This window comes from Peromyscus leucopus, chromosome 9 (assembly GCF_004664715.2).
Source record: "Peromyscus leucopus breed LL Stock chromosome 9, UCI_PerLeu_2.1, whole genome shotgun sequence".
Taxonomy (NCBI): Eukaryota; Metazoa; Chordata; class Mammalia; order Rodentia; family Cricetidae; genus Peromyscus; species Peromyscus leucopus.
In genome coordinates this window covers 76,896,759-76,967,790 of record NC_051070.1, presented here as the reverse complement: position 1 = coordinate 76,967,790, position 71,032 = coordinate 76,896,759, and the positions used below count along the sequence as shown (strand labels likewise).

Genomic DNA, 71,032 nt, shown 5'->3' with positions numbered 1-71,032 from the left:
ACAGTAGCTCACCAGTGGTCACATCCCACGCTGATTAGTTCCTTATGTTACAAGGCCCACTCATGTTATTGCCAGGCAGGCTGTGAGGGAACTCACGTGTTCTTCATGGAGGAAGAGAAAACGTGTGAAGTAAATGGCCATGCCAGAACAGTAACGAACCGGGTTTCTGGTCCGAGGAGTTGAAGAGAGAAGGGAACGGATAAATGCAGACAAGGGGTGAGTCTAGGGCTGCCAGGTGGGGAAGAATGGACAGAAGGGAAGGACTTTCAGTGTTTACATCCACTTACTTCTGTCGTGGGGGGAAGTGGGTGTCTGCGTGTCACAGTGCACACACGGAGCTGAGAGGAACGCTCCCAAAAGCCAGTTCTCTCCTCCTCAGCCTGAGTGGGTCCCAGGGACTGGACTCCAAGTCACCAGGCTTGGCGGCAGTTTTCTTCACTGGTCATCTTACCACCCAGGAGTGACTTCTTCATGTCACGGGGGTTCCTTTAAAGGGGTTGCTGGCGGTTTGCAATCCTGCCAATATGCTAATCAAGTTAGACATTTCCAAATGGTGAGTTTCATGATATGTGAAATTATACCATAATTTAATTTTTTAATTAAAAATGTCTGGCTGTGGAGAAACGTATTCAGATGGGATAGACAAAGAGGAAAAAGAATAAGGAAGGCGTTTCTGAGAGGTTTCTGTGAAACTGAAGACTAAGGAGCTGGAGGGAGCCATCCAGCTGGGAGGGTGTGCAGGGGAGCTGAGTGCTAGGAATGAGGAGCTAGCACTGGGAAGGGTGGATTCCATGTTCCTCAGTTGTCCCCAACAGAAAGGGAGAGGGAGGGACGGAGGTTATAGTGGAGGGAGAACCTAGGTCCCCCAGACCCCTGGTAGGTGCAGAAGTGGGAAATACATCCTAAATGGAAGCTCTGATAGGAAAGAATGCCTGTTTCCACTTTTGAATGACCCCTTGCAGTTCCCAGCATGCAACTCATGGCTCCCACGGGCAAGGCAGGTACTACAGAGATCACTCTAGCAGCCCAGCCTTCCCACTTTGAACAGAACTGTAACCAGAAGTTACAAATGATAAGATAACTTTATTATAAGGAACAAGTAATATGCAACAATGAGTTTATTGTCTGTCCAAATAAAGGGGGGGGCACCTTATCTTCTCCCCTTCTAACTTGCGCAGTAGTAAAAAGGTACTCCGACTTCTTGTCTAGTGGCAGTGGCGATGCTATTATTAAAACAGGAGTGCCCTCTACAGGTGACAATCTAGATTGCAGCTTAATAATAAACGAAGCCAGAAACAGAATTTATTAATAGTATAACTGACAAATGACCATTAAGCTCATTCCACCGTGGCAAGCCAGTTCCTCTGTGTTCCCGAAAGCTGGAGAGAAATATATAAAGGAAGTAAAGTTTAAAGCTTTCTTGTACAATTATAATATAAACAGATTCATCATCTCCCCCTCTGTAGACTGAAAGGAGAAGGGAGAGAGGAAGCAAATGAGGGAAGAGATTACTGACCAATATTCGACCTCACAATGTAACTGTAAGGAAACAAAATGTTGCTGAATGTTGTCTCATGTTTGGTATAATACAAAGTACTTTAGAAATGCAAGAATTTGTTATCTAAACTAACAAATATACAGGCGTCTTGGCCCCGGTGACAGTGGCGTGAGACCAGGTGAGGATCAGGACCCCACTCATCCAGCCACAGTGTGAGTGTGTTTAAAGATTTCATAATATTTGGGGGATGATCTTGGGCAGAGAGAGAGAAAGAGAGAGAGAGAAGAGATGGGTGGAAGCATGAAAATATGCCGTAAGGATAAAAAATCTCCCCCGGGGACAGATTTTTCGAAACAAAAAGTAGCCAGGAGCAAGTATCTAAGCAACACACACACACACACACACACACACACACACACACACACACACACACCCTGCAGCTCCCTTGTCCCCAACATCCTAGGGAGGGGAGGTCTATTTGAGAAAGAGAAAGAGAGGGAAGATATGCTGAGCCTCTAAAAATGGCACAGGAGTTTGTAATGGATCTCATTCCTCTAAAATATTCAGTCCACCTTAAGTACCAAAATAGGAAACTGTCCCTGAGAACCACGGGTGTGGGGGGGGGAGGGGTGTTAAACTCCATCCTGCCATTCTGTATCCGCTGATTGATAGCCAATACAAACCCAGGTCTACCTACTAGACAGACTATGGTCCAGCATTCCTGCTAGATCCATCCTTAAGTAGCTTTCAATGCCCGCCTGTCTTCTCCGTGTTTGTTTTGGTTCCCCCCATCCACGTGGGAGTCCACGGGCTTTCTCGCTCACTCATCATCTTGCCTCCTGCTGCTTCAGCCAGGAATGAAGTAATAATTCACCAGCTGCTGGGGTTCCCATCAACCCGACTGCACCGTGCTGGCTTCCCAGCTCAGGCGTTCCAGGGTTGAACTCCATGGCAGAGCAAACCCTGGAAGGGACCTGCCTCACGCTGGCTTTTTTGACCAGCGATAGGCTGGAAATAGAAGCGAGAGAATCCCCAGAATGGCGGCACCGGGTCTTCTTTCTCTGTGTCCATGTTCTTACGCCGCTCGACTGTTTCTAGGCTGCATTTCAGCCTCAGGCTTGTGGGGGCTCTCACACAGCTTAGAAGAAAAGTTGACTATTATGTAGAAGCTTGTTAATACATTCCTTAAAAATAAATCAGCAGGATGGGAGTGTGGCTCAGTGAGGCTCTGGGTTCCATTCACAACACTGAAAGTAGGGGCTGGAGAGATGGCTCAGAGGTTAAGAGCTCTGGCTACTCTTCCAGAGGTCCTGAGTTCAATTCCCAGCACCCACATGGTGGACCCATCTATAATGAGATCTGGTGCCCTCTTCTGGCCTGCAGGTAGAACACTAGACAGAATAAATAAAGAACCCTGAAAAGAAAGAAACCGAAAGACAAGGCTGTGTGTGGTGTCACACACATGGAGGATTGAAAGTTCAGGTTCTTGGTATGTGGCTAGCCTGGGCAACATAGGAAAAGCTGAGAAAAGGGAAGTGGAGAGGAAGGGAGGGGAGAGAGAACAAACGGTATCTCAGTAGTAAAGCCCTTGCCTAGCACCTGGTTCATGCCCTGAGCTGAGTCCCCAAACTATGACTTCTCTCTTCCTAAAAGCAGCCTGCTGTGGTTGCCTTGGAAGCTCTGCTTCTGTGTGAAGTTGACGACGTTTGTCTGGGCTGAAGGGACCTGCAGCGCCCCCTGTTGGTTGTTTAGTGCCAGCTCCTCTTCCACGGAGGACACAGGTTCGGACAGCGGAGCATGTGCTTGTGCCCACAAGTCCCCAGAACGGAAAGGCTTCCAACTACTTCACTGCAAATGATATAGTCACAAACAGATTTTCACATCAGGAAAACCTGCTCATTTTCGAAGAAGAGGCAATCCTTTCTATTATAATAGAAAGTTTAACATCTGAGATCTAGACATTATCACCCCAAACCAATGAGACGTCATTTCCACGGAACATTCGGGACAAGCCTGTGCACACTGTGGGGGCTGGGTGTCTCCCCAAGAAGACACGATGATGATGCCAGAGAACACTTTTCTGTTCTTTGATATGACGTGTGTTTTTGTTGAATGGACGACGTGGGTCTTGCTTTATTCAGTCTTTGTGCCGAAGAATCGGGCATTTAGTCCCCTTCTCAGAACTATGAACTGCTGCATAATGAGTACAAAATGGTATCTGAAAACAGGAAGAGACACAAGACAAGAATGGTCAGGAGAAAATCTACAGCCTGTGACTGGAAAGGTGACCAGCTCCCCGAAAGACGTCTGTCTTAGGGTTTTTATTGCTGTGAAAAGACACCATGACCACAGCAACTCTTGTAAGGAACACATTTCATTGGGGTGGCTCACTTACAGTTTCAGAGGTTCAGTCCATGATCGTCATGACGGGGCAGGCAGTTGTGGTGCTGGAGAAATAGCTGAGAGTCCACATCTTGCAAGCAACAGGAAGTTGACTGACACCCTGGGCAGTATCCTGAGCATAGGAAACCCCAAAGCCCGCCCCCACAGTGACACACTTCCTCCAACAAGGCCACACCCACACCAACAAAGACACCTCCTAATAGTGCCACTCCCTGTGAGATCGTGGGGGCCAATTACATTCAAACTACCACAACATCCCAAGAAATAATTAGCAGACCAAAGCCAAGGGTGCCTAAGTATTTAAACACTGACAGATACTAACCACAAGTAGTACAAAACTGTGAGAATTGAGGGAAAATCACTGCGTTAGCAATCCTGAAAATGTCCTAATGTGCAAAGTGAGTCTGAGGAAGAGAGCTATGGGCAAAGCCATACCACATACCACACCGGGCTCCTAGCAATGGCCATTTGCATTGACATGCTACTATCACATTAACTAATACGTCTTTTAAAGTGCTACCTGGTACCTGCTGATGCCCTCTGTCTGATGACCTCCAGGTGAAGGCTGACTGAGGGGTGAACCCACATCTGCCTTCCGGTCACAAAGTGCACACACACTCACCACAACCGGTCCCTGACCACGAAGGCCCTTCATGCCCCTCTGCTCTCACACTTCCTTTTGGCTGCCTAGCAAGCCCTTCCTCAGCGACAGGGCTGCTGTCTGCTCCACTGTGACATACGGGATCAGGTGGCCTGCTGGGGACTTGCTGTATTGACAGGCTCCACCGCACTTCTTCAAGGACGCCCCACGGTAAAGGAAGGAAGCCCAGGGCAAGCTTTCCCGTAGTCACGAGCTCCCTCGGCGCTCTGTCCCCATAAGCATCCTCCACACTACCCCCTTCTCTCATACAGGCTCCTGGGAGGAAGCGGGAGGCCACAGAGGCTGCTTGCTCTCCAGTGTCTGACATCACCTCTGACCACCTCACTTCTCCTACCGTGCCTTTCCTCATCTATGACTCATTAGGGTCAGGGGAGGAGCATAGGAATTCTCACATTCCTTCACATATCTTGCTTAGACCCGTCAAATGGCTTTTGAACGTCAAGTCAAGAATACAACGCTTGGCATTTACTCGGTGTAACGGTCACTATTGCTGGGTGTCACCCTTGAGGGGAGACTTCCATGTAAAAATGAGGAGATCTAGAAAAGCATAAAGGAGTAGGGGACAGACAAGTTATTAGTCTAAGACACAGCACCACAGACACACGGGAAGAAAAGACTTAGCAAGTGATGGGGTGCCGAAGGCATCCACATGTTCTTTCTTTTTTTAATTTAAATAAATTTATTTATGAGAGAAAAACATCTGAACATCAGGTATAGTGTGATCGATCCACAATGATCCAAGGATGTCATGACTCACCTGGAAGCACTCTCATGCAGTCTGTAGGAGATTCATGTGGAGGATCAGCTGACCCTGGACCATTTATCAAAATTCATAAAGCCATCTAAGCCAAATATGATAAAATATGCAATGACCATGATACAGTAATAAAAATACAATATCAAATACTCACTACTAGTGAGTTATAAACTACAATATAAACAAGTTAGGCTCCTTTTAAAAATGAAAAAAAAATATTTCTATTACAGCCTCATTTGAAGCACTCACTTTCAATTAAATGCAGCTTTGTATAGTTTACTCTCAATAGCCAGCAAAGGAACACTTTCTTGAGTAACTATTCACCATCGCTGCTCTGAAGTACACTTTCACATACATGAGTTCAGATAGAAAATGATGATCAAAGCTTGGAACATCTTCATATCTGGTTAAACTTTTTATACTTAGGAAAAAAGTAGTGAGGATGTAAAGAAGCAATGTGGTTCTTCTGGAGTGAAGAGGTGGTCTCAGTCCAGAGAATTGACTCTCCATTTAGATTTCAAAATGTGTGTTCCCGAAGCTGAATTCCTTCCAGGCCAAGGAGCTACCCACTATTGTGGGGCCACTTAAGGATGAAGGAGTGGAACAGGAGGAAAGTTTGAGTTGACTACAGAAATGATCACTGATAAAAACATGTTCCTACACAGCCTGGGCTCAGTCCTGGGGAAGAACAGCCAAAACTATTAATACAGTGTGTGCTCACTGAACTGCACACATGAAACTCTGAGGTGGGTTAACAGTTCTTGACGTGGGCTCCTGGTTGTAGTTTACAACATCTGCCTTCACCACCCTCTGTGACTGTTCTGTTTCTGCTTTGTTTAATTTGATTCCCAGGATTTCTGCAGCAACTTTCTGAAAACACAGGAAGACTGAGTCTCCTGTCTTGGCTGAAACAAAGTGGCTACTAAAACTGTTTTCCTGGCAAAATCGTAAGTGTTTATCAGGTTTTACTGTTTGCATATGCTCCAAGTCAATTTTATTGCCCACCAAAGCAACCAGGGGCTGAGTTGCTGACTCTTCACTCACCATCTTCACCACAGAATACCAATCTTCTAAATTCTCAAAGCTTTGATAATTTGTAATGTCATATACCAAGAGGATTCCCTGTGCTCCATAGATGTATTTATCCAACATCTTGCCACCTATTGTCTGCCCTCCTATATCCCAAACTTGAAGGGTAACATTCAAATTTCCTGGTAAGGTAATCCTTCTCAAAAAGAAATCCAGTCCTATAGTCTGCTTGTACTGTTTCCCAAAAGTCTCTTGAACAAAACACGTAGCTAAGGAGGTTTATTTATTTATTTATTTATTTTTGGGTTTTTTTCGAGACAGGGTTTCTCTGTATAGCGTTGTACCTTTCCTAGAACTCACTTTGTAGCCCAGGCTGGCCTCGAACTCACAGAGATCTGCCTGCCTCTGCCTCCCGAGTGCCGGGATTAAAGGTGTGTGCCACCACCGCCCCGTCTTGGGTTTATTTATTTCAGCTTCCAACTCTATCCCTGAGGGAAGTCAGGACAGGAACTCAAGGCAGGAACCTTGAAGCAGGAACTGAAGCAGGAGCTATGGAGGGATGGGATTCCTGGCTTGCTCAGCCTGCTTTCTTATAGAACCCAGGACCACAACCCCAGGGGTGACACTGCTTGTTGAACAGGGTCCCCCCACGTCAATAATCAGTCAAGAAAATGCATCACAGGTTTGCCCACAGGACATTCTGGTGGGGACATTTTCCTCAGTTGAAGCTCTCTCCCAAACGACTCTAGTTTCTGTCAAGTTGACATAAAATTAGCCAGCGCAGTTATTAACTAAAATGTGCCATGGACTGTTTCACTGGAGAATGGCCATTTCATAGGAAGGACCTTTTTTAAAAAAGGAAAAGAAAAGAAAAAAAAACTATTCTGAAATTTTACTCTAATGCAATAAAAAAAAAATCACAGGGACTACAGTTGAAAGGAGCTTACGATGCCATTTTTCACTATCGCGTATCCACCATTCACCATGTGAGGATTTGATGTGTGTGAGCTTGTTAGAGAATTCAATTGAAGATTTTTAAAGACAAATATGTAAAAACATCACCAGGATATAACTACGGGAAAGTGCAGCTTGCAGAGCAGCACCGGTGTTTGTGAAATGAGGCAGCATCAATTCCCAAGGCCCGCCGTACGAGAGATGAAAGTATTCTTGGCAATAACTTCAAGCATCATATTTTCTTCACTTCAAAGGTGTTCTGGCTGTCCAATGATGCTTGACAAATGCTATGAAACGTCTTGGCTCAAAATATTATTTTGTCATTCTTCCCAATAGTCCTGTGGGTTGAATGGGCTCAGCTGGACAGTTCCCACAGCAGGGATGTCACGGGGTGGGCTGGCTGTTCAGTCTCACACCTCACTCCTGCCATGGCAGTTAATGTTCGCTGTTGGCTGAGAGCCAGCCCTGCAGGGGTCTGTATGTGGCCTACACCTGGCCTCTTCCTAAGACCCGTGGAGCACAGCACATTGCTGAATTCCCAGAGGAAGTGTCCCAAGAGCAAGCATTCCAAGACACTCCAGCAGACACTCTGTGACCTCTGAGCAGCCCTGCTTGGAAATCATCCGTTGACATTTCCACCTCATGCTGTTGGGGAAAAAGCAAATGGCGCGGAAGAGCTGGCTGAGCAGTTAAGAGTGCTTGATGCTCTTCCAGAGGACCAGGGTTCAGTTCCCAACACCCACATCTGGCGGTTCACAGCTGCCTGTCACTCCAGCTGGCCTCTGGGAACATTGGCACACATGACATGTGCTAACATGGAAATATGCACACATATAAAAATAAAACAAATATTTCAATTTTCTTTCAAAAAAAAAAAAAAAAACCACACAACTCATTGGGCCAGCCCAGATTACAGAGAGGGAACTATATGGGATCAAGAATACTTGGAGCATATATTATTACAGACCAGCTTTGGATAATTTCCAAAAGAGGCATTAATATTCATGACACTCTTGAAATAATACTGCTTTTTTTGTTTGTTCGGGTTTTTTTTTGTTTTGTTTTGTCTTGTTTTTTGAAACAGGGTTTCTCTGTGTAACCCTGACAGCCCTGGAACTTGCTTTTGTAGCCCAGGCTGGCCTCAAACTGAGAGATCCACCTGCCTCTGCCTCCTGAGTACTGGAATTAAAGATGTGCACCACCTCACCTGGCTTAATATTATATTTTCAACTCTAAAACATCAGCCATCCTGGCAACATTTATAAAAAAAAAATTAAAGTTGTAATTTTAGAGTGTCTAGTTTATTTATGTGACAGATAATGCGTTCCTACTGTTCCCGTTGTCACACTATGGATACAAAAAAAATACATGAAATCTGTCTTCTTAAAGCTTAGAGTCTAGAGACCTCAGCATGGAAAGAAATAATATTCAGAAAGTTCCATAGATTGTTTTGGAGTGTGAGGGAAATATTCACATTAAAATGGCATGAAGGGATGTCAAGAGATGCCAAGAGACTCATGGGAGAGGGTCTTCGTGAGTATTACAAAGTGCACGGCATATGTTTAGGAGATGGTTAGTTAAAGTGGACTAAAAGGGCTATGTGGAGGAGCAGAGGCTTTCCAAACAGAACAAAGGTTGCCATGGAGATGGAGAGAAGGGGGAAGCTAGGCATGTGAAAGGAAGGAGTTAAAAGAGACAACACACAGTCGGATGCCAAACTACATATGCCAGCGAAGGCAGGGATGACCCAGGGGCAGAGCTACAGTGACCTGGAAGGAAAGTCAGTCTGAGGATGAGACAGAGTTCCTGTCTTGAACATGCTGATTCTTACCACCCAACAACGGCAACGATGGGAAACAGTTAGAAACATAGTCTGGGAACTCAGAAGACAGGGAGAGCCAGAGGCAGAGAGGGGAATCACCAACTGACGAGCCACTGAAACCACAAGAACACTAAAACAGAACAAATGAGGCAAAGCCAGATGGCTCTTAGCTTTTCTTTCTCTCTCTGTTTTTAAATTTTATTTAGGATGGAACCCAGGACCTTGCTCTTGCTTGGCAAACTCTACCACTGATCTATATCCCCAAAATACGTATGTGTGTGTATGTGTGTGTGTGTGTGTGTGTGTGTGTGTGTGTTGTATGTATGTATATGTGTGTTGTATGTATATGTGTGTGGTATATATGTATAGTATGTGTGTATATGACTGTGTGTTATATGTGTATATATAACATATGTGTGTATGTGTACATGTGTATGTGTACATACATGGGCTGGGGATGTAGCTAAATATATGTGTCTCATATATTTATATATGTATATACACATATATATTTAGGAAAGGGCCTAAATCAACAGAGCTGGTTTTGAACTCTAGCCCAGGCAGGGTTTGAACTTTGGATCCTCCCACCTCAGCCTCCCCAACATCTGGAATTACAGGTTTGGGGCCACACCATGCTTGACCGTATTGCTTCTCGAGAACTGAGGGAAGAAAAAAATGTAAATTTAAGACAATGTTGCTCGTCAGAATAACACATCACAGAGAGGTCACATGACATGCAGTGAATGAAGGTACTATCAGGGTGACCTTCCCTGAGGGTGTTAGAGGAACGCCGGAGTAGAAGCTGACATTCTCAGTGTGACTGCGGAAGGCAACAGCCGAACACCACATTCTCTGTTTAAGCTTTTGGGATTATGGGGATCAGTAACTGCCAGAGGAGGAGAATATTTAAATCATTCTCTTCCTGTGGGGAGAGCAGAGAGAAAGAGGGACAGAGATAGAGACAGACACACACACACACACACACAGAGAGAGAGAGAGAGAGAGAGAGAGAGAGAGAGAGAGAGAGAGAGAGAGAGAGAGAGAGAAACAGAGAGAGCACACCAGAGGACAACCCAGCCTCCGGCATCATTCCCCTTGCTTTGTTTGTTTGGTTTGGTTTGGTTTTTGAGACAGGGTCTCTCACTGGCCTGGAAGTAGACTGGTGACTCCAGTGAGCTCCAGGGATCCGCCTGTCCAGCTGTCCCCTCCCCAGCACTGAGATCACAAGTGCCTGTCACCATGGGGATCAAACTCAAGTCCGTGTGCTTGCACAGTGTGTTTGCGTGTTCATTGCTGTGATAAAGCACCGTGGCAAAAAGCAACTCGGGAGGGAAAGGGTTTATTTCAGCTCGTAGTTTATAGTCCATCCCAGAGAGAAATCAGAGCAGGAACTCAGGGCAGGAACCTGGGGGCAGGAAGACCATGAAGGAAGGCTGCTCACTGGTTTGCTCAGCCTACCCTACCATAGAACCCAGGGTCACCTGCTCAGAGCTGGTGGGATGGGCCCTCCCATGTCAATCATCAATCAAGAAAATGTCCCCACAGACTTGCCCGTGGGCTACCTAACGAGTGCTCTCCCAATTGAGTTTCCTCTTCCTATATGACTCTAGCTTGTATCAAGTGACAAACACCACCGAAGACAGAGCAAGATCTTTATTGACGGGGCTGTCTCCCTGTTGTGCCCAGATCGCGACCCCCCAGAGAGACCACCAAAGACGAGCATGCCAGAATGCAAAAGCAAGGTTTAATTTGGGATATCCAAGCCTAGGCAGGAACTTCACCCAACAGGTCCAACGCAGTGGAAGCTGGAGGAAGTGCCCACCTCTCTGCAAGCTCAGTTTTTAAAGGCAAAAACCACAAGGTTACGTCATTTAGGGGTGCTAGTACGGGTACAATTCTGATTGACTCACTTCTAGGGGCTTTCTAGAAATCATGGCTTAATCTTACTTCTAAGGAAGTGGTTACCCGCCACCATTTCTCATTGGCTGCTTTCAGGTGGGGACATTTCTGTGGTCAGTTATCCTGGAAACCAGGGAGAGGACATTCCATAGTCTGGCAGTCATTACCTCGTGACTACCTTGTGACTCTGTACTTTTACACTTCCTGGTTTCTCTAGAATCTGAACTGACTGGTTTTAGTAACTCATGGCCTGTATCTAAAAGGAGAAATCTCAGGCCTTAGTTTTAGGGTGAAAGCATTTTGGTCTTATTTCTAAGATGGCTCATTTTGGTCTCACACTCACCAGCCCCTAGCGAGCAGGAGTTTCCATGCACTTTTTCTCCTTATGTCAATAATGCACCTTAAGAAAAAAGCTCAGCGGCTGTGAGGTGGTGGCGCACACCTTTAATCCCAACTCAGGCCTGCCCTGCCAAACAGAGCCCCTGCCTGTAAAGCCAAGCCTTGACTTGGCTCAAGAGGGAACAAGTGGCTGGATTTAAGCTTTAGCTGGCTACGCTTTCGCTTTCTCTCTCTCTCTCTCTCTCTCTCTCTCTCTCTCTCTCTCTCTCTCTCAATTCACACCTAGGACACTAGGTGGCTGTTTTGAAATTCGCTCGGATTTCTACTGTTCTACGCAGATTTGGTAAGTCACAACATATCAGATATTTTAAAGGAAACTATTTAAAAGACAATTTTTTTCCACATTAAAAAAAATGGGTTTCATGTGTACATTGGAAGAAAATTGGGTTTTGCTTGAAATTTTAGGCAGTCTGACAATGGAATACTAATACAATTAGTATTATTGGAATTATGCAGTTTATCACCATGATTACCCTCATTTTACAATTTAAAAAGATAGTCTATTTAAGTGCCAGGATGACAGCTTTAGAAAAACTTGTTAAACCTGTAAAAATTCAGATAGAAGAAATTAACAGTGAAGTTGTTTCAAGTTTGGATCATAAGGTTACAGAAAGAAAGCCTGTTTTCACACAGTCACCCTTAATTTATCCTGTAACCGTACAGCAGTTGCCTGATCAAATGATTACACAAAATAATTGGGCTCCAATTGAAATGTTGGATTTAAAAAGGTTTAAGGAGGCAATAGTATCTTATGGCATGCATTCCCCATATGTAAAGCAAATGTTAAACTCTTGGTCAACATACAATAGGATTATACCACAGGACTGGCAGGAGCTGGCACAAGCTGTTCTTGAACCCAGCCAGAGGCTGCAATTTTTAACTTGGTTTAAGGATGAAGCTAAAAACATAGAAAAACAATGGAGGGATAAAAGAATACAAGTTTGCCAGGATCAGCTTATTGGAGAAGGCCAATATGCTTCAGTACAAGCACAATGTTTATATGATGTCCAAACCCTAATTTTATGTCAAATGGCAGCCTTGAATGCATGGGACAGAGTTGAGAAACCAGGAAAAAAACCTGAGTCATTTACAAAGGCTATGCAAGGCCCAAAAGAATTTTTCACAGATTTTTTACAAAGACTGGCTTCAGCAGTAAAGAGAATGGTCTCAGATTCAGAAGCTAGTAAGGCAATAATTGAATCTTTGGCCTTTGAGAATGCGAATGCAGCATGCAAAAGTAGTTAGTTATAGTTGAAAGTTAGTTAGTTATAGTTGAAGATTAATTAGGATAGAAAGTGAATTAGATACATTTTAGACTTACTAAAATAGGATAGATAAGGGAATTATTTTCTCTGATTTGTCAAATACAAATGGACTAGACATAGTTTAGGTATTTGTTACTTGTATATATTGTATATAGTTATTGTACTTTTGAATATAGTTATTCTTTTGTTAGTTATAACCTTTTGCCTTTTTTCTTTTTATTAAAATAAAAAAGGAGAAATATGGTGGTATTTTATTTGTACTGAAATGTGATTTTCATTGTATGTTAATAAATAAAGTTGCCCAGGGGTCAGAGCTATTAGAGCCATAGCACTTGGTAGAAGAGCTAGGTAGATCTCTGTGTGTTCAGGGATACAGCCAGCATTGGAGACATATGCCTTTAAGACCTGGAGGGCGGTACTTACAGGCAGTGAGGAGGCAGTCATGTGTTTGGGTTTACAACCAATGAGAAGGCAGAACAGAAAGACTATTTAAAGACAGACACACAGGAAGTAGCTCTCTTTCGGGGAAGCTAGGAGCACTGCAGGAGGTAAGATTTTAGCTCTGAGCTCTGACCTCTCGGCTTTCTCTTTTACATTGGTTCTGTGTTTCTTATTTTAATAAGATGGTTGGTTACATCTACACACCTCCCCCCCCAATGGGCTCCCACATTTGAACACTTCATCCCTAGTTGGTGGTGCTATTTGAGGGTGTTACAGAACATTTAGGAGCTAGAGCCTTGCTGATGGAAGTACATCACAATGGGTGGGTCTGAAAGTTTATACTCCCTCCCTACTTCCTGTTCCTTCCTTTTGCTTCCTGTGTGTGGTTGAAATGTGATGTCTCTGCTTCCTGATTGCCAGACCAGCCTCAGGCCCCTGATGCCCTGCCTTCCCACCATGATGGCCTGTATGCCACTGGACATGGGAACCACAATGCACCCTTCTTCCTTACATTGTTTTTGCGTTCTTATCTTAAGAAAATCTAGCTGTAAGAAAGAAAAAAGATCGGGTTCTTATCTCATAAACGGACATATTTCTTATCCTCTGCTTTTGTCTTTTCTTCTAGAAGAACTTATTTTTCTTGTTGAATTTCACAAAGAAGAAAGCAAGCAGAGTGTAGCTTTTTCTATTGAAAAACTTGGCTATGGGGATAACAATGATAGGTCATGGTGCTGGGGATGAGGAGGCTGGTGTTTGGTCTTTGTTAATCTGTCCATCTGACTATCTGACTATTGTGACACTTCATTTCTTCCATGGACTCTTAAAAAAAAAGCTTAATGGAGAAAAAGAAAGAATTGCTGATGTTGGAAGATTTCACAGAAGAAAAAAACATTGGTCCTGTAGAAGAAACACCACCTATGAACTAAAGAAAAAGAGGTGAACATTGCAAGGGCTATACCCTAACACAGAATCAGTCAGAAAGCCAAGCTACCCGCCCCCCAAAAGCAGAGGAAGGAGGGAGACAATGGTGGGGAAACTAATAGGAGGGGCAAAAGAAAAGACTAACCAATGTGTGTACAGCCTTGGCTCAAGTAGATACTGGTACTTTCCTCTTGCTCTATTGAGAGAAATGTGTTTGACTCTTGTCTTAGTTAGGTTGTATTGCTGTGAAGAGGCACCATGACCATGGCACTTCTTATAAAAGAAAACATATAACTGAGGTGGCTTAACAGTCTCGGAGGTTTAGTCCATTATCATCATGGTCAGAGGCATGGCAGCATGCAGGCAGACATGGTGCTGGAGAAGGAGCTGAGAGTTCTGTATCTTCATCCGCAGGCAGCAGGGGGAGACTGTGTGTCACACTGGGCATAGCTTCACTATACAAGACCTCAAAGCCTGCCTGCACAGTGACACACTTCCTCCAGCAAGGCCACACCCACTCCAACAAAGGCCACACCTCCTAATGGTGCCACTCCCTATGGGCCAAGCATTCAAACGCATGAGTCTATGGGAGGCATTCCTAGTCAAAGCACCACAACTATGCATCTAAATGTTTGGAGTTTTTGCTTGCTGTTTGTTTGGCAGCGAAAAAGATCAAACCCAGGGTTTCACTCATGCTAGGTAAGTGCTCTGTCTAAATCAAATAAAAAGAAGGAAAGGGAAAAAGGGGGGAAAGTGGACAAAATGCTAGTCACTGTGTGGTACACCTGTGCTTACACACATTCACTTACATAATGGCTTCTGGTGTCCAAAAAAAAAAAAAAATCAATCAACCCCTGCCTTGAAGAGCACATGCCCCCATCATCTTCATGTATACCAAGGCAGTCCTTGCAAACATTCCTTAAAGTTATTTTTTTTAACCAGCGCCCTCATGCTAAATGACAGACTCCCCCGCTTCTCCCGCCCCAACTCAGTAAAGACCGGTGAACAAGCAAGTGTGAAACAGCTACCCTTGAGACAAGAGCATTCACGCGAACCTTCCAGTCAAAGAATGTCATTATTCAGTCTAGGATCTGAACAGGGATGTAGACTTGATGGTCTCTGAGGAATTAGTGTTTTCGAATAACCCATCCAATGGGTTATGTTTGAATGTGATTTTCTGATTAAGGAACTATGCATGAACTGACTTCTTAAAAAAAAAAAAAAAAAAAAAAAAAAAGGTAGCAGACAGGTTGTGAAATCAGTGCACAGTCTCCCAGATGTTTTCTGCAGAAGCTGAACAGGGCAAAGGGATGTGGCTGTATCCCTTCTGGTCCAGTTTCAGGACAAACAGATATAAATAAACTGTAGGCAGGATTTGGCCACCTTGGGAAGGAGTGTCGTGTGGGACAGCGTCCTCCTCCCCAGATTGAAAGCCGCAGACGTGGAGCATCGTTCCAGCATTTGGCAGGCTGGATTACACTAGCAGCCAAGTGCATAATTGCCAGGAACCGACCAGATCCACAGAGACCCCAGTCACTTCTGAATGCTGAAAAATGTTAGTAATATACCGTAATTAATGTAAACCTGACTCGCTTAATCAGATTTGAGTCCCAGGCTGGGGATTTCTACACGGAAGGGAGATGTTTACTGAAATCTTAAATTTCTGCACCGTCTCCCATCCAAGGAAGAACAGAACTATTATCTATGTGGCCTTGCCAGTATGCTTTATATTTCAGGTCATTAATATGGATGCTTATAACACACATGTTCCCAATTCCTTCTGATTTCATCTCAGTGTGAAGTGCTGAAATAATGCTTTTCCCGGTGTCTTGAATACAAAGTGAGGAAAGGATTGCTGGGAGAGAGATTCTTCCCCTGCTCCTGGCACACACCCCTGGATCTTTCTTACGAGCTGATGAGATGGAGAACGCTGTCAGCTACACTCCTCCATGAGAACAGTCTAGGCTTGGAGTGCTGAAAAGGGTGGACAGAAGGAACTAGCCCGTCGTCCCCCTAAAATGAAGGTGGGCAATCAGCTTGATTGGTCCTGGCTGACTTTCCCAGCTTCTTTTACATATAGCCCCATGTTCTAGTTTCACATTTGATGGTGTGACAAAATGTACTGACAAAAACAAACAAACCAACCATGATTGGGACAGCTCTGGCAACTAATCATGTCACATCCACAGTCAAGAGCAGAGAGAGAATAAACACGTCCTGGCTTGTTTGGTCTCCGCTAGCTTTCTCCTGTTCTGTTCAGGACCCCATGCCTAGGGAATGGTGCTTCCCACAGTTGTCTGGGCTTTCTTATCAATTCACATTTAAGAAAGCCACCCCTGTCCCCCATGGACTGGAGAGATGGCTCAGAGGTTAAGACCACTCTGGCTGCTCTTCCAGAGGTCCTGAGTTCAATTCCCAGCAACTACTTGGTGGCTCACAACCATCTATAATGAGATCTGGCATGCAGGCATACATGCAGACAGAACACTGTGTATGTAATAAATAAGTAAATCTTCAAATAAAAGAAAAAGCCCCCACCCCCACCCCAGACATGCCTACAGGCTGAACTGATCTAGATAATTGCTCATTAAGACTCTCTTTCCAGGTGATTCTAGGCCATGTCAAGTTGACAGTTAATATTAACTAATTCAGAAGTCTGATTTTCCAAAAAGACTGACCTAGCCTCAGGTAACTGACTCAGCCTGAGCACACTAGGAAATCCTCCAGTGCATAAGTTAATCCATCTGTTCCAAGTAATAATTCCATCCCACACATGCTGGGTGTTAAAGTGATGTGTTCAATATCACACAGCTAACTTCCAAGGTAGAATTTGAATTTGGACCTTTTGGCTTCAAAGCCCTTGACCTTTCTGGTAGAGCACCCTCTTTCCTGGTGGAACCATGACGTCTAAGCACAGCATGCCTTGCAGAGCACAAAGCAAGCACACTGGGAAGACAGCGTGTTGGGCGGGCCTCGAGGGGAAGGTCACAGCTGGTGACAGAGGCCAAATGACCGAGACTCAGGGCACAGAGAAGGCCAGGTTTTGGAGAAATGATTAGAAACCATCAGGGCTTCAGTCAGGGTCGTAACTGTCCCGGCAGCAAAGGTCAGGCAAGGAAAACTAAGCAGAAGTGCGTGCTGGGTAATTCCACAATTACTACTGACCTGGTTTCCGAGCCCCCCTTCCCTTCACTTTCCAGCTAGGCTATGGAAAAGATGGCGAGAGAGAGAATGGCATCCACATTTTGCTATCCCAACAAGGATTCTTCTGAGAGTGAACAGAAGGGTTAACGATTACTACCGCACAGCAGCCATAAGCCAGGACTGACCTGGACCTGCACAGATGTACTGGACGCCTGTGCTTGAGACCAAGGCTGAGAACTCTGGCACAGCTGGGGTGTGATCTAATTTAGGACTGTTTACACGACAGGACAGAGAGACTCCTGGGAAGTACCCCACCCTGAGGGAAAGGAAAGCCCGAGCAGGTAAACTGAGTTCAGTGACAGCAAGACATGCTATAGGGACCGGATTAGTACCATCCAGGGTTGGCCACACCCAACATCCTCTGTCCCATGATCTACAGATTTTAGAAGTCAGTGAAATTTAAGAGAGCTGTCATCGTTTTCAAAGCTCTTGAAGAGGTGGGGTTGGGTAAATCCTGTGCTAGCCATTTCCCCAGAGACAGAGGAGAACGGTTGGCACCGAATACCGAGTAGTAACCTATGAAGGAAGGGGTGGTCTAGAATGCAGGTGACAGTCAGCTGTAGGACTGGGCAGCCATCCTAGACAATACCCAAGCAAGGGAGAGCAGGAGGTCCAGAAGAAGGGCGGGGCTTGCTTTTGTGCCTCACCACGCACGGGAGCCTAACCATGAGTATTCATTGGACTGCTTTGAGGAGTAGAGAGCTGCAGTACCACATAGTTCAGACACATCCAAGCGACAGCCTACGGGCCACAGGCATCTCAGGACAGTACGAGTGTGGCCCCACAAATGTGACAATATGTCACGATGTCAGAAGATGGGACACCTGTGACACCGAGGAGAGAGAGAGAGAGAGAGAGAGAGAGAGAGAGAGAGAGAGAGAGAGAGAGAGAGGATTCACCAAAGATGATTTATTCTGCTTGATTTCACCCCAAGCTGGTAATAGTCAGGAACTTGAGTCATTTTTGTCCAGTGGTGGGGGTGGGGGGTCTAAACAAAGAGCCTTCTTGAGTAGAGGGGTACTTCCCCAGCCACTCACTTCATACCAGTAGTTTTCTAGTCTATAAAGTAGGCAGAGATATACAGTGCAATGATATTTGCATTTATAAGATCATGCAAGAAAATATCTACACATGTTGTCTTAGAGTTTCTATGGCTGTGAAGGGACACCATGACCACAGCAACTCTTATAGAGGAAAACATGTCATTGGTGTGACTTGTTTACAGTTCAGAGGTCCAGTCCATTATCATCATGGTGCGACATGGCCGAGTGCCGGCAGACATGGGGCGGGAGCTGTAGAGGGTCCTACATCTTGCAGGCAACAAGAAGTGGCCAGTGACACTGAGTGAAGCTTAAGCAAAAGGGAGCTCAAAGCCCGCCCCCACAGTGACACACTTCCTTCAACAAGGCCACACCTCCCAATAGTGCCACCTCCCATGAGCTTATGGGGGCCAATTGTAAGCAATTCTGATGGAAAAGTATCCTGGCAGTCGGGAGCCAAGGAATGCCAGGAAGTCACTGTAAGTGTAACAGCTTACAGCCCTGCTCCAGGGAAAGGTTTCCCCAGTGTAACAACTCTGCCCTGGCAGGGAAGGGTTTCCCTAGTGAAAGTGTTACCACTCTGCTCCCTCTGCTCCACGCTGGTGAAAGAAGGTCTCACCCAAACCTTGTTCAAGAGATTTATTGGCAGGGAAGAATCCAGGAGGGTGGCTGCCTCTGCCAGGATAGAAAAAGGCAGCTCCCAACTGAACAGGTACAGAGCTTATATAGGGCTTCTTAGAGGTGGAGTTTTTCCAGGGTGAGGTTTTCAGGGTGGGGACTGGTCAGATTTCAATCCCTGAGCTTAGACAAGCTCAGAGATTGGCTGGATTTTGTGCTCAGGAATTGGTTGGTTTTCCTGATCAGGGATTAGTTGGTTTTTGTGCTGAGTTGTTGAGGGGCAGAGTGTGGTTTTTTGGCTCTGGTTTCAAGGCCAAAATATGTTTCTTTGGTTCTGGTTTCAAGGTCAGGATGTGTTTCTTTGGCTGGCCCTTTTACCCAACATTCCCCCTTTTGTTTATTAATAAACAAATGGGGCTGAGAAAGGAGGCAGCATTATCATTAGACTACTTCCTGCTGAATTGGGGCATCGAGGTTCTTGAGTCAATCTTGATCTTTATCATAAGGATATAACTGAGTGCTACAGGTCTCTGGCTCCATAGCTACGGGCTGGTAATCCTGTAATAGTTAACTGTTTAAAAGTCTGGTTAGAAATCTTTTGACTCTGTTATTGAAGGAATCTAGACAAGTTTACAAGGCATCACACAACTAGTAGGATTAAGAAAAGGAAAAGAGCTGGGCAGTGGTGGCACATGCCTTTAATCCCAGCATTTGGGAGGCAGAGCCAGGCAGATTTCTATGAGTTTGAGGCCAGCCTGGTCTACAGAGCAAGATCGAGGACAGGCACCAAAACAACACAGAGAAACTCTGTCTTAAAAAAAAAAAAAAAGAAAGAAAGAAAAGAAAAAGAAAGAAAAGGAGAAGAGGGGTTAAGAAGGGGAGCATCTGGTTCCATATTGGACTATCAGTGATCCACTGGCCAGAGGCACCAAGTTGTTTCTTACATTTTTGAAGATCCATCTGAAGTTGTTGGATCTTATCTTTTCTACACCTGATTGATTAACATTAGAAGCAACATTCCTTCCCAGGGAAGAGACAAAGACCACCTCTCTCTGCTGTTAGTAAATCTGATCCTCATCAATTTTGTAGCACTATGGCGGCCAGAGAGTCTATTGGCCCTGGAGGATTAGGATGGTCTGAGCCACCCATTGGAGATCCTGGATGGAGATCCAGGAAAGCCGATGGTAACTAGCTAGTGAGGTAGTCAGTCCTGCTGCTCTGGTGCTGGCACTGGCGATTATGCCCAGGGCTGCTAGAAGGGGTATAGCCTGAACTACTCGTTTCTCATGCCGTGCCTCTATAAACTCAGTGACGGGAACTGGCAAGGGTTCTTCACCAGGTACCACCCCTAGCTTTGGAAAAAGGAACACCAGAACACAAGTCCCAGACCCCTAGTGGGTAAGCAGTGATAAACTTGTATTACCACAGAGAATTGAAGCATTGTGAATGTTTGGACATAGGGCTGGGTGGTGGTACTAAGGGTTGTGGTGTTATTGCAGTCTGCAGAATCCAGGGTGCCCACAAGGTGTGATCCTGAGGAGTTAAAGCGGTCTGTGAACCTGAAGAGAGGGATGTGGGAGAGAAAGGGGTGGTAGAGATATTTAGCTCAGAGCAATTAACAAGCAGCGAGGTGAGAGCATCTGATTCTTATACCTTCAGAACTTCCATTTATATAACACTTAGACCCTCGGAACTTAAGTTATCCTCAGAGCTAACTTAAGCTTTCACATTCTCAGACCTTTATAACACTTTCTTGGACTCTTACTAAAACTGGGCTGAATTTTCAACAACAGCCTTTCCCGGGCTCTCTTTGGGAATTCAGTCCTTCCACACAGTGCCAAGTCTTAGCTGTTCTCCATGATCCCTTCATGTCCTTTTTAAACTAATACCACCTAAGTGACTCTTACATTAGAGAGTTCGGCTACCGGCATGAGGCAAGTCCCTGTATGAGTACATGGAGGTGCAGCTTTGATACCTTATTAAAGAAGCATTGTTTTTAAATTCTATCATAAACCCTGTTTTTATGATTTTTGTTTTCAGGACAGGAATTATCATACAAATACAGAGAAAACAGGCATGGGGATGAAGCCCCAGTGGAGGAGAGATGGAGGAGGAAGTTACAGGGAGCTGAATCAGCCTTTGACAGCCTGTTGTAGAGCAACTTCCTGACCCTATTAGGACAAGCTGTTGCTCAGAGGTGGGGGTCTCCTGGACGATAAACATCCGTATGTAAGAGCTGCCCCAGGTCGGTGCAGATGAGAAGAAATAGAGGAGAAAGCAAGTTTAGATACAAGAGAATGTGGACCCTATGTTTCTGCAGCGGCAGAAGCTGCCATCATTGCAGATAGAGCATGCCAGTTTTGACCATTTGAACCGTGCTGAAGCCGGAGTGAGGCTAGGATAAAATCAGAGTCCATGGAGGAAGAGGGGAGGGGTCTGAAAATGAACTCTGCTGCAGGGACTTTCTGTAAGCTCCAAGCAGGAGCTGAGAGACAGGGGCGACAAGGTTGCAGAGGTCCAGACAGGCTTAAGGAAGCTGCAGAGGGGTGGGGGTGGGGGGCTTAGCAGGCAGCTCCTAGGGGGAGGAGGCCAGAAAACAGGGAGGGCTCCAATAAAGGAAGAGGAGCAAGTGTCTTAATAAATAGAGAGTACCCACATGGTGAGGCCCCAGGGATGTAGCAAGCTCCAGGAGCCAGAAAGAGGACATTTACCAAGTAGGCGAGAAGAGATGGATGCCAAGAGCAGGTGGAGGAAGAAGCAGCTCAAGAATTTAGAACCAAATATGATGGACAGCAGACGCCAGCAGAAACAGGTGGTCTGCACACATCTTAAGAGTCCAATCAGCGACTTGAGTCATTTTGAAGTGTTAAGACATGGGCACTAGGGGCTGAAGGGGAACTACTGCTGAGTTGATAAGTCGGAGATCCTGAAGCGAGCGGTAGGTTCCATTGGTTTTCATAACTGCGAGGATGGGGGTATAAAAGGGAGAAGTGGGGGGGAGCAGGGGATTCTTTCTTAGGTCAGAGATGAGAGGCTTAATTCCCCCGAGGCTTTGGAAAGAAAATGGGTATTGAGCATGGATTACATATTTGGTGGGGTTTTGTAGTTGAATAAGGGGGGTGAGATTTGGCTATAGAGGAGTTTTGAGTGTCCCATACCCAGGGATCTACCTGAGAGGTCAGTAAGGGAAAAGGTGTCTCATGTGGTTTGGAGGAGGAGGAGGAGGGGGGATGGCTGGTGAGCCTGGGGTCAAGCAGATAGGGTAGCAAAAGAAATAGAGGCTCCCACTTTGGCTAGGAGGTCCTTTCCCAGAAAGGGGGTGGGGCAGGGTGGTACCACTAGGAAAGGAGGATACCCCTAGAGATACAGCTAAGTGCTGGGATTTGGTGAGCCTGGTCAGGCTGTCTCCTTACTCCAACAACAGAAGAAAGAGAAGGAGAGGTGGATCCCCAGAGCTTCATCAGGACCAAAAATAAGTAGACCTGGTGTCCAGAAAGAAGGAGATGGATCGCCCTGATACTATGGTGACTACCTGAGGCTCCCTGTTGGAGATGGTGGTGGTCAGACCAAGGGAGCCCAGGGCCCCCTCAGTTGCTCACAACCAAGGAGGTGGAATGAAGGGTGATCTGGGCTTGATATCCTCATGTCTCAAGGGACATGGGGGCAATCAACACTCCAGTGTCCTTCTTGACGGCACCTTGGACATGGTCTGGGTGGTTTACACAGGTTCAGACAGGCCCCTGTCCAGTGACTCTCCTGACCACATTTGAAACAAGGACACAGTGGCTCTTGGGCTTTAGGAGACCAGGGAGGCTGGGCTTTTGTTTCAGCCAGCTGAGTGGCCTTATCTATCATTAGTTATTTTTATTTGGGGGCTTTTTCATATTTCCCATGGTTTACCTTGAAGGCCACAGTGAAGACTTCTGCCTGTGGAGTCAGGGGTCCTCTCCCTAGACGTTTAAGTTTGGCCCCAATATCAGGAAAACTCTGGGAGAAGAAGTAGGTCTTAAGGAGTTGCTTCCCATCTGGGGTCTCAGGATCCAGACTGGTCTACTGTAGGAGAGCCCTTGTGAGGAGGTCTGGGAATTGAGATGGGTTTTCATGCTTTTCCTGGATGACCGCTTGGACTTTTTCATAATTTACTACCTTAAGGGCGGCCTTGCAGATACCGTCTAGGAAGCAAGTTATAAATCAGTTCCTAGCTAGAGTACCCTTGGGGTATTGTAATCCCATTCAGGTAGTTTGGATGTAATTTGGCTGGCCCTTTTACCCTGCACCAATTACATTCAAACTACCACAGTGATATTCCGTGATGGTTCTCAGCATATAGAAACTTTCTTTTTGAAGATTTATTTATTTGTATGTATGTGTATATATGTGTGCTTGCATAAGTTTATCTGCATCATGAACATGCAGGTGCCCACAGAAGCCAGAAAAGTCCCTGGAATCGGAATTGCAGACAGTTGTGAGCTACCCAATGGGGAAGTTAGGACCAAACCAGGTCCCTCTTGGAGAACAGTAAGCACTCGACCCTTTCTTTGTGTGTGCTAAATCTCTCCAGCCCCTGGAAACATATTCTAAGAGTTGGGACTATGGCTCCATCAACAAAGCATGAAGACACGAGTTCAGGTCCCCAGGCCCCATGTCCGTCCCAAGGCAGCAGTGTACCCCTGTAATCCCAGAGCTAGGGAAGCAGGGAAGAGAAAGGAGGTTCGCTGGCCAGCCAGCAGAGGGCTCCAGGCTCATTACAGATCAAGTCTCAAAAATTAACGTGGAAAAGTGATTGAGGAGGACCGCTAACATCAACCTCTGGCTTCCATACACACGTGAGTTTGCACGCGCGCGCGCACACACGTACATACATGGGGGGGGAGAGGAAGGGAGAGGAAAAAGGCAAGGGGGGAAGGGAGAGAGAGAGAGAGATTTTTAAAGACATCCTAAAAACTATCAAGGCTTGGTACCCTGGAAAGAACGACATCTGCTGGCTCTCTTTAATACTTAGCTCATGAATGTTAGTTTTCCTACAATTTGAAATTAATGCTTTGTAATAAAATGACTCGCTTGCCCAATGGTTACCATGAAAACACGGGCATTATCAAGTATTAACAAAGATCAGAATATGGAGTGAAAGGCATCTTCCCTGTTGTCCCAGTGCCAAGTTCCTGGTGTCTCTTTAGTGGCACTAATCTCTTCAAGACTTACAGATGCTTTACATCCTTGTCTGCATCTTGAAATTCACACTCCTTTTGTTAATTGTTGATCTCAGTGCCTGCGCTATCGGTGTTCTGTTCAGGAAGTTGTCTCCTGTGCCAATGTGTTTAAGGATGCTCCCCACCTTCTCTTCTATCAGGTTCAGTGTGTCTGGTTTTAGGTTGATGTCTTTGATCCATTTGGACTTAAGTTTTATGCGGGGTGATAAATATGGATCTATTTGCATTCTTCTACATGCAGACATCCAGTTGGAACAGCACCATCTGTTGAAGATGCTGTCTTTTTTTTTTCAGTGTGCATTTCTGGCTTCTTTATCAAAAATCGGGTGAGTACAGGTGTATGAATTTATGTCTAGGTTGATTCCATTTGATCTACATGTCAGTTTTTATGCCAACACTATGCAGTTTTTATTACCATAGCTCTGGCACTGGCCATCTTTTGTAGCCAGGCAAGGCTTCCAGTATGGGACCAGGTTACATTCAGTTGAGTTGCTGGCCAATAGGTTCCCATTGAGATCCCTAAACAACCCAGGGTAATGCTAAGACAGAATATTACTCTCTGAAAATTGACAGTGGTCCTTGTTGCCAAGGACAGCGTCCACACAGCTCATTGACTGTAGAGAGGTTGAGCGGGTAAGGGCTTGGAGCCTTGACCCCTGTATTCTAGTCCCTTTGGTGTGAGAAGGTACTCTGCAGGTTACAGAAAAAGAAGACACCAATCCAGCCAAAAGCCCTCCACCTACATCTGTCCCGCCTGTAAGATGTGCTGGGACAAGGGTGGTGTAGAACTTGTGTTTGGTTTAACTTGAAGCCTACACCACAAGAGGGAGCCCATGCCCTGCACTGCCTGGATAGCCAGGAATCAGAGACAGGATGGCCCAGAGACCTAGGGTAGAAGCAAACACAACTGGCAGAGAGAGAGAGAGAGAGAGAGAGAGAGAGAGAGAGAGAGAGAGAGAGAGAGAGAGAGAGAGAGAGAGAGAAAAGAAGAAGAAGAAGAAGAAGAAGAAGAAGAAGAAGAAGAAGAAGAAGAAGAAGAAGAAGAAGAAGAAGAAGAAATGATTCTTAATGATATTCTGCTACACTCATAGATTGGTGCCTTGTCCAATGTCATCAGAGAGGCTTCCTTTTGCAGCAGATGGTATCAGATGCAGAGACCCACAACCAGACATGATGCAGAATCTAAATTGGATGTCTCCATCAGGTTCCTCCCCTCAGAGATCAGGGAACCAAGCAGAAGATGGGAGGAAAGACTGTAGGAGTCAGAGGGGATGGAGGACACTAGGAGTACATGGCCCACAGAATCAACTAAGGCTCACAGAATCATCATAGGCTCACAGAGACTGAAATGGAAAGCACAGGGCCTGAACAGGTCTGCACCAGGTCCTCTGTGTATCTGTTACAGCTCTTAGCTTGCTGTTCTTGTGGGACTCCTAACAATGGGAGCGGGTGTGTCTCTGACTCTTTTGCCTGCTCCCGAGACTCTTTTCCTCCTCTTAGGCTGCCTTGTCCAGCCTCCATAGGGGGCTTTTGCCTTGTCTTCTTGTATCTTTTTTTAAAGATTTATTTATTATGTACACAAAAGAGGGTTCCAGATCTCATTACAGATGGTTGTGAGCCACCACATGGGTGCTGGGAATTGAACTCAGGACCTCTGGAAGAGCAGTCAGTGCTCTTAACCTCTGAGCCATCTCTCCAGCCCCATCTTGTTGTATCTTATTTTGTCCTGTCTGGCTATTGTCTCTTGGAGTCCTGCTCTTTTCTGAAGGGGAAAAAAGTGGATCTAGGGGAGAGAGGAGGTATGGTAGGGAGCTAGGAGGAGTGGAGGGAGGGGAGACTGTGGTGTGGTTGAGATGTATTGTATGAGAGAAGAATATTTATATTTGGTTTTTCAAGACTGGGTTTCTCTGTCCTGGAGCCTGTCCTGGAACTTGGAACTCGCTCTGTAGGCCAGGCTGGACTCAAACTCACAGAGATCCACCTGCCTCTTCCTCCTGAGTGCTAGGATTAAAGGTGTGTACCACCACCACTCAGCTCTATTTTCAATTAAAAAAAAAAGAAACCTCATACTCCTTTCCTTGCTAATTCATGTATTCCATCTTCTTGTTTTAGGCATGAATAAGAGTCCAGGGCACATGGGCTGAAATTTCCAGATTCCCATGTTCCTGGACAAAGAACTGCACCAGAGACACACTGTAAGACAATCAAAAGAGAGTTTCTTAAGAAAGAGAAAAGCACTCCACTTGAGAATGGGGGTGGGCGGCTGGTTAGCTGGGGAAACGCATACATTCAAAAGTGCTTGGTCATGGGTCTCATGACCCTTTACAGGTCATTAACATGGCGCCTGTCTCTCTCACATGTGTATGTTTGGCTTTTCCCATGAGTTCTTTTCATTGCCCGTAGCCAGATGAGAAAAGATATCCAGTCCTCTGCCAACTGCCATCCTCTATACGCTAACCCCTAGGCCATTCTCTCCAGTCCCTGCTCTCCTGACACATTTTGCTTTTGAGCTGTCACTATAATTGTCATTCAGTGCAGTCAGCAGCAGCCATTGCACACAGCCTGGGTGTGATGCTGTCTTGAGTTTCCTCCATCAAACAACTTGGTCCATTACAGTTCAGCCTCAAACAAGTTCTCAAGGCATGGGAAGAACAAATCCAGATCCTTTGCCCAAATATAAACTGATTCATCTGTGCTGCAGAGCCCTATGGAATGCCCTCAGAAACCTGTAGCTGCAGAATTCTCTCCAGCTCCTGCCAAGTCCCGCCAGTCCTGGAGCCCACTTATAAAATAAACACACAGATGCTTATATTATTTAAACTGTTTGGCCTAATGGCTCAGGCTTCTAGCTATCTAGTTCTTACATCTTAAATTAATCCATTTCTATAAATCTATACCTTGCCACGTGGCTCATGGCTTACCGGTGTCTTCACATGCTGCTTGTCATGGTGGCGGCTGGCAGTGTCTCCTTCCACCTTCCTGTTCTCTCAATTCTCCTCTCTGTTAGTCCCGCCTATACTTCCTGCCTGTCCACTGGCCAATCAGTGTTTTATTTATTGACCAATCAGAGCATCAGATTTGACATACAGACCATCCCACAGCAGAAACCCCAAGAGCCTCCACTGTGCACATTTCTCTCAGCATTCTGCTCTTCCATGAACCCACCCAAATAGCCCATTAAGCTCCACTTCCAGCATCCCAGGGTTCCTCTGACCTGCAGCTCTAGGTCTGTTCACATTCCTCCCACAAACCAGTTCCAAAGACCTGGTCAGGTTTATCACAGCCGCAGACAGTCTCACTCTTTGGTAGCTTTAGTGTTACTTATTTGTCTCATTGCTATGACAAAATACAGGACAGATGCAACTTAAGGAAAGAAACATTTGTTTCAACTCTAAGTTTAAGAGGATATAATTAATTATAAAGGGAAAGCAGGGCAGAGCCCATGGCAATGGGGGAGGGGGCTGGGACCTCTCACATCTTTATAGTTTGGAAGTAAAGGGTGGGGAACAGCAGCTATCAGCCAGCTTTCTTCTTCTCCCCTTTTCATTTAGTCCAAGACTACAGCCCATCAGGTGGTTTCACACACACTAAGGACCAGTCTTCCTTTCTGAGTTAACTTCTGAAAACACCCTCACAGACACATCCAAAGGTGTATTCCACCAATGTCCTCCTAGGTACTTCTTAATCTAATGAAGATTAACCACCTCACGCCCAATAGTAGATGGAAAGGAAAATTTACACTATATGTATACATACAGTGGAATGCTTCGTGAGAACACAAGCAAGTACAGCTACAAACAACAGCATGAATGGATCTCACAAACATCCAGTCGAGAAAGAGAGGCCAGATGCAAAAGATTCACCTTCCACAAATGAGTGTACAATGCACAAACAGGCAAATGTCTCCTGAGTAAAAATGAAGATGATCATGGGCACAAGACAGTGAACAGAGGCACAAATGAGGTTTCTGTGACCTGGGAATATTCCGTGTTTTGATTAGTGTGTTGCTTGTAAGGTTAGTGATGGTTTAAATATAAAACATCTCCCTCACAGTCATGTATATGAACACTTGGCCCCCAACTAGTGGTGATGTTTTGGAACATTGTAGAATCTTCCAAAACATGGTAGAAAATCAGGGATACCTTACTCTTTTTTTTTTCAGACTCCACCACTTTGTGGACAATATCAAAGTCATGTTTCACAAAAGCATGTAAGATCAACAATGTTAGAATATCAAATACATCCCATTACGATTATAAACCATAATACCACTTAAATTTTTAAGTATTTTGGTTAATAAATCTTGCAATCTACTGCAACCATCCAATGCAAATTAGATCTAGGCATCATCCTGCAGTAAATCAAAACCTTTAGAATGTCAAGAGGGAAACGAGAGCAAACAAAATAAAGCACATGTCTTCCCTGGATCACAGACTGAAGCAAGAGGAATAGGGTGCATTTGTGGATTGGTCTTGTATCAGTGGTTCTCAACCTGTGGGTCACGACCCCTTTGGAGTTTGCATATCAGGTATTTACACCACGATTCATAACAGTAGCAGAATTACAGGGATGAAGCAGTCACGAAATGATTTTATGGTCGGATTTCACTGCAACATGAGGAACTGTATCAAAGGGTCACAGTATTGGGAAGGTTGAGAACCTGTATTGTAGGTTCTATATTTTCTATATCATTGTGAACCAAATACTACTGTTATGACATGGGAGTGAGACAGTTTGCCACAGTTAAAGCAAGGGAGAAACAACAAGCGTCTACTGCAGACATCACTTACCTCATTGGCCGTCATCACGGTGGGGGGAGGGGAAACGTCCTAACCCTGGCTTGTCAGTGTTGCGGAGTATTTGAGTACACTGTAAAGATGAGTCTCTGCCTAAGGCTCCTCCTGATTGCTTTAATAAAGAGCTGAATCACCAACAGCTAGGCAGGAGAGGATAGGTGGGATTTCTGGGGAGAGAGAGGAAGAGAAGGAGGAATCCAGGCACGCAGATTTTCTCCAGAGACTCTGAAGAAGTTGAACAAATTAGTACAGAACAGAGGTAACTGAGCCATGTAGCAGAATGTAGATTAATAGTGACAGGTTCATTTAAGTCATAAGAGCTAGTTGGGAAAAAAAACCTAAGCTAAGGCCAAGCTTTCATAATTAATGTTAAGTCTCTGTGTCATTATTGGGGAGCTGATGGTCCCACAAAAGAAAATCCAACTACATTTGAGAAAGCTTGTTATATGTCAGTCATGAGGAAGTATGTTTTCTCCTCTGCACTCAGCTGTAAGATTCCAGTGTTCTCTCCATAGCCCACAGGCCAAATCCATTAATAACAATATTAAAATATTTTTAAGACACAGACCAAGTTGCAAAATACATCTCCAAGCACAAGGCCTGAGAACAATCAGGTTTAATTTATCTGTGGCCTTTCTCAAAATATTCATCAAGCTAGGAACATGTGCTAGCACCATTCTGTCTGGTGATTTTAAAGATCTTCCACACTGTTTGGCCACGTACACTTCTGATAACAGCTGTGAGTCACACTTTGGAAACCCTGAGCTGGGCCAGGTATGGTAGCACACGCCTTTAATCCCAGCACTCAGGAGGCAGAAGGATCTCTGTGGGTTTGAGGTCAGCCTGGTCTACAGAGTGAGATCCAGGAAAGCCAGAACTACACAGACAAAGCCGGTCTTTGGGGGGACGTGGGGAGGAAGGGAGAGAAAGAAAGAGAGAGAACCCTGAGCTGCTAACAAGCATCTGCTTCTCCTCTCTAAGGAAGTTATCAGGGACCGGAAAGACACCTGGTGACTGTGATACCATTGAACCCGGCAGCTCAGTCAGAGACTGCATCTTTTTTTTTTTTTTTTTTTTTTTTTTTTTGGTTTTTTCGAGACAGAGTTTCTCTATGTAGCTTTGGTGTCTGTCCTGGAACTCACTCTGTAGACCAGGCTGGCCTCGAACTCACAGAAATCTGCCTGCCTCTGCCTCTGCCTCTGCCTCCCGAGTGCTGGGATTAAAGGTGTGCGCCACCACCACCCAGCACTGCATCTCTTTATGTGGGAATTTCCATAATGAAACACCCAGCAAGAGAGAATACTTTAGCCTGATAAGTCCAAGCTAACCGGTTTTTAAGATGGAGTCCCACAGTGATGTTATATGAAGAGCTACACGTTTCTTTTCTGGACTAGTGTGGGCATGGGCAAACTTTTCTCTAAAACATTGCTTGTAAATCCTGGGCTCTGTGTTAATCAGCTTTCTGTTACTGCCCAAAACATCTGTGATAGTGCACTTGAAAGGAGAAGAGAGTCATTTTGGCTCACTGTTTCATAGTCACTTGGCCCTTGTTTTGTGTATAGGGGAATGTGGGTGCTGGGGCAGTACATCATGGTGGGGGTATGCAGAAAAATAAATAGTTCTTCCCATGGCAGCCAGGAAGCACAGAGAAGAGAGGAGGAGGGGCCAAAGTGACAATACCAAGTTTGAGGGCACACTTGCAATGACCTAATGTCCTCCTACTAAGGTTCACTGCCTTCCAGTAGAGCTATGGGCCAGGCGGTGGTGGCGCACGCCCTTAATCCCAGCAAGCCAGGCGGATCTCTGTGAGTTTGAGGCCAGCCTGAACTACAGAGTGAGTTTCAGGACAGGCGCAAAGCTACACAGAGAAACCTTGTCTCAAAAAAACAGTAGGGCTATGGGCTAGGAAACCAGGCCGTCAGCAGATGGGCTTTTGTGGGATAGTCAAAGTCCAAACTATAAGACAGGCACACTCCCTCTGCTGTAAGTACTCAACTGTCCCGTTAGACTCAAAGGTGTCAATGGGCAATCCCTAAATGACTGGGTATACTGTGTTCCAGTAACAGTTCACAAAATGGGTCAACTTCAGAAGGTGGGGAGTAGAGGAAGTCCTGCCTGTGAAGAGAATAATGGAAGCTGAACACAGCCAGAATTTCCTGTATCCTAACCCTCTAATCCTTCCCCACCCTAGGACCAAAGCTTGAGTTCCTCTCTCTGCCGAGTTGGCAAGAGCCAGGCCAGATTGGAGCCGTGCTCACACTCACACCTGTTGAAGTTGGATGGAGAATCTGCATACCATTCAAAGCGACTCCCTGGGCAGAAGTGGGCCGATGTGCTCTGGGAAGATGGGTAAGATACTTGATGATGGAAAACAAGAAAGAAATCTGAGGCAACACTGAGAGAAATAGAGGGCAATGTTCTACAGCAGTGGTTCTCAACCTGTGGGTCACAACCCCTTTGGGGGGGGTCAAATGACCCTTGCACAGGGGTTACATATCAGATATCCGATATTTACATTACGATTCATAACAGTAGCGAAATTACAGTTAGGAAGCAGCAACAAAGTAATTTTGTGGTTGGGGGTCACCATAGCATGAAGAGCTGGATTAAATAAAGGGTTGCAGCATTAGGAAGGTTGAGAACCACTGTTCTAGAGTGAGGGAATATTAGATACCCTAAAAAAGCACGGAGAGAAATTGTTCCCCATAGTCATACAGAGATATGAATTTGCTGACCTGAAGCCTCCCTTGAATTCTTCAACAGGAGGAAACTAGGAGATTGTACTGTTTGGTGGGGTGTTTGTTGTTGTTGTTGTGGTGGTGGTGGTGGTGGTGGTGGTGGTGGTGGTGGTGGTGGTGGGTTTTTTGGTTTTGTTTGTTTGTTTGTTGCTTTGTTTGGGGGCATTGATTGTTTGTTTATTTGTTTTTTGTCTATGCGTTGACACGCTATAGTTTGGAAGCTTCCCACAAAGCCCAGCTCATTACCTCCCCTCTCCGTCTATGTACACAGTACCCAATAGAAACCCTGGTCACTGACTAGTGGGCTTTTTCAGTTAATAACTTTTCATATTAGTGTCAAACCTATCACTGGGGAAATTAAATGTATCCTGTGTTGGAGCTGGAGAGATAGCTCAGAGGTTAAGAGCTTTGGCTGCTCTTCCAGAGGTCCTGAGTTCAATTCCCAGCAACCACATAGTGGCTCACAACCATCTATAATGAGATCTGGTGTCCTCTTCTGGCCTGCAGGGACACATGCAGATAGAACACTGTGTACATAAAAATAAATCTAAATAAATAAATCCTGTGCACCTTCCCTGGGAGAATTTTCTTGGAAGCTTGGACCTACCTTCCCCGAGAGTTTGCCTCATGCACCTTTATATAAATCCTCTGCCTTTGCTTGTGGTCCTTTGCTCTAACAGAGCACAGCTACCAGGGCAGCTCTGCTACTGAACCCTGATGACCCCAGCGAATCAGCAAATCCAGAGGTGAGCATAGGGAATCCCCCTGACCCAGTTGGCACCAGAAGTGGGATGTGCTAGGACAGTCCTGACTTGCTGCAATATGGCAAAAAGCATTGGAAAGGAAAGGAAGTCTGGAGAGGCAGATTGATGTTTGATGCCTGGATGCTGGGGCGTTCCCCAGCGTACCGAACAGCAGCTGTTCTGTGTGTGTTGTGAACTGTGCGTTCTCTGTGGAATTTTGAGATGACCTGTTATCTCAAAACCCAGGAGACGAGGCTCATCTGGCTGCCTTGGGCCATTTCAGCCAACGGGGATAGGGAGAAGTCTACAACTCAGATGACATCTTTTTGTTTTATTCACTTCTTCAGTTGAGAAAATGAAGAGCCCCCAAAATACAAAGATGGATTTTGGAATAAATTGAAAATGTGAAAAGTTTGCATACTGGTTTTGCCTCCAAGTTACATCTGTTTATAGTGTAAGACCAAAGATTTAGATAAACGGGGTAGGAGGGCTGTATTCAAACTGTCTGCCATTTTTTCTTCTTCAACCCGACTGTGTCCTGCCACAGTGACTATCATGTCACCCCTCGTGCTCCGGTCAGAATCTGGCTTGGAAACAGTAATATTCACCCTTAAAGGCTGAAGTCACTGCTAAACACAGGAAATCATTCTCTTAAAAGATACATAGAAAGTCGGACGGTGGTGGTACATGCCTTTAATCCCAGCACTCAGGAGGCAGAGGCAGGCGGATCTCTGTGAGTTCAAGGCCAGCCTGGTCTACAGAGCGAGTTCCAGGAAAGGCGCAAAGCTACACAGAGAAACCCTGTCTCAGAAAATAAATAGAAAGAATAGCCTTATGTTATCCAGTATATGCTAACAATTGATGTAAAATGTTATATGTTTGTAACTTCACCTGAATCAAAGAGAGTGGCAAAGGAGAAAGCACTGTGCTCTTTTTGCACCAATTGGTGAATTGAGTGTGAATCTTGAGTGTGGAAAACAAAACCAGTCTCCAGAGCTGATGAGATTTACTGTGATTTTTACCCATGGAAGCTGCAGGGGAAAGGAGAGAACATAGAAATATGAACAGTCGCTAGAGACATGCTTGGATTCTTTAAATCTTTTTAAAAGAATTTTTATGTACGTATGTGCATCTGCATGAGTGTATGCCATATATGGGTGCCCCCAGAGGCCAGAAAGAGGGCACTGGATCCCCTAGAACTGGAGTGATAGGCAGTTATAAACTGCCTTGATGTGGGTGCTGGGAACTGAACTCAGGTCCTCTACAAGAGCAGCCAGTGCTCTTAACAACTGACCATCTCTCCAGCCCTACTTTTAGAAGTCTAATGAATAGGTTTTGCTTTGCTAATAAATTCTCCCCGATTCAGACATCCAACCCTCAGAGAGACCCTCGGCTTTCTAACTGGTTTTAAGAGGGTCAGTCTGGACCAACTTTTTACTCAAGGGATCTTGGGAAAGCCATGTTTGTCGCTTGAAGTTGGAACACGTTGCTTGGTCCTCTGGAACTGCCTAAGAAAAGCCTTTGAGCTCCTGGTAAAGGATGGGCATGGTTGCCTCCGTTGCTCACATGCCTGGGCTCCCTCACCACGTGAAATCTTCACGTGACCCAGAAAGAAGACCTCGCCAGAGTCTGCCCCTCATCTTATGCTTCATAGCCCCCACAACAGTGAGCCTAAGACATTTCCATTCTTTGTAAATGACCAGTTTTTTTGGTATTTGGCTGTAGGCAGAAGGAATCGAAACTTTTCTCTCAATCTCAGTTTTAAGGTGAATTTGAATCATTCAGTTAATGATGTCACCAGTGGTGACCCCAGAAGGCCTAGATAGAACGGCAATTGTATTGGAGGGAGAGATGGGCAAGGGAACACATTATTTTTGCTCAAAAAAAAAAAAAAAGAAAAAAGAAAAAAGCCTTTAGGTTGTTACTGTTTACTCTTGAATCCACGAATTCTAATTCTTTGGACTTTAAGTTAAAATCTGAGAGTGGCCCTGCTGGTGAGTTTCGGCTCCAGGACTAGTTATAATGAACTCTCTAGAGTAAGCAGGCTTAGATGTAATGAATAAGACTTTAACTTGGGAGAGCCAGTTCAGATGGGGACAGCCCTCGGGGAGACATAAGCTCTGGAATAGCTGTAGACACTGGCTAGACTCATGCAGACGGCCATGCGAGAGGCTTTAGTTTCAAATGGGACCACCTGAAATTGAGCTACTGCCTGCCTCTACACTTCTGAGGTAGAGACCAGTTGTCTCCTAGCAAGTGACCTCTACCAGAAGCTCCACCTCCCAGTGACTTTGCCCTCCACAGCTCCCCTGGTAAACTGGAATCTAACCAACTCCGGGAACGTGTGACTTTTATAGCTTGTGTAAACATTAGTTTCTTGCACGGATTGATGGCCTCCCTCATTTATCCTTTTCTTCAGGACACATAGCTTTGATGGCAGTTTGATAATCAAATGCAGAAGTTACCAGAAAAAAGAACTGATCTTTTCCTAGGCTGCTCACTGGATGCATGATTAGAACAAAGCAGTGGGGAATGATGTCAACTCAATTTCAAACTTTCTGAAAATTCAGGATTCTGTCCTGACTGATGGTTGGACATGATATGCCTTTCAGGTTAAGTGGTATGTTATAGTTTGAATGGGAAACGCCATTTGTCTCCACCCACCACCCCACTTATGCATATGTATTTGAACACTTGGTCCTAAGCCAGTTGCACTGTTGTGGAAGGTTATGGAACAATTAGGAGATGGAGCCTCCCCAGCGGAAATGGGCCACTGGAAGGAGGCCTGGAGGCTTTATTGCCCATTCCTGCTTCCTGGTCACTCTCTGGTCCTGACTGCAGATGAAATGGGATCAGCTGGACTCCTGCTCTTGCTGCCACGCCCTCCTTACCTGCTTCATTTCTTCCCTGCCGAGGTGTCTTGAGTCCCAGGAAACATAAGCTAGAATAAGCCCTCCCTCCCTTCCTTGCTTCTTGTCGGGAGTCTGGTCCTAACAATGAGAAGAGAAACTAAACAGAAAAGTGGAACCAAGAGGTGGGGCTGTTACTGTGATAAACCTGGCCATGTGGGTCTTTGGTGTTCGGAACTGGTTTGTGGGAAGAATGTGGAAGAGTTTGCAGCTGTGGGCTAGAAAATCCCTAGAATGGTGTGACTGGAGCTTAAAAAGTCATTCTGGTAGACGTGTGGAAGGTTAGAATCCCAAGAAAAACGCGGACAGTGGAGGCCTGACTTACGAGGTTTCGGGGAACAAGAACTCTACCAGACACTGGGCTAAAGACCATTTTTACTAGTTACTTCTCTTATTGCTGTAATAACATATCTACAAAATCAACCTCAAGGACAAAGAGTTTATTTTGGTTCACAGCCTGTCATGACAGGGGGTCCTGACGGTGGCGAGAGCTTAAGGCCGTCAGTCTTCTTTGATCCACTGTTGGGAAACAGTGGGTTAAATTTTTCAGCTCACTTGTGCCATGTAACAGATCGCTAAACAAACATCTAGTGTCTTACCTAAGCCGAAGGAGACGATCAGATGAGTATAAAGCTTCAGCTCAGGAAGAGATCGGCATAGAAACGAGCTGAGGGTGCTGGAGAGATGCTGGGGGTCGAGAGCACGTGCCGCTCTTACAGACCCGTGTTCGGCAGGAGGTCTCTGGAAGTAGGTAGGAATAATATGCCCACAATGCCCACTTCTGGGGGCCTACTCCCTCAAATGAGGACTTTGAACTCACCACATTGTGTAATGAAAGGAGACAATTCCTTATACAACATCCCCTAAGTTTCTAGAACTTTCCAAAGTAGTCCCCCCAAGCTGGGATGAAGCATCCGAGACAGGAGCCTGTGAGGGACATTTCAGATTCAAACCATAACCCAGGCTTATAGGTAAGCAAGTGAGGCTGGATGTGGGATGTGGTTTTGTGGGCTCTGGGTGCTTTAGCAACTCCTCTAGGTCATCTCCTCGCCTTCCTCCACACACAGGGTACTGTTAATCAACGCACCTCGTCCTCATCTTACTATCCCATATGCCCCACATCCCACCCACTTCCTGGTCCTGCTCACCCCTCGGTGTCGTGGGAGTTCACAGAGTGTGGCAGATGTTTCAACCTGACTGACCTCTGAGAGAGTGCGATCAGAGAAAAGCTATGAGGAAGCTGGCATTAACAGCCACGCTTTACCGCTTTCACAATTCCACACAGGTCATTCTGGTAATACTGTGAAATGAATGAAAATGTATTTAAAATTTTGCAAAGCCATTGTACTTAAAGAGCCTGTTATCCAGTCACATATCAGAATATAGGCACTTACATGCTGGATGATTCTTTGAACTATTCACCCTCATGGAGGCTCTTGTATATTGTACCATGACCAGTAGTAAATTTGTGGTGAGTGGTACCTAGTTCCCTATGTCTACTGAAACATCATCTAAGGAAGCAGGTTTACATTAAAAGAGAATAGCTGTAAAGTAGCATTTATTGCTTTGTTGTTCTAGCTTAATTTTTAATTTTGGAGATAAGCAATCAATACAGACAGCACAAATCTAAAAGTGTTCCCTAACTATAGAAAATCCCAGCAGGTCTCTATGTTGATAATTTTGTATATCAACCTAGCTGAGCCAGGGGCTCAGATATTTGGATAAACACTATTGTGGATGTTTGGGGATGTAATTTACATTTACGTTACTAGACTTTGGGCAAAGCAGATTGTCTTCCATAGTACTCAGTTGAAAGCCTGACTATTACAAAAGAAAGACTTACCCTGCTTGCACAAGGAGGATTCTTTGGCTTATAGTTTTCACAGTTCATTTAAAACACAGACTTTTTCTGGTCCCACAGGCGTCAGCCCTTGAACTTGAACTATAATCTTTTCAGTCTAAGGTCACCAGCCTCTACAGACCCACGCCCCGCCCCTTGCTACGTCCACGCCCCCAACTGGCTGAGGGGCGGAGCCCTCCAGCCAATCCCCTTTCTCCCGGACCCTCCTCCCGCGCGTCTTTCAAAGACTTGCTCCGAACCAATGAGCAGTTAGAGGCTGAGCCAGGGCCCGGAGTAAGAAACAGAGCGAGGATATGATTGGTTGCTAGAAGGCGCCGCGCCGCCTCCTACGCGGATGGACCAATGGGCTGGCGGGGGACGGACTCGGCGCGGGCTGCAACGCGGATGCTGCGAGGGGGGCCGCACTGGTTACGGCGTGCGGCGGCCCGGGATGAAGCCGGTGAGTGGGGCCGGCGGGACCCGAAGGAGCCGCGCCGCAGGGACAGGCGCTGGCCGGCCTCGGCTGCGTGGCTGGGCGAGCAGCGGGGCGACTCTCACAGTAACCGCTCTGCACGCGGGGGAGGTGGAGAGTGGCGGAGCAGGGGCACTGCGGTTGGCTGACGGCCTGCGGGGGCTCACGACATCCCTGCCAGACAGGGCCAAGCCAGGAGGCTTGATACCTCAGATGCAAAGGCTGTCACAACCTGGTTTGTGGGTGGCTTGATGCCGCAAGTGCAAAGGTGTTGTCACGGCCCGGTGTGTGGGTGACATCACGACCGCCACCCTCCCTCGGGGTCCTCTTGGCACTGCATCCTGTTGCCTGCAGTCAGAATCCCTGGGCATGGGAAGGCAGGGACGTCTAGCCTGTTAAGATTTATCCACGCTTGGCTAGGAGGGATGTAGTGAATGGGCCGCACATACTTGTCTTGTTTTTTGGGTTTTGGTTTTTGTTTTTTGTGGGGGGGGGGTCCTAGCCACGAGTGGAAGCCCCACCTGACCCATAGTTCCTACCTCACAGCTAACACGCTACTTAGAGGCTTCATTTGGGTTCCGTTGGTTTTCATACCAAAGAGCAGTACAAAGAAACCCCAGTCCATAGCCTAAGTCAGTTGTCATGAGCTCCTCTGGCCAAGACCTTTATAGAAGAGCTCGAAAGTCACTCTTGAGAGTCCTGTGTCCGTGAGATGTCAGCTGTCCTTCACTCCTTCCTGCCTCTGACTCCACTGTCCCCAGGGAAGAGGAATATGCCGATGTCTGAGTATAGAGGAACTGAGTACAATGAGCGAGCCCTCTCTTTCCTCCTCTCTTGGGGTCTGCCTGCTTTCTGGTCCACTCTCTGGCATACAGGAGTCCTGGGTTGTCCAGCACAGCCTGGGAAGTGGTGGATCAGTCATATTCTGGAACGATGTGGGAGTCACTCAGCCACAGCATTCTCCTTTGGCCACGCAGTAAAACTGACGATTTTTATATCCACTTGCTCTTCAAATGTCTGATCTCCAATGGTTCCAGCTAGAGAGTGGGGATGGTGTGGTATGTTTCTCTTCCATGTAGAAGTGCTGCATCCAGAACTGAGTTACACCTGCTGAGATCAGCACGTAAGGTCCACCTGGATTCTTCTAATCCAGTGATTCATAAAGATGAGGGGAAGCTGGTTCATGTATGTCCACCCATTTGCTAGGCTGTATGGGATTATTTTTTAGAAGGAGGTGAGCCAAGTTTCCACTGGCTCTGTCTCTTCTGAGCCCTCTCTACTGGATACACAATCCTCTACCACCTGCTCTCTTGTGTTTTCTTTTGAGCCAGCCTGGCCATGTATCCCACTGTCCTAGAACCTGTGCCTTAGCGTTCCCCCGACATCAAAGGCTTGCACCATCATACCTAGCTCAGCTCTTGAATTTTCACGCTGATTGCTTTAACTTCCCTGTCTACTTAGAAACCTGCAGTTTCTTCAAAGCTTGGCTCGATGGTCCCTGTGAAACCCTGTGCTGCTCCCTACATGGCTGGTCATTCCTTCCGCTCTCCAGCACGTGGTTTCTGCTGTTTTAGCACTTCGGCCATTCTGTAATGGCGCACACTGCTGCCACTTTGGCTATCCTGAAGGTAGACAGTGTATCACAGGGTCTTCAGCTCTCCAGAGCATGTCAGTAGAAGAAGGTCCAAGAAATGTTTGGAAAGGAACGGGCAAATCGCACTTCAGGGTTGAGGACAACTGAACCAGGGTGAACTCAAGTGCCTTGTCGGAGATTATCCAAGGACCAGTTCCAGGAGCCAGATATTCCTTCTCTTGGTCCAAGTCCAACTCTGCCCACCATACAGTGCTGTGATTAATCAAATGGTCAACAGTATTCATTTGTTATTGATATTGCTGGTCTCTCTGATAGTCCAGATCAATGACCAAAAAAAAAAAAAAAAATCATAGATATTTATTCAGTGGGTGTTTAATCACGGATAGACTGTGTGAGAATCATATGCAAATGTTCCTTGCAGTGATTTCATATAATATCTCTTTTGAAGCCCATTTCAATACAAGCAAGTGAGTTTGATTCTTCAGACGAAGAGCCTAGTGAAGATGAACAGACTCCAATTCAAATTTCATGGTATGTTGGCATTTCAGGGGTAAGCTACAATATGTGATTTTATATCATAGTTGGGCAAGATAATGCATGTAATTGAAAATAACAAGTATTCTCTTATGCCAACTCTACAATTTTTTGTTTGTTTGTTTTGTTTTTCAAGACAAGGTTGGTTTTTCCATGTAGTTTTGGTTCCTGTCCTGGATCTCGCTCTGTAGTCCAGGCTGGCCTCTAACTCACAGAGATCCACCTGGCTCTGCTTCTCGAGTGCTGGGATGAAAGGTGTGCACCACCACCGCCCGGCCCCCAATCCACAACTTTTTGAGAATCACACTGGCACTTGAAAAGATTTTTTTATTCTGAGCATTTTGAATTTTAGATACTCGGATTGGGATGCTCAGTTGGTCAGGTCTATGCAATCATTCTAGAACCCTAAACTCTGAGCTCTGAAAAACACCTGGCCCCAGGTATTTGGGTTGCATACCACTGGGTCACTGGTGCTACCTGTGGGAGATCTAGGAGTCATTACCTTTTCGGTGAACTTAAATGAGCTTGCTCTTTGAAGACACAAACGGCGTTGAAGTATGTAAGTCCCCTTTCCAAACCTTCAGCCATTCGAGGCCTTTCTTGCTCCCTACCTGATTAACTAATAACTGGTGTTTTTCGACCTCTGTAAAATGTTAACATACCCTTCCTCTGTGGCAGACACTCTTGTTGAGTAGGCTAAATTTCCATTTCAAGGTTTTTTTTTTTTTTTTTTTTTTTTTTTGGTTTTTCGAGACAGGGTTTCTCTGTGTAGCTTTGCGCCTTTCCTGGAACTCACTTTGTAGCCCAGGATAGTCTCGAACTCACAGAGATCCACCTGCCTCTGCCTCCCAAGTGCTGGGATTAAAGGCGTGCACCACCACCGCCCAGCCCATTTCTAGCTTTTTTAAAACTAAGCTTGGTAAATTTTTCTCCACAGGCTACCTCTGTCACGAGTGAATTGTTCTCAGTTTCTTGGCTTATGTGCCCTTCCAGGTAGGTAAGAACACTCAGTTAGCTTCCTATTAATATCAGGGCAGCTTTTTATGAGGCAGGTTGCTCCGTGTGGTCCACAATATGTCTCATAGACCAGTGTTGGTCAGCTTGTCTTTGAAAGCCCTCAGGAACACCCTCCACACCCAGGGCTACATTTCTGACTGACCTAGTTCAGTGAGACTTAAAGCCCAGGCACAAATGAGGTTAAGACCATGGCCAGGAGCTCCTGCCTCGGGACTTCCGTCGGTGGAATTTGCGAATTTCTACAGCTCTAAGATTCTAAGAAATTAATATGTACATTTAAAATGGAATTGAAACATGAATAGCCATGTGAAATGACTTTCTACAGTAGCTTGTATGTATTCAAATATGCTTTCTTATACAACCCCAAGTAATTTTTTTTTTTACTTGCCTTCTCTGTAGGTTGTAAATTTAAAGATGTTAGAAGAAATATTCAAAAAGATACAGGTAGGTTCACTATGAGAAAAGCCTACTACTAGTTTGTTTAAGTCTGAAAATCTCTGTCAAACTCTTCTCCTCTCAATATATAAAATAAATTTTTATGACATTTCTAACTGTGAACTTCTTGCATGTGAAGAGGCATTTGTGATGGACCCAAGGCTTCATCATTTATCTGAACATAAACTTTGTTGTTCACGATTCTGGTTACACATATAAACCGTGTCTGATGTTAGAATGTGTCCATTCAAGGGAGCAAAGTATGTAAACAGAAAACTGGCACACTGTGGTGCCCATGTCTTTGAACACACTGTCCCTAGCAGACTTGACCGTGGTAGCATGAACCAAGCCTGAACTGGGAGCCCTGGGATATCAGTAAAGTTGTCCACTCCTGGTCAGACATATGAAGCCAGCATGCAGGTGGGCCTGGCAGTGTAAGCCATGTTCTTTGCTCATGGATGCTCATGCTACTGTAGTCTGCACCCTCTAATCATAATCCCAACATTCTACCTGCACATTTTATGACGGTGGCAGCTGTGAAATTACACAATATTTTACTCTGATTGGGCTGGAATATTATAACCTACTTTTAACACCAAGAGCCTTATCACACAAGTATCTACACTCAGTTTGATTCTGACCAGTACAGAATTTTTTAGGTCACATTATTTTCTCCTACTTGTGGTAGGTTAATGTTCTGGTAGTTGGTTAATGTACTTTATTTCTTACCTATCAAAAAGATGAGAAGCAGCCGGGCGGTGGTGGCTCACGCCTTTAATCCCAGCACTCGGGAGGCAGAGCCAGGCGGATCTCTGTGAGTTCAAGGCCAGCCTGGAAAAACAAAACAAAACAAAACAGAAAAAAAAAAAAAAAAAAAAAAAGGATGAGAAGCAAGTCAGCAGTGGTGGCACACACCTTTAATCCCAGCAGAGGCAGGCAGATCTCTGTGTGTTCAAGGCCACCCTAGTCTACATAGCAAGCTCCAGGCCAGCCAGAGAGACACAGTGAGACCCTGTCTCAAAAACAAAAAGGACAAAAAAAGAGACTAATAGTTGAATTGACCCTTGTGGTATCTATAAACATGTTATGCTTTAGGTATACATACGATGGTAGGAAATAACTTGTGTGTTCCGTTTGGAGGACATAAGCAAATACTATTTAAATCATTGGTTCAAAGCTAATCTTAAACACTTTGGGGTTTCCTATTTATTTAGTGGATTTTATAACAGGAAGATCCTAGTTTTTGTTGTTGTTTTTAAGATTTATTTATTTATTTTGTATACAGCATGTATGCCTGCAGGCCAGAAGAGGGCACCAGATCTCATTACAGATGGTTGTGAGCTACCATGTGGTTGCTGGGAATTGAACTCAGAACCTCTGGAAGAACAGTCAGTGCTCTTAACCTATGAGCCATCTCTCCAGCCCCCAAGATCCTAGTTTTTTGTTTTTGTTTTTTTTATATTATTATTAACAATGAAATCACACATAGAATTCATTATATAGAACAGATTGAAACTCTTGTTAGGAGACCTAGAACTTCCTCTGGGAAAATCTGAAAGTCACCGTATTTTAGACTCTGTCCAGTGTGTATGGAAGACAAATAGAAAATTATCCCCTTTTGAAGGCTTTGTTAAGTATATTAAGATTATTTTACAATTGTAAAAATGTAATAGTTTTATCAAGATCAGACTCAGCGGGCCTTGATGGTACATGTCTATGATCCCAGCACTTGGGGAACTGAGGCAGGAGGATATCAAGTTCCAGGCCCCCTTCGATTATACAGCAAGACCCTGGCTTAAAGAACAAAAACAACTACTGTCTGAGAGAAGTGTTATCACAGCCACAAAGGGAAGCTGTGTATGTGATGACACCTTCTAGCTGCCACACGAAAGAAGTGAAAACATAACCACCGGCCGTGGTGGGGCACGCCTTCAGTCCCAGCACTGGGAGGGGGGAATGCCGAGGTAGGCAGATCTCTGAGTTCAAGGCTAGCCTGGGCTACAAAGGGAGTTTCAGGACAGCCAGAGCTGTTAGACAGAGAAACCCTATCTCTAAAAACAAAACAAAAAAGTTAAAACATGCAAAATCAATTTTAATAATTTATCTAATATATCCTAAGCATCATCATTATTAAAGAATCAGCCTTTAAGCAGAAAGCAAATTATCATATTTATCTTGCTTTTTTAGTATGCAAAATAACGGGATTTATTACAACTTTATTATATTTGCTCATGTTCTCCTCACCATCTACCTTCCTCCTTCCTACCCCCAGGCAGTCCCCTTCTGATGTCATGTCTGATTAAGTATGTGTATGTTTATGTGAGACAAAACATGTCATCTTTTTCTTCCCTCCTCAGTCTCCCTTTAGATCCTTCCTTCTCCACATCTCTGTCCTACTTTCCTATTTTACATATCCCTATGTTATATATACTAGGAAGAGCATATATACTCTTTTTATATAATTTATATATTAATAAATATATACACAATTATTATCTCCACATGAAAGGAAATATGCCATCAAGCATATTATTAGATGATCATTTCTGTCTTTATTCTCTTTGTCTTTAAAATAAGGTCTATGTTTTACATCTTAACTGCAAAGGCTTCGTACTTGGATAGGTAAATATCCGCAGGTGGGGGCTCGGAACTATTTATTGTGAACTAAGTGATCCAGAATGAATGTGCCATAAAGAAGGTCCAGGAGCTGGTGTGACAGCTCTCTAGTCAAGAGTGGGTGCTGCTCTTGCAGGGGACCAGAGTTCAGTTCCCACAGCCCACATGGGGGGCCTTTACCCACCTGTAACCCAGTGCCCTCTTCTGGCCTCCACAGGCGTCTATACGCATGTGCACAGACCCCACGGAGACATACACGTAGTTTAAAAAGGAAATCTTTTTTTTTTTTTTTTTTAAGTTCCAGTGTAAAAAAAAATCCTAGAGAAATATTTCTTGGTTGACACTATTAAAAGAGCTAAACCATGTAAGGTTAGTACAGTTAATGACCTTATTTTCTCAAGACCTGGTCTATAAAGGAACTGCACATTGGTGTGGTACAGTGCAGATCCAGGGAAAGAACCCAGGAGCTCCCGCTGGAGATAATTGATAATGCTTGCCCCCAAAGTGAAGGGCAGTGTTAGAGTGAACACGGCTGATTTCATGGAAACAACAACCTAAAAACAGTGTTATCTATCATTCCTTCTCAAGAGTTTAACTACTAATTATTAAAGGCAGTATTTGTTGCAAAGAAAAGAACAAGTTTTGTGCTATATCGATACCATCAGCCTGTCTTGAAATTCATTCAGAAGCATTTTATTTATAAGTTCATCTGGTCTAATTCTAATCGGCTTTTGGTTCGGGTATTTCCATCCGATATTTCAGATTTACAAATCCTCACGTGTTAATTACTTTGGTTGAAGAACATAACTCCATGTTCTCTCTTGACGGTATTTAAACACGCCCTGTTTTCTGTGTGCGTCTGTGTGTGCCTTGGTCTGTTGGCAGAGGAACTAAAGAGCTACGGGATCCAAGATGTATTTGTTTTCTGCACCAGAGGGGAGCTGTCAAAATATAGAGTCCCAAACCTTCTGGACCTGTACCAACAGTCTGGAATTGTCACCCATCACCACCCAATCCCAGATGGAGGGACTCCTGACATAGGCAGCTGCTGGGAAATCATGGAGGAGCTGGCCACCTGCCTGAAGAGCAACCGGAAAACCCTGATACAGTATGTGCTTCTTTCCCTGGACACCACACCCGCAACATGCCAGTCAAAATGACCCCTCCCACTGGCCAGCCATGGCCGCCCTCCTGCTGTCAGGACTAGAGAGCTAATCCCGGAAGAGTGCCAGCACAGGCCCTGGGGGAGGGAAGCCCTGGCTTACTTCCATTGCCGCAATGAGTGGATCTGAGCATTTGTGGAGGAAGAGCAGAAGCATTTCCCTTCCGCCTCCACCAAAAACGTGGTTGGGCCATTATTGCACTGTCCCATCTCATTTATCACCTCAGCCTATCAGTTGTTTTCATAGCAATGACGTCACTTGTCTTTCAAAATTCACAGAAAAAAAAATTCCTACAGTAAGCCATCTTTTAAAATATGATTTGAGCTAAGGAGGTAGACCAGTTGATAAAGTACTTGCCACTCACGCTGGGCGGTGGTGGTGCATGCCTTTAATCCCAGCACTCGGGAGGCAGAGGCAGGCGGATCTCTGTGAGTTCGAGGCCAGCCTGGGCTACCAAGTGAGTTCCAGGAAAGGCGCAAAAGCTACACAGAGAAACCCTGTCTCGAAAAACCAAAAAAAAAAAAAAGTACTTGCCACTCAGGTGGGAGGGCCTGAGTTTGATCCCCAGCACCCGAGTAAAAAGCCTGGCATGGTGGAATCTTCTATAAAACAGCAGACCCATCTCGGGGTAATGCAAAGGCAAAATTTCAGAGTACACAACTGTGTCTAATTTCTTTGTAAGTATATGCAAAATAGCATCTGTGCTGCTACTAAAACGTGATGTTTAGGCCCATTTTTCCAACAGATCCTAAATCTTTTTCTCAAGTTTTAAAGCAACCTCTATTTTGTGGAGATCAAAGTAGATGGGTGGGTGGATGGTCCTGCATTGGGAGAATGCTTCAGGCTCCCATAAGATAAAAGTATCCGGTGGCTGGGCTTTTCTCTATTTCCCTGCAATACAATTTTTAGACTCTCTGGAATTGATGAAAGCCAATGGTGTCCAGCTTTGATGGTTGACCGTTGTTTTCCTGGAAAGTGTAGTTTTGTAGAACTGTTGGCATCTTCCCAGTGCCAGGTCATTTCCACTAGCATTCACTGGCTTCTTCCTCTCTGCCAGCCTGCGTCATAAACACTGCCTCATGCAGCCCTCAGTCTGATATAGGTTCTATTATTAATACATTTCACAGGTAAAAGATTAAAAAAAAAAAAAGGCCCAAAGACCTTGGCCAGACTCAGGATTCCAGCCCCTCTCTAACCCTCTGTGATCTGAGACCTCTGTGCTTGAAATAGATGAAGGATCATTGTGTGGTTGGCACCTGGTCCAGAACCACTCAGATTTTACCTAAAAGATAAAAGCCTTGATTCCGGCCGGGCAGAGAGCCAGGACAGGCACCAAAACTACACAGAGAAACCCTGTCTCGAAAAACAAAACAAAAAAACAAAGCCTTGATTCGTGTTTGTTTAGTGCTCCATTACTCAGACGTAGGTCATGGGGTTCATCAGTCACTACCGCCGCCTTCTTTGGCCCTTACAGGTATTCAGAATACCTCCCCACCTGAGTGAGCACACACTGCTTTGGGGTGATTAACTCAGCAATGCTACTGTGCGTGCAAGGTGCTGTGCTGAGTGTCGGAGAGGTAACAGTAGGCAGAGGGAGAGTAGGTCTTGAGCTATAACTTGGGGTAGAGTAAAAATGGACACACTTCAAAACTCTCTTTCCCTTTCAGCTGTTACGGAGGACTTGGAAGATCTTGTCTTGGTAAGAAATCTATTTTCATTGACTGTTTAACTTCAAAGTAGGCAAACTCCTTTTTGGAAACCTTATCTCACTTTATGTTTAAAGGAAAGAAAGCACGATCTAAGTTTACCAAGACTCGGGGATGGAGCAAAGCCTTCAACTTGGTTTTTCCTGGGAAGCCTGGGTGGGTTTGCCGGCCTTCCTCGGCTGGCTCAGGAGGGTCACTTGCAAGTCTTAGCACTGGTGTCTTGTTTTTTTCTAATGTTCTTTCCATGGAAGTGTTATGATACTGACAGAAAATGCTAAATAATATCTGAGTGACCTAAGTATAAAAATCATAGCACTCCGAAGATAGAGGTAGGGGGATCAGGAGTTCAAGGCCATCCTTGGCTATATGGCGAGTTCAAGGTCAAGCTGGTGTACAGTGAGACCCTTGCTCAAACTCCAAACAAATATGAAACAACAGCAACAAAATAGTTACTTACTGTGTATTAATTTTTTTAATTGATTTATTTTGTGTATAAGAGTGCTCTATCTGCACATACGCCTTTATGCCAGAAGAGGGCATCAGATCTCATTACAGATGGTTGTGAGCCACCATGTGGTTGCTGGGAATTGAACTCCGGTCCTCTGGAAGAGAAGCCAGTGCTCTTAACCACTAAGCCATCTCTCCAGACCCTGTGTATTAATTTTAAAGTGTGCTACCAAAAAATTCTAGAAATGCCTCACTGTACTAAGTTATTTTTATTGTAAAACAGGATAAACAAGATCCAAATTAACAGCCTTTGTAGATGAAAGGATAGCGTCAAATGAAAAGACTGTCCATAGAAAGGGGAGGGGGCGACGGCACGGCACGTATTTGGTAAGGGAGTACATCTAGAATATATAGAGTACTCCATATGGACAGACCACCATGGCAACCAGTGAGCAAAGGATCTGAGTGAATGTCTTCCCGAAAAGCACAGGAGAACGCTGCCCAGCAGTGTCTGCCAGCCATGACTGTGATGTGAAAAAATGGAAAGAACTGGTGAGAATCAGGAACTCTGCACTACTGTTGGGGATGTAAGACGGTGCAGCTGCTCTTTGAAATTATTCTCTTTCTCAGAGTTACCATGACTCAAAACTCTACTCCTAGCCCTGTACGTGAGACATGGAACCCATGTTCACACAGAAACGTGTAAGCCAATGTTTGTAGCAGCAAAGCAGTTAGTATGAACCATGTTAAACTTAAGATCAGGCTGACTCTCAGGAGTGCAGGATAAAGGGTCTTTTAGTCCCGTGCAGCAATCACACTGACCAGTTTGCTGTGACAACAGACATCTGATTGGCTAGCCAGTTTCTTTTCCACAAACCCAAACCAGTTTCTTAATAATCCATTATTTTTCTGTTATGTTCTCAGTAGCTGCTTGCCTCCTCCTATACTTGTCCGACTCAGTATCACCACAGCAAGCCATAGACAGCCTTCGAGATCTCAGGGGATCCGGGGCGATACAGACCATCAAGGTAAGACCGGGACTGTTCTCTTCTGTTGCAGTGGTCTCTTCAAATACAATGTAATAAAAATGAGTGCAAGAGGGCCTTGAAGCTGAAATGCCAAAGCCATGATGTACATATATGGGTTTATCTTTTACATTTATATTTAAATGCAGCCCAGGTATCTGCACAAGCCACTGAATTTTGAACAAAATAATGATGTTAAAGTTTGTGTTTCACTCTCTGTGGGAATCTGTGACTGTTAAGCTCTGTCCCTGTCAGCTCTGGGGCTGATGCTCACACTCGGTCAGGAAATGGCTACTGTAAACATTCATTTTCTTGGGTAGACTTGCAGCCCAAGCAATCCCAAGATCCTACTGTGCCAGTGAAATGTTGATGAATGGTATCAAAACTGCGCTTCGGTGCTTCTATTATTGCCTGTTGCCATGGAGACCAGATGCCTTCCATTCTCCCGAACACTTCAAAACAAGGCAGCAGCCACATGCAGGTGTGACAGATCACAGATGGTGCTGTTTGTGCACATCTCTGAAGTTCACTTGCCTTCCTGTGGTACTGTCTCAGCGTTAGGCTGTCAGCAGCATGGGTACTTACGAATCCTCACCCTTAGGCTGCCTGTGGTCTCAGTCTGCCTTCCCAGACTCAGCATCAAGTACCGTGACTTACTATATACTAACTCATCAGATCAAGCACCCTGCTTCTCAAGGTTTAAATACGGCCATTCGTAAAACAAACCTTACTGGATCTACTTTTCTACACAAGTGCTGAAAATAGAACTCCCTTTATTCTGTTAGCATCAAACACTTTAAATTTAGGCAGTTCACCTCTCCTCTTTCAAACAAAGCCATGGGCTGATATGTATGCATTATACATGCGTTGCGTCTTCTGTGTCACCGAGAATGAAGCCCACACTAATGTGGCTGTCAGCTCATCACCTGGACATTCTGTAGCTAATGGGCCCTCCCCACCTCTCCCGAGGAAAGCCAGCACGGTCAGGGTTCACTATCGGGAATGGTGGCTGCCTGCCAGAGCTGTCTTTTGGGAAGACATTTAAACCTTAGTAAGTCGCCCAAAGCACTTACTTATCTGTATGATGATGTTTGGTTTTTAAATTTATTTATGAAAATTATTCCAAATGGACTGTCATCAAAAGCACCAGGAGCCTGGGCTTCTACCAACAGGTACACCTGTTATACTACATCACTACTGCTACAAAGAAAGCCTCCTTCCATATTCAGTAGGGAAAAAAACATGAGCAAAAAGCAGGCCCTTCCACACTGGCCAGAGTCTTTGAATATTAGGCCCAGCGGCAAAGGAAAGATTCTACAGACTTAAAAAACCCTCTTGTGAATTCCACGCTGCCTTTTGTCAAGGGCAGCTGCCTTACCCAACTTCACCTCTGACCCTGCCCCTCCCACCAGGCCTCGCCAGCACCTCCTCCTCCCGTTCTTAGCAAGAACGGGGTCTACTCTGGTCCTAGTTTTCTACAGTGTATTTCAACATCTCTCCCCTCTTTTTTTCAGCAATATAATTATCTTCATGAGTTCCGGGACAAATTAGCTGCATATCTATCATCAAGAGATTCACTATCAAGATCTGTGTCAAGATAATGAAGATTTCGAATACATGACTACGTGTGACGTTTCCAAGTTCTCCAGCATAATTTGTACTGAAACCAAACTACTAGTGCTACCATCCTGAATACAAATGTTATGTGCGGATACTCCGAAAGCTCTGAGTCGTGAATTCGCCGTTTCAGCACAGCAGAGGGCAGCAGAGTTGGCATACAGTTGTCTTTCTAGAAACGCACTGGCTGTCCTAGCTTACCTAGAGAGGACGCCAGGGAAGGGAGAGACACTGGGGATCGCTGCTTACCACACTTGGGCCTCATCTGACCGTCACTGAGAATGAAGTGTTTGTATGCACACCTATACTTAACATGTATGTGTGGGGCACAATCATGACAGTGTGCATGTGGAGGTCACAGGACAGTGTGCAGGGGTCAGTTCTCTGCCTTCACATGGGTGCCAGGATCAAACTCAACCATCAGGATTGGTGGCCAGTGCTTTTATTCGCTGAGCCATCTCTCATACAATATACTTTAAAAAAACTTTTTACTGCCCCCCCGCACTGCTTATAGAATTATAAGGGACTCTGTCACCTCCCTCCCAGAGCACGAGCGCACCCCACCAAGGGGACAACCTAGTGCTTCTATACACAACTAAGATTTTTCTTTTAATTTTTTGAGACAGGCTCTTACTCTGTAGACCAGGCTGGTCTCGAACTCAGAGATCTGCCTGCCTCTGCCTCCCAAGTGCTAGGATTAAAGGCGTGAGCCACCACAACTAACCAGCTTCTAGAATTTAAGATTCTTATAAAAATACTGAGAAAGATGGGAGAATCATACACCACTAGTATCAAATGTTTAATCCAGGGACTTTTTTTTTTTTTTTTTAGTACAGGCTGCAATTACAATTAACTCTGGTATTACACCCAATAAATCACAGCACCAGAAAGTTTTAGACAGTCGCTGAAGTTGACATTATCAAATCTCTTTGTGTAGGTATGTGTGGAGACGGGTTCCTCAGGACCTGTCCACTGGGCTTTTTGAGACAGGGTCTCTATTTTCTAGACCTTGCCAAGTAGGCTAGACTGTTAGTGAGCCCTGGACTCTTCCGGTCTCCGTCTTCCCAGCACTGGGATTACAAGTAGACACGGGATTCTTCGGTGGGTATCGAGGACCAAACACAGGTTCCCAGGCTCGCAGGGCAGCACTCTATCGACAGGACCAGCTCCCCAGCGCGACACTGGCAACTCCCACAGTCACTCCTTTCCAACAAAGAGCTTGTTCCCGAGTACTCAGTGGAGGAAACCTGGGGAAAACTGGAGGGACCTCTCGGTTCCCATTGTAAGTGTCGTCAAACTTCTACATTCAAAATGCTTGACTAGACTATTTTAACACCAAGCAAACAGGAAAACTTTTAATTATTCACAACAGAGAAACATGGGTATTGGTCTTGAAATATACTTATGTAGTGAAGTTTTAAAACGTGTAATGCTAGCTAAGTAGTGGTGGTACAAGTCTTTAATGCCAGCACTCAGAAAGCAAAGGTAGGCAGATCTTTGTGAGTTTGAGGCCAGCCTGGTCTACAAAGTGAGTTCCAGGACAGCCAAGGCTGTTACACAGAAAAACCCTGTTTTGAAAAACAAACAAAAAAGTACAATGCCAACATTCTCGGGAGAGTATTTTCTCTGCCCAAAGTATATGATCTATCTAAAAGCACTGGGGGCACAAGAGCAGACAATCTAGGGTCCTGGTCTTGTGCATTCCAAAGCTAGCTGCATTTGAAACCAGCCCACAGATTACATGAACTCAACCACTACCCCCCAACTACACAAGGAGTATCTGAGCAGTTTTGTATTAAATATACAGAAGCAAAATGAGCAAGCTCTAAGGAGTAAGGGAGGGCTGCGTGCGGAGTTTTCTTTGGACAGTGGCACAACACCATCCAGCTTAGGTTTTAACAAACCATGAACTACATGGCTAACCACATTTCATGACTTCATGTTTTTCTTAGTTTTAGAATCTACTCAGCCATCAATCCATTTAAGAAACTCTCATTCCCCAGAATGCATAAGCATAACCAAACCAATTTAAGTATTTAGAAAAAGCACTGTATGGTAACACTGACATCGGGGAGATACCACTGTGCATGTCCAGATGCTCGTGTCGTCCACAGTGTGTATCAAGAAAGAAAATGAACGCAGAGCAAAACCCTCGCTCTACCTGAGACTCACCGCCTTGTGGCTAATATTACTTTCCAAAGTAAACGAACAAGCGGCTGTTACACACTCCTTTCAGACACTAGCTGGAGATTTCTGAATTTCAGTCTCAGTAAAAGGCTCTAAGAAGTCCAGTCAACAAACCCAGCAACAGAAGACCTTTTTCTCTAGGAAGATTCGTTCAGAACCATCTCCTAGGTTACACTGCCAATATCAGATACTTTTTAACTGCTCTCTGGCCACAAATCAATCGGTTTGGGTAAAAGAGCGTCGAGTCGCTGGGAACCACCGTTATCAGCCCCTTCCAGCAAGGACGAACACTCATCAACAAGGCTGGGCGACGCAGCAAGTTTTCTTTCCCCTCTAAAATAGTTTTTCTTGTGCAAATTTCTGACTTGCAAGTGATTACTGAGCTGCACACCTATGGATATTAAGTGATAAATGGTTGGACATAAATACTTTTTAATATAGACCATTTGAACAGGCTGGATCAAGTTTTATAGTCACACTTAAAATGAGAGCTTACCCTGCAGGGAGAGATATATACAGAAATCACTAGTTACTCTCCAGTAATTCTATCTAGAAACTAATTTAAAAAAAAAAAAAGCAGACACAACTTTATGTCCTTTCTATGCATTAGATATATCTTCACAATATGGGGGGCAGAGGTGAGCTCCATGCCAGCTCCTAGTCTGAGGAGGTGGCACATCTTGCCAATGACCCATCTGGTGCCGGGTGAGATTGTTACTCAACACAGAAACCTGAAGGAAAGGCCAGACAGTTCGTCTCGTAAGTGAAACTTCAGTTACTAGAGCTCAAACACACGTTAAAAGTGGCTTTTCAGGCCATTTCCTGTCACTCTCCCTTTAAAAATCAACCTCCCAGGGCCTGCTGGCATGCTGCAGCACTGGTCAACAGTCACCGCTAAGTTCTAGCTCAGAGCAATCTACAGCGACCAACAGCTGCTGCTGCAGATGTGTCTAAGGGTTCTACGAGATGCACTAAAACAGGCACACCTGGGGGAAACGGCTTCGGCAGGTTAGGGATGAAACGCACCACAAGAAAGCACCATGTGAGCACTCGCCATCAACCACAGATTACCAGTCACGCTAACTGCCTCGGCTGAGGCCAGGATGGCAGAGGCGAGGCCAGCACCACTCCCAACGGATAAACCTTCAGAACAAATCAGAACAAAGAAAACGGCCGGTGGGATCTGTCTTCTGCTTTCTCCCCGGGAGAATCGACTGAAAAGGAAAACACTGAAAAGGCAAGTGAGTCTGGACCCGAGCACTGACCCTTCTGGTCACAACCATGTCTGGACGCTCAAGTCCATGAGTGACACAGTGAACCTCACTGCTCTCTGAAGAATCAGCTGGAAACTGTATCTGATTTTGGAAGAAAACCAATAAAATCTCAACTAATCCTAAAGAAGATGGGAAAGAAGAGGAAGTTTCTTAAACGTTATAAAGCCACGTCTGTCAGCATTTTAACCTCAGCCAGGTCTCGCATGGCCAATAGTCCTTGTGAACAAGAAAGGAAAATGCGGAGCAGCTGTGACATAATTGGAGAGTTTTAGAGACAAAATGACTGACGGTGCCATCCTCTAAGCACGAGTCCTCGGGGTCCAGGAGTCCTCAGGAATTCCCGCACAAACTGGAGAGGAGGGAGTCCCCAGCAGGGGCCCTACAGACTGGTTTCTTTGTAAACGGCCTGGCCCTCCCCATCCTGGTTCTTCACATACTGCCCTTCTTCCCCATCTCCACCCTATCACCTAACACCACCCCCCCACCCCACTCCACCCCCACGGCAGCGTCCTCCCCAGGCTTGGGAAGAGTTACTGCACTAGAGCACAGAACAGCACAAGAACTCCTTGGAGTAAACCGCAGCACACATCCACACACTGCCCTGATCATTAGGGAATCCCTACAAAGTCTTTGATCAACTGCTGAAGAAACTTCTAAACTACTTCCCCTCATTCTAAGAATGCTTATGGAAAGTCAGACATTCAAGACTTCCCACACCCCACTAACTTGAGAATCAGTGAGAACGATGGTGCTGTGTGTGCCTACAGCAGGTAAGACTCTTCCTAAATAGTAACGTGATGGCTGTCCCTTCAAAACTCTTCAGTCTTTAGATCCAGAAGTGCGATAAGAAAAGACACAATATAATGGCTTACTTTTTAAAATGACACATTATGTCTTTTATTATGATGGGCTGAGTGAGGATGAGAAATGGCTGTTTGTAATCTTGAAAACAAGGCACCGAACAGCATCTTCATTTCAGAGTTTTATTGTGTTGCACTGAAGGAACAGCAGGGTAGTTACACAGTTCTCCCGTTCACTTTTGAAAATCTAAAGTACTTGCAAATTCTTAATACCTTGACCACTGGATTAGAACAGTAAGCATAATATAACCAATTTCTTAGTAAATAATGTCTTACAAATAAAAACACATTTAAAATAGCTTTAAATGCATTCTTTACAGGTAATTCAGCATATGTTTATATCACTTATGCTTAAGAATTAAAGCAAGTGTATTACTCTGATGGAAATGAGGGAACTCCCTCTCTCATGCAGTATATAGGGATAATATTCAAGTCGACAGGGAAAGAAATCCCACCCTTCTTACTGTCGGGTCCATACATAATCATCTACAGTGATAACTGAGGAAACCTACCATGTTTCCCACAAGTCAGATATACATTTTCAGTTCACCAGAAGCACCTCGTATCTACAACTAATTTATATTCGAGCCCATCAAGCCCTCTAAACAAAGCTCCCAATGGACTCAGGGCAGTCAGTAATTAATGCAATCACTCGGAGGGTTATGGCTGTTCCTTAAGAGTGCAAGTTCAACCTGTCAACACCAGAGGTAATCATTTTATATTAATTTATACGTAATTCCATTTAAAGTCTTTATCCAAGTATAACATATGAAAACAGTCTTTCCACAAGCAAAAAATGTGGAACATTTAAAAAATAAGGAGTCATTTTTTTAAAGTAACTGATCAGATTCCATAGGCTACTCTTGGAAACAGGACCTTGCTGATAGAATCCCTTCATTAGTGGCGTTTTGCATGCACTTAACTGGACCGATTCTTCTGTGTTGTTCTATGAGCTCACCAAAACATAGATCATGCTGAAAGGAAAAGAGAAGCTGTTAATTTAAGCACTCCTAATCACAAAAACCAAGAGCACAACAGAGCTGAGCCTGCTTTATACAGCCTGCTCATACAAGGCATCATATATCATGGAAAAGACCACTGCCAAGTTCAGAGTGTGATTTTAAGTTGCATTTATGGACTTTTGCCTATTGTCCCCTAGTTCCTTTCCAATTTTAGCAAGCAGAACAGTGCGACTGAACACTCAATGAGGACCAGAGCTGAGAGAAACAGTCCAAACAGCACTGTCTGGAGCAGCATCACAGGAGGAGCATCTCTGGAGAGCTGGCTCAGGGCTGTAGCTGTTACTCCTCCGCAGGCATGACCTCGTCAGCCCTCCAAGCACGCTCGGGAGGCTGGTGCTGTGACTGGTCCCATTTCCCGCAAGGGAACGGTGGGGACAGTAAAAAGGCATACAACCGGGGGCGAGGAGCAGTAAATGTGTGATTCAGGCTCACAAAGTGCCAAGGGCAACCCTACATCAACAGTGACAACAGAAAGGCACTGGGAGGAGCCAGGGGGACAGGGGAAAACATAGTGCATGTAAATCTTAGGAAATAAATAAAAACGTTAGAAAAAGAAAGAGAAAGAGAAAAGAAGGGAGGAAGGAAGGGAGGGAGAGAAGAAGGGAGGGAGGGAGAGAAGGAGGGAGGGAGGGAGAAAGAGAGGAGGAAGGAAGGAAGGAAGGCAGGCAGGCAGGCACGGGGATGGTGCAGAATGCACATTCTTATCCCCAAACAAAGCTAGGAGCTGAGCACACATAGATAATTTTAAAACAAAACATGTCCTGGTGAGTATTCCCTACAACTGTGCATCTCCAATGCAACTATTTACTCATGTTTCCTCTTTCATCAAGTGTATTTTAAATGCCTACTACAGTCCAGCAATATCCAGACATCAATTAAAAAAATCTAAGAACACAATGTGGTGGTGCACGCCTTTATCCCAGCATTCGGGAGGCAGAGACAGGGGAATCTCTGAGTTTGAGACCATCCTGTCTACAGAGTGAGTTCCAGGACAGCCAGGGATACACAGAGCAATCTTATCTCAAAACAAAAAAATTAAGGTGAAAATCAGCAAGAAACTGGAAAACAGGTGGAATTTCACCATTCAGGACCCAGTCATAGCTGGAGATGGCGCAGCAGTAAAGTGAGGGTCACAACCAGAGACAGAACCCACTCACTGTACTTCATCTGGGCAACGTCTCCAGGTGCATACACGACAGCCTCTCAACACAACCTAACACTTCGCTCGCCCTTGTCTATAATGGAAACTCATAGGCCATAGAAAGAAATGTGAAGAGAAGCTTACAGATAATAAATGTAAATTAACAGATGCTTAATTATTTCAACCTACAACAGCTCAGTTTTAGTATTTTCATTATTTTATGTATGTGGGGGTTTCGCCTGCGTGTCTGTTTGTGCATCACATGTGTACAGTACCCTCAGAGGCCAGATGAAGGTGTTGAACCCCCTGAAACTTGAGTTACAGTTATGAACTAACTTTGTGTGGTTTCAAACTTACCCGTATAGGTAGTAAAAAAAGGCTAGAAGGTAAAAAGCTAGTTTGCACCATCCTTCCTTCTGACAGTAGGCCAGAATGTCTGCGTTCATGATGGTCGTCGGGTCGTAGAGTCCAGGGCCGCTCATCACTGGTCTACTCATATACCTGAAATAAACACAGTCATTACAGGTGGGGAGGGCTTTTCTTTTCCAGCACTGGCTACACGGAGTGGCGCTCCAGACACCTTTGCTTGTAGGCCCCATTCCTTACTTTTACCATCTAAATCTTAAAATTATAGACCCTAAATAACAAGAATGGACAGCTACATCTAGTCTCTTGGATTTCAGAAACCCAAGAAAAACAGGAGTGATTGTAAAAGAGAAAGTTAAGTGTTTGCTTTCTTCTTCTAAGATTTCTTTTTATTTTATGGGTATGAGTGATTTGCCTGCACGTTTGTATGTGCACCATGTGCATGTGTGTGCAGTGCCCACAGAGGCCAGAAGAGGGCGTCAGATCCTCTGGAACTAGAGTTATGACAGTTATGAGCCACCACGTAGTGATGGGAACCGAACCCAGGTCTTCTGGAAGAACAGCTGGTGTTCTTAATACTGAACCACCTCTTTAGGCTCCCAGTGTTGTGTTCCTTTTAACTTTTTATCTCAACACAATTTTATACTCCCAGAAGGAGCAGGGCCCTTTTCCCAGAGTCTCCAAGTGTTACACTGTCCACCCTTGCTCTGCATCCCTTCTCTTTCTACCTGGAACCACGAGTAGTTTTTCTGAAAAATTTCATTCAGTTATAGCCATAAAAGCACTTTACACCAACATTCCTAAACATATTTGCTAAAAGTGAGAGAGAAGAGATTCTGACATGCCCATTTAAAACAAAGCTTTCAACTTGCAGGGAGGGAGGGGGAAAAACACTATTCAGGTCAGGCATTAACTATATAAGCTTATGCAATCTGCTGTTCATGTTTTAAAAATTATAAAATAAGAAATGAAAAATTATAGTATAAAACAGACAAATGTTGTACATTTTGGTTCATATGACATTTAAAATGGGCAAAACTAATCTCAGCTGATAAAGGTTGAAGGTCTGGGAGAGACAACTTGATTCGGCTCAGAAAGTCTTCTGAGGGCCAGAAGTGCTGTATCCTCATCTATGTGAGTTCACATGTACATATGTGCATGACAATTCACTTACTGTCCACGTCAGACTTGTGTGTGCTGTGTCGAAGCTCCTCTGAGGGCTAGGGAAGCAAGTACTGTGAGCGCAGTGTCCTGAGCTGAGCCAATGCCAGCTAACTGTATGGTCATGTAGACAGACAGTATCAGAGATGACCTGTCCTGAGCTGAGCCAATGCCAGCTAACCAAATCTTCATGCAGACATACAGTATCAACGATGACTGATCAACCACAGCAAATTTCAACTTTAATTATGGAAACATTTGAAGTGTATTTAAGTATTACCTCCAAATATGATATGCCAAAAGGGGCATATTGAGACCCAGCGTGAGCCACTCTGCTGCACAAAGAAACATGACACAGAAGAAAGCGTGGATGAGGTACTCTGGAAGGACAAGCTGGAAGAAAAACAGAAGCCGTTAGCTAGCACAGGGCGGGCCTTGTCGCTGCTTATCTGGAAAGCAAGTGGGAACCAAGTTTCCACTTAAAAACCACTGTTTTCTTAGAATTGGAAATCAAAGATGCTACTGAGTACTATCTCCATATTTGACTTTTTACCAAAAGTATGATTATAAGCAAACTGGCCAAAGGCTACAAAGCTTTCACTTCAACAGTAAGACGAGAAATTTAAACCTCAAATTCTTAGAGCAGCAAGTTAAATTGCAATTACCACCCAGATTGTTCGATTACTTGTGAATCAAGTAGAATGCTTTTATTTCCATCATTCAGCAATAAAAATACAAAAAAAAAAATAATAATTTTCACATGAGCACATGCAACATGATTTAAAAAAATCTATAAAACAAACTCCTATTTGTAAGTTTATGTTAGTGTTTTTAAGCCTTTAATAAAACCAAGAATGTTACAGGTACAATATTTAGCAAGTCACATCACTTTCCCACAAGTTGTTCAATGGAAAGCCAACCAGCCAACATCTCAGCACAGCTGGGGAGAACACTGAGGCACACAATGCAAGAGACACACTTTCTGCAATGTAGGAGGGAAAAGCCGCGATTCTTAACCATCAAAGAAATGGCCAGGTTCCCGAGCTCCCATTAGCCTTTGTGTTCCCTTGTGCCTACCTATCAACAAAATGCTACATGGCAGAAGACCTGTAGAACCTCAGCCCTCAAAAAGAAAATAAGACTTCTGATAAGTAGTAATGAGGAAAAATTAATTCAAACAACATGAATTTATAAAATGACCAAGACTTAATGATATGTTTTAAATCCTTTTTTATCCTAAATGGTTCAGTCTAATCTAATGAATTATTAAATAAACTATCAAAACTATCTGAGGCCAATTCTAGCCCAAACCCCTAGGTCACAGCCACAAAGCCTAAGTTACCAACTAGTTTTCCACCAGGTAAAGACTGTGTTCGAGTCAGGTCTTCCTGTGTAAGCCATGGCTGTCATAGTAAATCACCCTGTGTACTCAAGTCCATCTTTAGTACTCCCACATTACTTTTTCCAGCTCAAAGCCAGATGGTGAACTAACTTTCTCCAGTGCTGGAACTCAAATCCAGGGCCACATACTGAGTGACACTACTCCACTGAGCTAGATACCCAGACCCAGCATCAGATTTTTAATGAACATTATTTTAAATAAAATCCTAGTAGAGCCAACTAATCTAAGTCACTAACCAGATGTTTTCTGCATATTTAAGCAATATGATAAGTAACTAATATATGCTCCACACATGCATGCATGTGCAAATATTTTATATATCTTGATTTAAGGTCAAATTACTATAAACAAGCTAATGTCCGGAGGACATCTCTGAAACTCACTAACCACACCCAGAACAGACCAAGAAAGCATGCACTACCAGCGCCCCTGGAACTGCTTTCCCAACACCAATTTAAAAGACAGGATGCTGCTTTAAACTCTGACAAGCCTACTTCAGCCTGAAGCCACTGAGACCTAACAAAGTTAATTACTGTCAACTACACTGAGACTGAGGTGAGCAGAGAGGGGCTGGCATCGCATGCCTGTCGCTCTCAGGCATCCTCAGAGAGAGTGCTAGCACTGTGCTCTACCTGCAGCCTCTGCCTGGTCCAATAAGAAGCAGCCTGCACTGTCGCGCCTCAAAAATGTCCAGAAACGTGAATTATGTACTTCTCACCAAAATCAAAGCTTTCCAATCATTCCATTACCACTAAACTCATTCTATGCTCCACCCAAAGCTCATATTAAGACTAGTATCCAGAAAACAACACCTCATGCAAACATGGCTGAAATGAATAGGGCTGAAACATGTGGAACTATATATGCTCTTGTTAAGTTTACATTTTTAATGTAATACTTGTCTTCCCCCATACTTTGGCAGAACTGTCAAAACAAATTTCAATAGGGAAAACTGTCAGATGCACTGCTGTTCAGCCAATTCTCGGCACCCTATCCAAAACGCAGCTCGGGACTAGGACAATGGCCTTGCCCTCCTGGAGCTGCGGGCATCCAAGCACGTGTCTTTTCTCAGTATGAATTTCTTTCCATTGAGAAAAGCCAGAAACCACACCTATATTCTATGATGAAAGCTGTCCCTCTTAAAGCTACAATAAATTAAGAAAACACAGTTTGAGCTTGAAAAATCAGGCTGTCTAGCTTGTAACTGTGGTCTCTGCCTTAACCTCTGACCTTAGCCTTGGTCAGCGCACCCAGACCTCATAAAGCAACTCAACCAACTGTCCTACTCCTGAGAGAAACTACTCACCTATCTGAAGGAAAAACTCCAGGGAAAAGGCTTCTGTGCAGAGCCTGACACCCAGGAAGTGGTCATTCGATTCTAGCTAGTACCCTCTTCATTTGAGTATCTGAAATAATAAACTGCCGAAGAACACAAAATACTAACAAAACAAAAGAGATTCCAGCTTCCTGACAACTGGTTTTAACAACCAAGGCAAAGATGTTCTAAGTTACTTAGAAAGTAACACCTGTTACTTTCCAACCAAAAAAGGCATCCTCTCACATTTTACTTCCTACAAGCAAAAGAGACAGTGAATTAAAACTTGGGATTGTACCTACCCGGAGCCTTACTGTAAAGGTTCTCTACGGACAAACTAGAGACCTACGCCACTCACTCAAAATTCCAGGTAAGAGCCTGGGAACGCAACTGCATTGGTCTCCTCACTGTCCTGAAGGAGCTTTGAGGGGTAGCCCTGCTTTCTACTGTTCGTCTGTGGCCTTAACACAAATAACTCTTTAGTTTCTGACCAATGAGGCCAAATCCAACCTACAGTCTAGAGAAGAATCTTCCTGCAGATGCCCAGTATGCATCTAGACTCAACCCAAAACACCACAGCGCCACATTATCAATAAATCTATGTACCAGGAGACTGTTTTAGAAATCTGAGGATGATACAACAGATTAGGAATAACCACATAGACATCTGTATACAAACTACCAGCTACAAAATTCTGGCATCTTGAGGCCACAAACAAGATTCTGTGATCCAAGCACAGAGCTGAAACAGCCACTGCATGAACCCATTTATTCTACCAGACACAGAACCAGAGATGAAACTAAATCCCACAGCTAAGCCCACACTGGAGTCCATGTGTCCAAGTCACAGCCTGAGAATAACTTCCCCACGACTAATGTCATTTATATTGGCCACCTTCCAAACACTGCACTAAATAATTTAATATAGATGTGCCTATGGCTATAAGATAAAAAATGCATACGCATTTAACAGCTTTCCCTACTTGACTGGGCCAGCAAGCAAACATTTGCATAAAATATGGAGTTTCATGAAATCATAACCCTCGACAGGCGTATGAACAAGCACACTGAGCGGAACAATACAGGTACAAACGCCCTAGCCCTCCCCACGAGATGATGTGGCATCAAAACATTCAACTTTTATAAAAAGCAGTACACACCTTTAGTGCAATTTTGACTCTTTTTATCTTTTTGACCTTGTCAACTGTCTTTGGCCGACAATGTAAAAAGCAGATTGGAAGAATGTTAGTATGGCAGCCGACAAGTTCACCAGCAGATTAATAACAACAGTTGAGTGTGACAGAAAGAATACTTTTATTCTGCCTACTTCGGAGACATTCGGAGATAGCATGCTACCGAGAACACTGGCCAACTCCCGGTTACAGCACGTTAAAAGCAAGTAAGTTTTTAAAGTCTAAAGATAAGTGTCAGGTCATAACTTACAGGATTCAGGGTATTACACTGGTCTATAGGATTCTTGTAGTCAGTCTTCAGCTCATCAAATGCTATGATCTAAAATAAAATTAGAACAGTTAGGACCACTCACTTTAATATAAAGTAACAACAAGCCTGCCCCAACCATTAGAACATCAAGGAAAAAAACAGAAGTGTAACATTTCAGCACCAATTTACACAAAACTGAGTGTAGGAAAAAGCACAGGAATTAAAGACCTGAAAACATGTCACTATGACGACAATGATCTGAGCCCACTGTGACCTTAAATTTCAGTTCCCCCGACGACGACGCTTCCAGTCAGGTTGTTTTCTCTATGCAATGAGCTTTCCCTACCTATACGGCTACTTACGCAAAGTCTCCCTCAGGGGTCCTGAAGACCCCTCCTCCCGTAGCTGTGCCCCGACTTATCTGGGGAGGAGTTCCTGCATCCTTGTCAGCCCCTCTCCTTCTGTAACCCTGCCAGGACTGCGTCTCTCACGCTGGACTCCTGTGTTTGCATGCAGGTGCGTCTGCCCCAGTGGACCGTGTGGGCCTCAGGGAGAAAGACCATTTTTAATTATCTGTGCAACCCTCTCCCTCGGCACAGTGCGCTGGGACTCCAGGATGGACTCAAGCAATTCAATTTATTCCCAATCACACACACTGCTAAGGTTATTTTTGCCCACGCTTCTAAAAGAACGCAGCTTTAAACCTAAGTGTCTTAATATTCTTATGCAAAGAATCAAAGCTGGGGATACGTACGTACGTACCACTTTGTGGCATTAACTCGGGTGTCGGCCGGAGCTGTTTTGTTGGTACCACGGGTCCTAGCTGCCTCTCTGGTCTTTAGCTGTGCACAGGACCATTCGCTATCACCCGTGATCAATGGCTACATATTTCTAGCTTCCACTGTGCTCACTTTTCAGTTAGAGGTCTTAGTTTCAAAAGCGCACAGGTTTTTCTTAATCTCTAGACATGTATAAAACACCCTAACCTTCCGTAATCAAAACCCTAACTAAACAGGAACAGGAGGGAAAAAAAAAAATCACTGAAATATTAAAATGTAATATCCAAGGAAGCCAGAAGTTTGAGAGAAGGAGGGGCATGGGAGGAGCTGGAGGAAAAAAAAAAAAGAAATGGAGGGAAATGATATAATTCCATTTTCATTTTAAAATGTGAAAAAAATAATTACTTAAAAAACTAAAATTAAGAAAATAGATGACTGTTGGGTGGAGACCTCCTGCTCAAGCAGAGGCTACACGGGCCTCCAGAACTCCAGCATCTGGGGCCAGCTGGGGACCTGCAGGAAAACCCCGGAGATTTTATCAACAGCAGAAATGGGGCCTCAAACCAGGTGTGGAGTCAGCAAGAGAATCTACATGTCACCTTTTCACTAGCCTGGAAATGAATCTTACAGAAGTTTACAGCTCACACAGAGTGGAGAAGAGAAGCAGAGAATGATACTAAGCCACAATAAAACTCCTGGTTTTCATGTAACTTTCAAAGAACACCCTTCTAAAGTCCTAGGATTACAAAAGTAAAATCATCTCAAGTTCAAAAAAAAATTTTTTTTTAAATGTAATATTCAGGGCAGCAACATTGTGTGCATTACTATGGCCCCGAGTCTAAAGTATTAATTAATGTGCAACACATTACTGAATGGAAGGGAGCCATAAAAAGTAGGGGAAAAAAACCTACTAGACTAAAAATTTTAAATGTAGAGAACTCAACAAAAGGGATTTCCTTTGTCAATGATTTCTAACACAATAAATGTTAAAAGAATAAATGTGCAGTTTGAAGGAAATAAGCTTGATCAGTTATAAATATTAACAGTCAGCTACATCACATTATCTGGGGATACATTCCCAATCTACTTTAGTAACAGAAATTTAAGACAAGGACTACAACCGCAATAATAGGATTACTTGCATTTACCAAGACTCAAGGTAATAGCAAATTAATGTAAACCATTTCTGGAGGCAGGACTTCATGTAATTCAGCATCCAATGCAGCCAAGAAGGAACTGGGGGCTTCTGGTCATGCTGCTACCACCTCCCAGCGCTGGGATCACAGGTACACGGCACCCTGCCCAGGTCATGTGGGATGTATGCAGAACTGAGATGTGCAGGGTTCGATGTATATTAGGCAAGGACTCGGTCAACTGAGCTACTGAGTTTTGACATCCCTGTCATCCCTGTCAAAACTAACTTTTTTTTTTGATCAGACAGTTTCTTTCAGTTGTTTTCTAGGGATCTTTTGGTAAATTGCTGAATGGGTCTCTAACAGAGTAACGTACACCAGACATAAACTTGAAATTATTTCCAAAAAAGTACAGTAATTAACCTGCACTAAGGAATCCCTGAGCCTAAAAGTTAGCTCTCTGCTGATTTGTGGCACAATTTTTTTTATTAAGTCTGTAACAGTACTTAAAATTATCCACTTCACTTAAGACACCATCCTCTCTAATGAAATTACCCATTTTTTAAAAGTGCAGTTCAGGCGTTTCTTAAACTAAAGCATAGAATGTGGAAAATGTGGGGGAAATGCCCAGCACAACTCTCTTCTATGAATCGACACCATCCCAGAGGACATTTGTTTTTTTTGTTTTTTAAAAAGCAAATGACTTAAAGCCACATCTACAGATGGGAAGGAGCCAGACTTAGCTTCATCGGAAGCCATGGAAGCCACGGTGGGGTCAGCTCACATTCCTAAGTTATCCTACTGTTCTTCCACCAAAGGGCAGAAGATGCTCCAACAGTTTTTGGTTCCTTTAAGGAGAGTTTTGAAGTAGTAGTTATCTCTGACTCGGTAAACAGCCTACACCAGCATTCCCTACTCCACAAGCACACAGGCTCTAAACAGGCTTAGCAAAAGGAAAGGGACCTGCGGTTTCCCTCGACTTCTAAGACTTCTGTAACATGTTACTGCTGGCCATTTAGTCATGCACACGATGGTGATGAAACCTGACTTAAAATTTACATGAGGCTGAACCCGCTCCTTCACTCAACCATTATTCCAGAAGGTATTGGAAGGGTAGAAACAAATGAGATCAACTTTTGAGGATTGCTGATCTCTAGAGAGCTCTCAGTACTAAGGTAGAGAAACTCATAATTTTCTATCTCAAAGAGAACTGTCACCAGGGCCGGGCACGGTAAGAACGTACGTCCACCCTACAACGATACGAGGAGGTGAAGGTTTCAGAAGATTTTTCAAAATAAAATTAAAACACCCTCTACTAAATCAAGCAGCCCTGACCACAGAGGTGGCTTGGAAGGCTGTCTCCTGAAAAGCTCCCGCGATCCAAGTATGACTTAAGGGGAAAACTCGGAGATGTGGCCAACTTAGTAAATCAATCCAGGCTGCGTCAAAGTTCACCAGAAACCAGTATCCGAACCACGGCGTTCTACCAGGAAAGCGCCCACCAAGTCGTGCTGCAAAGCAGAGTTGGAAATGCAGCTCAAGTAGCTCCTAAATGTCTGATTTTGGCCGTGCTCCGAGGAAGCCTTAAAAGGCAAACTGTAATTGGAGGATAAAAATTCGGAAAACTTCACGCCGACGAGTGGCCGCTCGGTGCGCACTGGGCATCCTCCCCGATGGAGGACGCGGGCAGCCCGGCGCACACACGGCGCCGCCCGTCCGCCCCGCCCAGCCCTGCTGGCGGATAGCGGAGAGCGGCCTGGGCCCCGCACGCGGCGGCGCGGACACCGGGATCCCCGCACGCCCGGCCCTCCGGACGGACCCCTGGCCCGGGAGCGCGCAGCCCCGCGTCCACGGCCCCTGCAGCCCGGCCACGTCCTGGCGCGCGCCGGCCGCCAGGGCCCCCCCGCTCAGCCGCGGGCCCGGAGTGCAAGAGGCTGCGCCGCCGCTCGCCCTCCTTCCCCCGCCTGCCCCGGCTACTCACGTGCCAGATGGCGAAGAAGATGAGCGCGGCGGTGAGCAGCAGCGCCAGCATATAGCAGAAGGCCGCGAACGTGAACGCCATGGCCGGGGAGGAGCTGCCGGGCGCGCCGGGGCCAGCGGAGAAAGGCGGCGCACGGCCCTCTGGGTAAAACCATTCACTTCCCCGGGCCTCAGCCTCCACCGCCACCGCGGCCACCTCCCGGCGCGCCTGCGCACAGGGTCTCCCGCGGGAGCGCCCCCTGATGGCCGGAGTCTGCGTAGCACGTCGGTTGTCAGCACAGTTGATCTGGTTTATTTGAATCGTCGTTGTTGAATGAATGCCTAGTTTGTTCCACAGACTGTTCCTCTGCTTGAGATGCAAACATAAAACTTAAGAGGGCCTGTATCGAAAGGATTTAATCTCCTGCCACAAACGAGAGACTCAATAATAGTGTTATAACCTGTAAACAGGTACCCGGTGCGTGCTATGAAAGGTCGAAGAAGGGTATCCATACCCTCCTCTGAGCACCCATCCCTCCTCGGAGCTAATCTGAGGCTTACATGACGATAAATCCAGGCACAGAGAAGGGAGCACTGGTAATACGGGGAAATAGATGGGAAAAGAAAAGAAAAGCTTGTGTCTTGGGTGCAACTAGCAATGGATTTGTTAGTGGAACTTACGTGAAATAGCACTGAGAGGTCAATTCATAGATAGCACACTGTGTTCAGTTCAGGAGCTCAGGTTTACACCCACACACACACACACACACACACCAGGTGTTTTGTGTTTTGTTTTTTGTTTTGTTTTGTTTTGTTTTAACTTTTTTGCCTATCATAGGATTTCAAAGATTTTGTTTTTCTCATTACAACCCTGTGACATCATAAAGACCACAAATTAGAAAGCCAGTAGTGGAGAAAAAGAAACAAAACCAAAATAAAATTTCCACAGAACAGCACTTGTTTCACTGTTTAATGGTGGCTGCAACCCACAAAAGCGATTCACCACCTACTAGCTGCTGCTGCTGGAAGTGAACATTATTCAAGGCTTTTAAGCAAGAAAGACGTGCTATATTTGCATTGAAATTTGCTGACACTAGCAAATTGTATAGAATGGTTTAGAAGGTATATCCAGTCTGCCTGAGAGACTTTCTGCAGTGGCAGACATTTGCTCTACTGGAATCCATCCAGTACAACAGTCACTGGCTACTTGTGGATACAAAATGGCTAAGGTGGGTAAGGAATTGAACTTTTGCATCACTTTAATCAATTAAAATTTATTTTAAAGTTACATTTATTTATTTATTGTGTGAGTGCACACCCACTGGTCTGTGGTGAGTGGAGGAAGCCCTGGGTGAATGTGTGCTATTGATATGAACCCCAAAGCCTCAGATACACAGGAAAACGGCAAATCCCCCTTTATCCCCAGGCTCAGGGGAATGGCAAAACCTTTCTGTGGTCTGTGTGTGGATGTGCTTCTACTGAGATTTACTAAACCTGCCTTCTTGTTCAGCTGTATGCACTAATCCCTTCTCCCTGTTCACTACGTAGTAAACACACTAAGCTTCAAGGATGCTGTGCTTTCTCCATCCAAGAGCCCAGTCCTCCTGACCCTAACTGTTCCTCTGTGTGTATCTGGCTTTTAGTCATTCACTCAACACCCCAATCAGGTCCATTCCTGGAGACCATGCAACAACAAGGCATAGGTCAGGAATCAGTTCTACCATGCGGCTTCCATGGACAGAACTCGGGTGGTCAGGCTTAGCCAATGCCTTTACCCACTCACCAACTCACCAGCCCTCAGCTGAACTTCAAATAGCTACAAGTAGCTAAGGTACTGGACAGTGAAGGTCTGTATGGCATGTGAAAATTATACTTTTCCAATAGAGGCCCACTCCAGTTCTGGGGAATCTGATGCCCTCTTCTGGCCTCCACAGGCACTGCACACACATAGTACATGGAGGCAAAACACCCATACACATAAAAACAAACCTTTAGAAGTAGTTCTTCAGCCACTCTAGTCATATCACTAGCACTCAGTGTCCTTATGTGACTCGTAAGGATGTTACTGTGCATACTGGATACGTCTACCGTCACACACACAAAAAAAATTATAGTGGATAAACTGTAGAATATCTCGCAGCTGTTAACTGCTGGAGAAAACACCCACTTTAATGAGGGCAAAGAGCTAATTAAATCAACCAACCATACAAGTCAGTAGGTAAGGGAACTAATCAGTCTACCTGACGTTTTGGAGGGCCATTACAAACAGTGAACAATCTGTGCCCCGCGTCCAAACAGCTCTTAGTATTACCCGGGATTTACATTAACTCTCAAAACACAGGAGTGTTTGTAGTACACATTAAGTTCCTGCATCTAGTGTGTATAGAGATGGAGCTGAATGCTTATGGATCTATGCATTTTCTTTCAATCTGTCTTTCCGGTCTCTCTTCCTCCCTGGCTCAAATTTTCTTTCCATTAGTTTGCCTCCAAATCCCCTATTGATCAGGCCCTCGAACTCATATAACTAGACACTGCCAGTCAGGCATTGATAACCTAGAAGATAAATCCTACAAAGCATCTAGTCTCAGAAAAAGACCGGGAGCAGTTCAGATGCACACCTGAGATACGTCTGTGCCCCAGACTAGGTAATGGTGGTGTTATAGGAGGAAGGGGAGGCACTGTGGGAGCCTGTTCTCGAGTTCCTCGTGGCTTTACCCAGCAGGTCCGAATAGAGGATGATCAGGACCACGGGCCTGAGTGCAGGTGTCTGAGAAGCTCTGCACTTGGCTGTGCTGGGGGAGGAGGTCTTTTGCTCCACCCCTTGGCGTCTCTATAAAAACCCTGGGCCAGAGACAGTCGGGGCCCGTTGGAATAGGTTCCAGGCCCTCTCAAGGCTATCTTTTATTTTCTATCTGTTTATATCCGCGATATTCTCCGCAATAAATCCTTCTATCTAATATTTCCTGCTGATTGCACTCAAGAAAACTCTGGGAAGCTGTGGGGGTGGTGGGTAAACACCCCACAAGGCACTAAGCCATCTTAAAGGGCTGTACAAGATCTCAGCAGGAACCAGCACCATCTTGCCAAAATCTAGGGAGTCTCTTAGAAGCCCAACTTGGTTTTTCTTTCATTTGTTTTTCCCTTATCACCTGTTCATGGTGGATGCTTCCAATTGACAACAGGATACACTTCGCCCATTGTTCTTCCAGGTGGGAGACCAGCTTAGCCTTCTGGTCAGCACCAAGTCCAGTCCACACCAAGGAGACAATCCTTCTTTGGCTCAGGAGGCTCTGAAGTCCCTCAGCCACTGCCGGGAGAGACAGGATTGGGTGGTAGAGAAAAGGGCAAGTCTTGAACTGATCTGAATCTACCTTCCTTCAACTCCAGGACTCCCATAAAGGTAGAGCAATGGAGGTGGGCATGTCATCTCAAGTTACATAGTGCTTTGGGAGGTGTCTCAGTTAGGGTTTCCATTGCTGTGAAGAGACGCCATTACCACAGCAACTCTTAGAAAGGAAAACATTTAATTGGATCTGGCTTATAGTTTCAGGTTTGGTCCATTATCATCATGGCGGAAAGCATGGCAGTGTGCAGGCAGATTGGGTGCTGGAGAAGGAGCTGAGACGTCTACATCTGGATCAGCAGGCAGCAGGTAGTGAACTGGCTTGAGTTTCTGAGACCTCAAAGCCCACCCCCTTAGTCATGCACCACCTCCAACAAAGCCACACCTACTCCAAGGCCACACCTCCTAATAGTGCTACTCCCTATGAGTCTATGGCGTTCATTTTCTTTCAAACCACCACAGGAGGATAGAGAACCGCTCCTTGAGTAAGGATTCACCAAGCACAAAGAATATTGTAGGACAACAGTTCCCAATCTGCCATAAGAGGTTTGTGCATTTGGAGAAATAGTAATCTTATCTGAAAATTACAAGTGGCTGTGGGTAACACAGGAATCTACACATGTGCCCAAGACATAAACCTTGGAGAGAATAGCTATGAAATTGGGGGAAACAAGAAGGGTAACAGGAAGTATGGGTTGCCCCTAAGCTAATGTCATGGTTTAGACATTAGGTGTCCCCTGAAAAGATTTCTGTGTTAAAGGTTTGATTCCTGACCTAGCAATGTTCAGAGGTGGGATGTTGCAGAATATTATTTTAAGATGTATTATATTTGTTTATGCTATGAAATGTTTGTTTTAATGATGCAAAGATGAGTCGCATTCTTTTATGCTGCATTTGTTTAATTCTGTGAAGCTGTGTTACTGTGCCTATCTAAAACATCTGATTGGTCTAATAAAGAGCTGAATGGCCAATAGCGAGGCAAGAGAAAGGATAGGCAGGGCTGGCAGGCAGAGAGAACAAATAGGAGAAATCTGGGAGAAGGAGAAGAAAGAATGAGAAAAGGAGGAGAGGGTGATACTAGGAGCCAGCCACCCAGCCATATAGCCAGCTATGGAGTTAAGAGTGAAAGTAAGATATACAGAAGTAAGAAAAGGAAAAAGCCCAGAGGCAAAGGGTCGACGGGATAAGTTAATTTAAGAAAGGCTGGCTAGAAATAAGCCAAGCTAAGGTTAATCATTCATAAGAAAGAATAAGCCTCCCTGTGTGATTTATTTGGGAGCTGGGTGGCAGGCCCCCCAAAGGGCCAAAAGAGTAAGAAAACAACAATTACATTTTGGTGTACCAATGTGAGGCCTGAATATCCATCTAGAGCCTGAGGAAGCTGGGGGGTGGGGGGGAGAAGACACAGCTTCTTTAAGAAGCTCTGCCGACAGCAGAATGCTTAAACAGCCCCTTTCACACTAAATAGAAACAAACACCTAAATAAAAATGCCCGCTGCAGTGCAAACACCAGCATTCTAAAGATCTAGGAAAGCTGAATGCAGTTCTTGCTCACCGACCTCCGACCAGGCCATGAGCTTTAGGCTTGGCTCACACGACCTGAGAAGTGGGCCAAGACAGCTGAGAACCGTGAGGAGGACTCAGGTGTAGCTTAGCAGTTTAAAGTTTGCTCACACCGTCAAAAAAAAAACTCTAAACAGGTTCCAGTGTGTTTTACAATGTATGTAGGCATAAGAAAGAGAGAAAATGGGCATAGACAGTCACAGAAAAAAAAATAGTTTAAAAATAATAAAGTTTTTAAAGAGAGAAATAAAATTATAAAAAAGAATAAGCCACATAGATATAGGAAATACACAGGAGTCTGGATCCTATAT

At 44.8% G+C, this 71,032-nt stretch overlaps 3 protein-coding genes across 6 annotated transcripts; 1 reads left to right on the top strand and 2 right to left on the bottom strand.

Annotated features, from left to right (window-relative positions):
- Positions 1-5,946: 5,946 nt before the first annotated feature.
- On the bottom strand, positions 5,947-6,621 carry LOC114696002 (ras-related protein Rab-28-like; the record flags this gene model as incomplete). Its single annotated transcript, XM_037208826.1, has 1 exon — positions 5,947-6,621. A coding segment is annotated over one exon (585 nt), but the record flags the coding sequence as incomplete, so codon positions are not given.
- Positions 6,622-37,509: 30,888 nt separating this feature from the next.
- Cdkn3 (cyclin dependent kinase inhibitor 3) lies at positions 37,510-49,878 on the top strand. Of its 3 annotated transcripts, none has more exons than XM_028873594.2 (8): positions 37,510-37,607; positions 39,662-39,744; positions 40,685-40,740; positions 41,164-41,208; positions 44,701-44,923; positions 46,646-46,677; positions 48,059-48,159; positions 49,671-49,878. In XM_028873594.2, exons 1-8 carry the CDS (start codon positions 37,599-37,601, stop codon positions 49,755-49,757), a joined length of 636 nt encoding a protein of 211 aa, XP_028729427.1. In that variant the 5' UTR covers positions 37,510-37,598; the 3' UTR covers positions 49,758-49,878. The 3 variants fall into 3 exon arrangements, with proteins under 3 accessions (XP_028729427.1, XP_028729426.1, XP_037064495.1); XM_028873593.2 differs by having other exon boundaries at positions 48,056-48,159; XM_037208600.1 differs by lacking the exon at positions 40,685-40,740 and having other exon boundaries at positions 37,547-37,607; positions 39,662-39,680; positions 48,056-48,159.
- A 4,325-nt stretch (positions 49,879-54,203) lies between these two features.
- Cnih1 (cornichon family AMPA receptor auxiliary protein 1) lies at positions 54,204-66,036 on the bottom strand. Of its 2 annotated transcripts, XM_028873591.2 has the most exons (6): positions 65,838-66,036; positions 61,945-62,013; positions 61,662-61,709; positions 58,065-58,177; positions 56,615-56,758; positions 54,204-55,068 (listed from the first exon to the last, which is right to left on the bottom strand). In XM_028873591.2, exons 1-6 carry the CDS (start codon positions 65,916-65,918, stop codon positions 55,041-55,043), a joined length of 483 nt encoding a protein of 160 aa, XP_028729424.1. In that variant the 5' UTR covers positions 65,919-66,036; the 3' UTR covers positions 54,204-55,040. The 2 variants fall into 2 exon arrangements, with proteins under 2 accessions (XP_028729424.1, XP_028729425.1); XM_028873592.2 differs by lacking the exon at positions 61,662-61,709 and having other exon boundaries at positions 65,838-66,030.
- Between the last annotated feature and the right edge of the window lie 4,996 nt (positions 66,037-71,032).

What these genes read in the sequence shown, in the direction of transcription:
- Cdkn3 (XM_028873593.2), top strand. An exon ending in TGGCTTATGTGCCCTTCCAG is followed by an intron (nt 40,741 to 41,163) that starts GTAGGTAAGAAC and finishes CCTTCTCTGTAG; the next exon opens with GTTGTAAATTTAAAGATGTT. An exon ending in AACCGGAAAACCCTGATACA is followed by an intron (nt 44,924 to 46,645) that starts GTATGTGCTTCT and finishes TTTCCCTTTCAG; the next exon opens with CTGTTACGGAGGACTTGGAA.
- Cnih1 (XM_028873591.2), bottom strand. Translation starts at nt 65,918, where the DNA reads ATGGCGTTCACGTTCGCGGCCTTCTGCTATATGCTGGCGCTGCTGCTC. An exon ending in TCTTCTTCGCCATCTGGCAC is followed by an intron (nt 62,014 to 65,837) that starts GTGAGTAGCCGG and finishes ATTTTATTTTAG; the next exon opens with ATCATAGCATTTGATGAGCT. An exon ending in TTTTTTTACTACCTATACGG is followed by an intron (nt 55,069 to 56,614) that starts GTAAGTTTGAAA and finishes TTTTCCTTTCAG; the next exon opens with CATGATCTATGTTTTGGTGA.